Consider the following 72,089-nt stretch of genomic DNA (forward strand, 5'->3'; position numbering starts at 1 on the left):
CGTGCTCCTCTGTCCTGCCATCCACTGCTGGAAGATCTTTTATTTAGCCGCTGCAGCAAGCGGCTCCTCCTCATGAATTATGCAGCTGTGGGCCCATGTAACAAGCTCCAGGCCGACTCTACACCTTGTGTGTGGCTTAAAATATAGATAAAAGCTGAACAGCCAGCTACAAACATAGCCTTTTTTTCAAGACAGAAGCAGACTGGTGAGGAGAGAGTCCACAGCAATTAGGCGAGGCTGTGGTGCTGCAGAGTTGGGCTGGTTTGGGCCGCAGTGAGAAGTCCAGCTGTTGATTGTGTGTAGCAGAAAACGAACAGAGCAGAGTGGAAGAGAATAGAAAAGGGCACAGCAAAGCTGAATACTGAACCAAGTCGAACTTATTAAAGCACAAGAGAGCTGAAAAGCACAGAGCGATTCACACCAAAGCAATAACAACAACAGTTGAAACAGTTTTGTGAATCTTATTAGCTGAAGATGAAGGGTTGAACTTGTCGACTGAAATCTTTCTGTTCGTCTCTGTTCTTCGAGCATCCCGGGTGATGGGAGCCCTTTGTGTTAGTGAGATAAGTTTGAAGTTGGCTCGCTCCCATGATTTCATAACAAAGCTTATGCAACTTCCAAGAAGAGAACAGAGTGTGCAGTAGCTGATGTTATTTTCAGCCCAAGCATGAAAGTGTACGTTCATTTGGTAAAACTCACAACAGATCCACACCTTTAGGTAAATAAATAATACAGGCACAATGGGATTCAAATATCTCTAGGTTTATAAAATGTTCATTTTAAGATAATATTAAGATATGCATGTACGTTGGTAGATCTCTCACCTCCGCCACCTTTGCAATGGCTTAAGTTTAATACCCATAAAACATTGACTCCAAATACTACAGCCAGCATAATTTAAACACATGGCCAAGACCTGTTATGTTATTTCTAATGCTGCTCTTCTGTGTGCAGTTCTAATTTTACATTAGTACTTATATATTTAATGTAACTTCAAGAGGAAAAAAAGTATTATTATTATTGCAAACTGACAACTAATTTGTATATTCTGAAAAAACAAAATCTTTTCAACTCGCAGCTTTTATCCAAAGTGCAATACACGTTATTACGTAGAATATCTGTTTGATTCTGGTATTGCTCAGCTTTCAGTAATTTCAAGTAAACATTATTTATGTTGTATTTATATGATGAAACCAGTCTAGGCCATTTTGACTTCAATATAAAAGAACTCAAATAAACACACAGCCAGGCCAGAGAAGTAATTTTTTCACCATGTCCTGGCTCTGCCCGAGGGCCTCCATTAGATACTCAAAACACCTCACCTGGTATTCTGGTCAGAAGCTGGAACCACCGCAACTGCCTCCTTTTGATGTGGAGGAGTAGCAGCTCTCAGAGCCTTAGCTCGGAGCCTCCTCAGCCCATCTCTTAGGCTGAACATAGACACCCTGTAGAGGGATCTCGTTTCTTTCAGTCACTACACACAGCTTGTGACGACAGGTGAGGTTAGAAACATAGATCAGCCTGTTTTAGTTGCTTTTATGTTAAGATTTCTCTTCTCTACAACAGAGTGGCACAGCGTCCAGCGTCTCCCTTCATTCTTGAACAAAACCCCAAGATAGCCTAAACAATTTGCTCCTTCAGTTTAGCTAAGTGTGGCCACGCCACTCTTTTGCAGCTGAGAACCATGGCCTCAGACTTAAAAGTGCTGATTTTCATTGCAGTAGCTTCACACTCAGCTTCAAACCCGCCTACTGCAACCTGAAGGTTATTGCTCAGTGAAGTCAAGAGAAACACATCATCTGCAAAAATCTGATACAAAATCTGAGACCACTGAATGTGACACTCTGGCGCCTTTGTCATTGATTCTGTTTATGGACAGAATTTCTAGATGTAGCCAAAGGGCTACGCTGGTGAAGTCCAACAGCCACCAAGAATAATTCTGACTTATTGTCGGAATTACTTCCTACATTGTTAAACAAATAACTGTACTTTTTACTCTTTAAATTTTCAGAAAAAAAGGCTGGTTAATTTTGGTTTGACGCATTGAAGGGGAGTTATTATTACACGTTACACAGTGCTTCAAACATCGAACCCATTTGAGTCTAAACAGTAACACATGGAAGGCAATCCTGTTCGTGTATTAATCACTCGGGGATATCACATAAAAAGAGATGAAAAGGTGTACCATAGTCAAAGTATGGTTAAAGTGATTTGGTGTTTTGTTTTTTTGGCACAGTACCCGAACAAATGCAGAGGACCATAACTTGTCGTTGCAGTACTTCAGCATCTAGCTAGCCTTAGCAAGGAGTGAGAAGAGCATGAAGGCAGTGATGTTTTGTAAGTTGCAGGTAACTTCAAATGCAGCATTTCTATCAGCTCAACAAATCTCTGAGTGCAGTTTGTCACACAGTGTGTAGCTAGATAAAGGTCCCGCTGTTGAATTTCACAGGGTGAGAAAAGTGATGGAGAAAGAGAAGAAACAGGACAGGAGAGGAAAAAAGTTTATATTTAAGGGTAAGCACTGCTCAGCGGTATTTGATAAACTGGAATTTTAAAGCTTACATGGAAATCCTCATGTTTGTAAATCAGATATTGGGTCTGTGCATGTGCCGTTATGTTTTTTCATATTGTAAAACGTTTTGCAAAACAAACTGAGGCAGACTAACTGCTATTTAAAGACTGCATGAAAATACTCTGCAGTTTAGTGCAGGACAAACAGGTCAGTTTGCTGTACTGTGATGGATTAAAGTAAAGAACAAAGTGTGACTGGTGCACAGTGGCTGTGGTGCTTATGGTCAGAGTTAGGTTGCATCAAGTGTAGCAGTGATGAATTTAAAGTTAAGCTGATGGTGCTTACACTGAATTCCACCTTCATATTGTCTAGTGTAAAGACAGCATGTGTGTGTAGAGGATAGAAATTAGCTAGCACAACTCATAAAACACCTGCTTATATCTTGTTGAGTTCAGTTTTGTAAAGCTTTGTACAAAAATAGCAGATACAGACATCCTCCAAAGAGCTACTGTTTACCTTCTTACTTTGAGTACATTTCAGAGCCTGTGCTTTTTCACTTTCAAGTAAAGAAATTGAATCAGTACTTCAGCTTTTACTGGAGTATTTTTCAACACTAGTATCTGTATTTCTACGTAAGTACAGAATGTCTGTACTGTTGCCAACTTTGCAAAATGGAGCCAGAGATGAACAGCAGGAGGGCTGAACCAATATTTGGCTGAATCTTTTGATTTGCCAATTATCTACATTTCAGTCCTTCATCTATGGCAGGCTCCGGTGTCCTGCAGGTTTTCATATATATCATCCTGGGTCAACACACCTGAATCAAATGATTAGTTCATTATCAGGCCTCTGGAGAACTACAAGACATGTTGAGGAGGTAATTTAGCCATTTGAATCAGCTGTGTTGGATCAAGGACACATCTAAAACCTGCAGAACACCGGCCCTTGAGGCTTGGAGTGGGACAACCCTGATCTATGGTCTTGGACGCTGGATAGTGACAAAAGCTGAAATGGTGATAGAAACAGATCTACAGTTTTGTGATAATTGGGGCCAAATAAGGTGATTCTGGTCATTTCATTCCCCAAAAATAAACTGGGAAATTTTGCGGGAACAAGAATGCTTAGAATAACTTGTGTAGCTTGCTGCCAGCACACACAACAAGGCATCTTAGAAGTAAGCGTAATAAAAAGGATGGATATTCTCTGGCAGCTTTTTGTGCATTCTGGTGTCATTCTAAAAAAAACTCAGTCTTTTCAGTGAAGTGAAGCTGTTACAGCGGCCACAGGAAGTGAGTTCACAGAAGTATTTGCAGGAGGACCGAGAGACAGAAAACATAGCTAGCAAATGAGAAAAGCGCAAGCTTGAAACATCCAATACAACAAAAAAAAGTCCAAACCTTTCACCATCTCGCCATGATATGATTTTGGTAAATGTTGCCATAAATATACGCTTGTTTTATTTAGCAAAAGACTTAAGACAAATGTTCTGAAAATTTGCTAACAGAACAAGACAGAATGATAGAATATTACTCTCATGGGTGAGGTTCAGTCTCTTCCACAGAATAAATCTGAAAGGACCTGCAGACATTCCTTTACATGTCCAAGTATCAAATCAGCTGAGAAGTGAGATTTCCAAAGTATGAAGGCAATACGGTACACGCAAAGTTAAGTAAGGCAGCCTGAGCAATGCAGTGCAAGGAAAGCCTGTTGTTTCTTGCACTAAAGACTACAGAAAAGGGGAAGACACCCTGCACTGAGGGTGATGAGAGACAGGTGTGTCAGCTGGAGTTCAGGTGGCCACGCCCACTCCTGAGAGGAGGAAAGCAGAGTTATTCTACACATACACACCCACTCACACAGGATACGAAGAGGTAGACAGAAGAAAGACAGCGATTATAGTAGAATAGTGTTTGAACTAAATTTGCTTAATTGTTATAATAAGGCCAGACTACCTACAGACATGATGAATACACTGATAAAGGTGCAAACATAAATGTGATACAAAGTTCACGATTTGCTCACAAAATGACTGAAAATTGTATTTTAATAATTTAAAATAAAACCTTTATTGAAACATATTCCTAACATATGAGAAGCTCCTACCAAAAGCTTCATTCAGTGCTCATATATAGTTCAAAAACCTTCATATAATTCTTTTATATACTACTTGTAATGGTATCCTGATTCTTTGAACAGGAAAATAGCGCAAATGTCACCGTGAATTCAACAGTGAGTATGATACCATACAAGAGTGAGTTACGTATTCATGGCTCCATTAATGAATTATAACCTCTCTAGACTTTACACTCGTGCCCTCGTTGAATATGTCATAAGCTTTTATTCTCTTTAAGTGGACCTGCAAATCACTGCCAAAAACAAATGCATAAAATCATGAAAACGTTACAGTGAAGGAGAGGGGAGGGGCTAACAGATTATTATTTCACTGGGTCGGTCGGACACATGCAGAAAAACCCATGAGGAGGATGGCTGGCTGTACAGTGAATGTGCTGAAGGGAAGGAACGGTGCAAAATACCCTGTCTACTCTCTCTCCAAGTTACATTATTTATACTTTATACCCAGAAGGCTCTTTAAGCAAGTCAAAGCCTCTGTTTGCATCACTTTGCCAGTCTGCACCACCGGGAAACATCACTGCAGAGATGGACTAAAGTGTCTCCCCACAGAACAAACTTATGTAAAGGTCAGAAATATAAGAAAATTATGAGAACCCTTTTCTCTTTTCACTCTGCCTTCTCAGGTTGACTATGGTGTTCCACTTGATGTTATCACAGAGTGTATCCGAGCTGGAGAACCAACAGTGACCTAAAACAAACTAAAAGTCAATTAGAGCTGCAGAACAGGAGGCTTCAAAGGGTCAACACCTATGAGAGAAAAGCCCAATAATCAGACGACCGAGCAAGCACTTGGTGATAATGGGAAGGAAAAACTCCCTTTGAACACTGTGTCCCAGATGATGTCGTTCTCACAGAAATGTGCACAAGTTATGTTTGTGCTTTTGTATGTCAGTCACAGTAACACTTTTATGTATGATGACCCTCTTCATCCAAATTGTTACACAGGTGACTGTAGTTTGTTTCCTATTTAGAAATTTTGTGTTTTGTACTTTTGTTGTTGTTCATTTTCACATATTCACTCACTTTTTCTTTCCTTTCACTCAGCGCCTCCACATTCACACACCTGGAGTTAAACTCATGTAACAGGTTCATTTACACCCCTCTGTGCAAGTCAAATCATGCTACTGTATATTATTCATTGTGTCCTGACTGTGTGCGCGTGTGTGGTTGTGTGTGAGCGTGTTAGTGTGTGTGTAGCTGCTCTCGCCAGGCTGTGGCGTTTAAGAGACCAATCTCCCATTCACTGTGATCAGTCTTTAGTTCGGTAATCAATGCCCAGAGTCCGCTCACTGCTCGTCTACTTTCGACAGATAAATAATGCACAGCTCAGCAATTAAAACACACAGATCTGATGCCATGTCACTAATTTATTGATTACCCCTTATCGCTTCAAGATGACAGGGTTAAATGTCAATCAGATGATCTGAGTCACACTTCAGTTGGAGTTATTCATTTCTTCGGCTGGGAGAAAGAATACAAATTCCCCTCTGATGGGTCTATGTATTATTAACTGTTATGCTAAGTTGTGTTGGACCGCTTTTGCGGGATGCCGAGGTCACTCCCGATTAGCTAGTGCCTTAGAGGAGATTTTAAAGTGAATAAGGAAATGCAGACTATCTGATGTTGGTGGCTATGACCACTCTGTTGTCGTCAGAACAAAGTCTCATGAGAAAGATAGCTTTACTGTCTTTAGTCTTCTTCCATTCAAGTCAGTTACGTTTAATTTCATGTATGTAAAGTTAAAACAATCACCTGGGGTACTTCACATTAGTAAGAAACAATTTCCTTTGAGCAAGCACCTGCAGGCAGGGAGGATAAAAAAAAGCCTTCCTTTTAAAAGGAAGAAACCTCGAACAGACCCAGACTCGAGGTGGGCCCTTGTGGCATTCCACCTTGATCATCTGAGAAAAGGAAAAAGTGAAAAAAGATGAGCATTTGTAAAAGAGAACTACCCAGCAAGTTGGTGAGCCAGTAAGTGCATATCAGAAACGTTGCTCCAGATTCAGAGATGCCTGCAGAGCTCTGCCCATCCGTTGGATTGTTTGTTTCACCTTGCATAAAATTCACTCTGAGGGTTTGACTTTGATCCGCTGAATGATTCTTCACTCAGGAAATAGTTTATGTGGTAGAAAGTAAGGTATGCTATCTGCCTGCTGTGAGTTAAAGGACAGGAATGTAATTTCATAAGAATGACTGTATAATTTACACTTCTGTTGTTTCCCCATTAGTCATGCTTTCTCCTGCTGGGTTGATTACAATCTGTGGTATTCACAGGTATTCATAAATTTCATCCAGCAGATCTTGGTCTGATGTGACTGCACAATAAGAACACTATAAATCTATACATGGAGGTGGGGACACAAATCCCTTTGGAGTTCAGTCAGGAAGGTTGTAAAAATATAGTAAAAAGTCTGCCAAATCAAGTTTTACTCAAGATTTGTTTAGTCGCATATATTTATATGAACATTTATCAATTTAAATAAAAAAAAAAAAAAAATGATGACAGTGCAAAGCATGTGCTCTGCAGGAACTATGTCTGGAGCTTTACCAGAAAAACCTGAGGCAACCTGTCGTTTGTCTGTGAAATTATGGGAGCGTTGGACATGTGGCTTTCCTACAGGGCCCTGCAGACAGACCTGCTCAGCATGCAGGACTATGGAAGGCCTACTGGGACAAGACAAGCAGAAGACAGGCAAGTGTGTATGTGTGGGGGTATTTTGGCACACACGGACAGCACATCTGTCTTCTACTCAGCATCAAGCACAAAGCCCCCTGAAACACACACACACACACACACACACACACACACACACACACACACACACTGCCTTCAGCAGCTGTCCTCTTTGTTGTGCCCTCCTCACCAGCACAGATGTTGCAGTGGTTGTGAAGTCAGTAAGGTTTCAGTCTCACTGTCAATCATCACAACCCACATTCAGAGGGGCAAAACACACACACACACACACACACACACACACACACACACACACACACACACACACACACACACACACACACAGATGACGTACATGCTATTTTATCATTTCTTCTTTTTATTTTAAGTATTTCTGTTTTGTGTTTTGAAATCTGATTCTACAAAGACAAAATAAGTTCTGAAAGAATTTCGGTAGCTTGACAAAACAATAAAACTCAAGTTCTAATATCTAACCTTACACTTAAATCTAGTACTCGATGGTTCTGACACTGTAGAACTAGAAAAACATACTGTAGTGAGCAAAAGTCACCCAGAATTTGTGTTTTACTTCCAGTGAGCCAGACTTTCTAGTAATTTTTTAAGTGCCCTTGAGCAGCAGTTCTCCAGGCTTTCTGAAGGTATTTAAGTGTTTTTCTTTTTTTTTCTCTTTTTCAGTCCAGTCGTTGTACCTGGACCATTTCAGACCAATGCTTGTTAATCCAATCCAAGATACACTGAATCATTCAAGCATACAAAAGGCATCTAACTAAGGAAATGAACCGGTGTTGTTTCCATACCACAACAAACTTTTTGCTCATAACCAACTAGCAGCTTTGTTATTACCAGTCGGTTGCATAAACACATAATTTGTTCCAATTTCTTTTGTTGAATTTCCAAAAAAATGCCAAAGAGCACAGTAAAAAGTAGACATGACGCAGGGTATGAGAAATGCCCCTGACTCTTCAGCTGATGCATCTACTGTTCACTGAAGCCTCCTCAGAAATGGTCCCAGTCGGTAACTTCCAAAAACACTGGAGGCAGCCAGTGGAACCCCTCAGCCTAGTAGATGCACCGATGGTATGAATTTAAAAATCCTACATCACCTTCTTCTTGAGTTGTCCCATTTACAAGATTTTCAGAAAACTTGACCTCTGACCTTGAGGTTTAGGTTGCTGAGATTCAAACTCATCCAAGATTTTTAGTAGATACGTCTATGGTATCAGTTTGAAACTCCTACATCGCTTCGTTCTTGAGTTATCACAATCACAAAGTCGGGTGTCAGCCCACCCGGCAGGGTGATGACAAAACCCCACCAGCCTTTTAGGGCTGAGGGGTAAAAACACTAATGTGGACACAAAATCTGAGATGAGCTACCTTTAGTGGTAGTCATAGTCTCCAAGTTGGCTCTGGGGACCTGCTGAAAAGGCTAGATAAGTTTGACTTTGCACGAAATATGAAAAGTCAAACCGTCATTGTGAAGACAAAACTGTAAAATGAGAATATTGTTCATTCATGAGCCAATTCAAAGACCGACTTCCTGGTATATGTATACCTACCATATATGCCCTATGGTGAAAGGTTATTACTTCTTTCAGTGCAGGGAGATTTGGGTATTCTGGCTGCAGCTGATACGGGACCCGTCTTTCAAATACTGCAGGCCATCGACTGCAAGGTTCAGCTCCCCCAGTCCAGAAACTGAGCTGACAGAAATATATATAAAAATCGTAAGTCCCCTTGGGGGAAAAAAACCCTGCTATATGATCTCTGCAGTTATTTTGTTTACAAAATTGTCATGTCTTGCAGAAATGATGGTCAAAACTACAAATTTTTTTGGTTCAATGCTGAAAAAGTTCACAAATCTTTCATTTAAGCATTTCTGTGTTACCTGCATGCCACCTCTATATCAGCACGTTTCCTCTTTACATTCAGCCCACAGCTGCAACGCCCACCTACCACGAAAGAACAATTCTCAATTTCCATTTCTGATTCCTGACCTCTGATAATTGGCGATCCGGCTGACTGATGGCTGCCTGAGCGCAGGCCTCCTGTCACCTGCAGCGACGCAGGCCGGGCAGTGAATTATTAATGGCTAATATCATTATGTAGGCACTGCTTGTCATAACAATCTAGCCTGGTGGAGGGAAACTCAATCTGCTGCCCCTGCCCCTGTGCAGACAATGCTTTTTAATTATTGATACGGACTAATTGGCTACAGGATTCGCGGGGCACAGTTACTTTTGTTCCCTTCACAGCTCGCTCTGCTTCTTCAAGAAACAATCTTATTAGGAGGCCAGCCCTCCCCGATGCCCCCATGTCAGCAAATTAGCAGAGAGGACGACCCTGCTCATCTCTTTCTCTCTCTCTCTTTCCCGCTACTCCTGGCTTTCTCTCTCACCTCTTCTCCTTCTAGTCTTACACCTCTTCCTCCTCCTCATCTAGCTTTTTTTTCTTTTTCACTCAGAATTTAAGATTCCCCTCTTCCTCCTCTCCTCACCTCGACATTGCACACTGGTTAATTAAGATGGGACAAGAGGGTAGACGGTACGTCGACATGGCTGCACATCTCTATTCACAGCACATCTCTACGCCACCGCAGGTTCGTCTCAGGCAAGGCTGTCTGCTAATGGACAGAGGAGGCAGGGGGGAGATGGAGGTGAATGAGGCGGGGAGAGGTTAATGGGGTTTAATTTAGGGTCAGTGTGATGGTCCGAGGGTATGTCTGTAGGGTCGTCCTCTCAGCTTTACTGTTTTTTTTTTAGAATAGAATAGAATAGCCTTTATTGTCATTGTACAGGGTACAACGAAATTGGAGTGCCACTCCCTTGGTGCAAAATGCAATAATAAATATAAATGTAAAATATAAAAAGTACAATAAAACAATCGTAAGTACTCAAACAATAGTAAGTACGATATATACAGGATAGCAGCATTAATATAATGATAGTATGAATAGCAGCATAATATAATGACAGTGACAGTATGGTATGGCTAAGCAGGTTCAATTGTTTTTGTGCTTATTTACTACAGTGATAGCTCTGGGAAAGAAGCTGTCCCTGAATCTGTTTGTCCTGGTTTTATGTGACCTGTACCGTCGGCCTGACGGTAATAGTTCACACACTTGATTGCTGGGGTGAGAGTAGTCCTTGATGATATTGCCAGCTCTGCTGAGGTACCGAGAGTTTGCAATGACCTCCAGGCTGGGCAGAGAGCAACCAGTGATCTTCTGGGCTGTGTTGATGACCCTCTGCAGTACTCTCCTGTCTGCAGCTGAGCACCCTGCATACCATGTTGTTATGCCGTACGTTAGGATGCTCTCTATGGTGGCTCTGTAGAATGTCACCAGCAGCCTCTCCTCCAGGTTGTTCCTCCTGAGCACTCTCAGAAAGTGGAGACGCTCCTGGGCCTTTTTTACCACCGCAGTGGTATTTGCAGTCCAGGAGAGATCATCAGAGATCTGCACGCCCAGAAACCTCATGGAGTGTACCCTCTCCACACAGCTCCCGTGAATGTAAAGTGGGGCCGGGTCTGCTCTGCCCTTCCTGAAGTCCAAGATAAGTTCTTTAGTTTTCGTGGTGTTCAGTTGGAGGTTGTTAACTGAACACCACTCAGTCAGTCTGTTGACCTCATCTCTGTAGTCCGTCTCATCCCCCCTTGAGATGAGTCCAACCACTGTGGTGTCATCTGCGAACTTTAAGATGGTGTTTGAGAGATGGGTAGGGGAGCAGTCGGATGTATAGAGCGTAAACAAGAGGGGACTCAGAACACATCCTTGTGGAGACCCAGTGCTGAGTGTGATGGTGCTGGACAGGTGGGGGCCGAGTCTAACAGACTGTGGTCTATTTGTCAGGAAGTCCTTGATCCTGTTGTTACCGTTCATTACCATACTATTTGATATTAGCCCTATTCATCCCGGCACTTCCTTCAGGCTGAAATCTGTTGGGTTGCCTATGTTTAAACTCCAATAATGGCAAAATAATAATCAAAATTCGACAGGTGGCTGCAGATCAAGTTGATCATTCCCAAGTATTAAAAAGCATCATTTGCTCTTTAACTCTGCAGTCACGGTTATTTTCACAAACATGTTGACTGTTGGGCTAAAACATAGAACAACCTTTGAAGGATGCTTTATTAGACTTTCTGGTTTTCTGACAGCAGTGAATTTCTGTATTTCCCCTATCTTGATGTGTGCTATAAATTTTCCATATAACACACATATTCTTGATTGTCGTTCACTATTAAACGTGTTTTGACTGTCGAACAATAAACAAAAACACACAGTGATCTCTAGCAGAGGTTTTGCTGACCTGGTCCAACTACTTTGAGTTGCAGCAGTTAACTGCTGGATTTTGCCAATATGACTACATAATTAAAGTAAAATAAAGTTTTTACTGGCCACATTTTTCACATTGTGTTACAAGGGTATATCTGACAATTTGTCAAGTGAGAACCTGGTGACCTTCTCAGGATGGAAACTGTCGGTGATGGACAAAGACCAATAGGCCACAGTTCAAACACCATAACTGTTTGTGATGGTCCTGTAGATCCACTGGGTCTGTTCAAGTTTAAAGTAGTATTCAACCCAAACAAAGGTTGGCATGGTGATGTCATTATAATATAATTAAAGTTTTTTTTCTTTTTGTTTGTTTAAGGCTTCAGAACGCTTCCCCAAATACTCTGTATATAAAAGATGGATTTAGCTTCAGGGTCTGGAAGACAGTGTTGGAGTGTTTGACTCTTCTGGTTGTCTGTAATGTGAGCCTTCAACTCACTTGATGTATGACCTCAATGAATACTGTCCTGAAGAGTTTACAGGCGGAAGTGTTGGGTTCAAGCTTTTTTTTTAATTTATTACGATTTAATTATTATAAAAGATGTCTGTGTTATAAAATAATGTATAATGATTATAATAATAACAATAATAACAATTTGCTTAATTATTTATTGATAACAAGTTGAGTCATCTTCCGCATTTGTCTATAAACTGGTCCAAACTTTTACAGACTGGTGGACAGTTTGAACAGTTTCTTTGAGCACAATTCCAAAACAGTTCAGATGGTGTGTAAAATGTAAGTTAAAAAAAATGCCAATTTCATTTTTTTTTACAATAGAAAGTGAGAAAATGTACCATTTTAAGAAAAATATTAACTTCATTTTGAACTGATAGAAGCATCATGTCTGAAAAGAGTTTGGATGGGCCAACAGGCCAACTTAAGGTAAGCAGTACTAAAGAGAAATAGCTGGAGGAGTTTTTTTTTTAAATCTAATTGCATTTAAAATAATAATTGTGTTAATTAATTAATGATATTATGTCAACTGGCTACACATAGTTTGATTAAAGTGTTTGTTTTTAATGATCTAAAGTTAAAGTCAGATAAACCCAACAGATTTAAGTTGCAGACAATGCACAATAGGTGAGCTTATGATTCTGATTTAAGGTTGATAAAACCCCCCAAAATTTACCACCATCACTCAAACAGAAAGCTGAATGAGAATCCTCAAAAATATTGCATTAACTCAACTACAACAGGTTATTTAGAATGAGGTCACTAACATAAGTAGGTATAGAAAAAGCAGTAAATTTGGGCAGATGTTTGTCTACAAATTGTGAACCAATTTCAAAATCATGTTCATCATTGTAAAATTCTGAAGACTTTGACAATATGATGTACGGCAAATGATGAGATATTCAAAGATTCTAGAAATCTGGAGAAATCTCTGTAAGGGCAAAGATGAAAAACAGTACTGGATGTGACTTTTGAGCCCATTACAAACAGGCACAATTTTGTCATGGAAATCACTGCATGGGCTCAGGAACACTTCTAGAAATTCACAAATGCAGGTTAAAGCTCTGCCATGCAAAGAAGAAATCATATGTAAATATGATTCAGAAACACTGCTTTCTTCTCTGGACCGAAGCATTTAAAATGTCTTTCTAGTGGAAGGCCTTGCTTATTTCAACAAGCCAATGATAAACTACATGCTTCAGCTTTTCAAACAGCGATCCTTTGTAGAAGAATAGTTGGAGTGCTGCATTTACCTGTCTGCAGTCTAGACCTTTCAAGAAATTTAAAATGTTTGGCCCATCATGAAAAGAACCTAGGACTGGGATGGGATTCCTCTCCCAAAAGTCTAGTAGCTGTCTCCTCAGTTCCCAGACATTTACAGACTGTAGTTAAAAGATGATGGTATGCTACACAGTGGTAAACATGGCCCTGTTCCAACTTTTTTGAGGTGTGTTCCTGTCATCAAATTCAAAACAACCTTGTTTTCTTTTCTTGAAATGGTTCATTTTGCCATTGTAGTCATTTGATGTTTTCCGTGTTCTGTTGTGAAAGACGTGGGTTTATGATATTTGCAAACTTTGCATTTTGTTTTTAATTTACATTTTACACAGCATCCCTACGTGGAAGATATTAGTGTTCAAATATTCACTTACAGCTAAAGTAGACACACGAGCACACAGAACTTCAAAGGGCTTCTGGTTTTTGTTTAACACAATGAAATATAAAGTATTCCACACACAATACGATACGAGTCTTTCTTCTTCTCAGACCTCACACTACACACCTGAGAAAGCTCCCCAAATATGTCCAGCCTTTGTGTGTGTGTGTGTGTGTGTGTGTGTGTGTGTGTGTGTGTGGTGTGGCAGGGCAGGGTGCTTTGAATCTCCACACTGCAGGTTTGCCCTCAGATTAAAAATTCATCCTGACTGTACACCCTGAAATCTCAAAGAAAGAAACAACTCTCTGGTTCATTTCCACCAGAATTAACGGCAGTTAGAACTCATAACAGGTCAAACAGCTTCATGTGGCCTGAAAACGGCTTCTGTGTGCAAACATGCACATATGCTGGAAACTACCATAATCTTTCCAAATGTCCCTGAGAGCTAAAATGTACAAGTGAAACAAACTGATTTGGATGTTCAGAACAACAATTGACATATTTTTATGAATTACATGAAGTCATGCGTGTGAAGACATTCTCAGGACTGTACACAGGCTGTATGTGAGTTTCAGTGTACAGATTTTGTGCTATTTTAAGCAAAACATATGCAACCATATTAGCCAAAGGGCTTTATTGGGGACTTATTTTCACATTGTCTTTAGAGCTCTTGACCTGTATGATTATGAACACTTGCCATTGTGGTTTTTATCTACAGTTCTGATGCTCCTCCTTCTCCTTCATGATGGCTGGCCAGTCCTTTTAATGCTGCTGTTTTGTGCAAAAACATTTGATGTCCTTAAATTACATAAAGTTACACAGAACATCTTATGAGTAAAACATTAATCTTTTATGCACTTTTGAAACCAGCTTTCTGATATGAATAACTGTCAGTACTTGTTTAAATTTCTTGTCATATAATGATGAATTGCCTGCTTTGACTTATGACAGACAGCACTTACAGAAATGGTTAAATATATCATAAAAAATTGATTGTAGGTGAATACGAAAAGTCATAGACAAAGACTAAGTATGTACATATTTTAATTTAAAAAAAAACTTTATTCATTTAACATGAAATCCACTGAATAGTGCAGCATTACAATGGCAACAAATGGCATACAGTAGTATTATTCACACATGCTGACGAAACTGCCTTTCTCCTCCACTTGTCTCAGAAAGAACAACATTGTGGATGGAGAAGAAGCGGCCTGGCCTTCTGAATTAAAACAGTTACAATATTTAAACATTGTCTAAATTGAAATGGGGACTTGCAAATTTAGTAGGCCAAGTCTTTTTTAAAAATTAAAGCTTTGTTCAGCAATATCATTGCCCTTCCCATCCAATCTTATCTCTGGCAAATCAGATTTCTTTGTTGCAGTGATTTGGTGAAATAAAATCAGGAATTGGAAACGAGGTGCGTCCGTATTTTTACGATATGCCCACTCTTGATTTTTTATCATGGTCAAAGATAAACACATCAATTGGTCGCCTTCATTTGTTTTTGCCAGCTTAAATATTAATTTTCTTTAAACAAACTGTCGAATGCAAACGACAGCAGACAGAAAGTAGGGCAGAGCTGCAGCTGGCAGAGAGAGGTTGAAAAACATCAGAGAGACAGAGCAAGAGAGAGACTGAAAATAAACTGATGTAAAGCTGTCAGTCAGACAGACTGACCAATGGAAAGACATAAATAAATCACACTGATGAAGAACTGTATGCATATAAAAAACACAGTCAAGTTAATGGACTCTACCACTTTACCATGTGACCAAACTCAGTGGTAGAACAACCTTTAGACAAAAATTTTGGAGTGAAAATTGACTTAGATTGCTGTTGTATTTATAGAGTGACATGAGTATCTAACATCCCTCTAGAATACCAAAAATCAGGATTTCATTTCTAGTTAAACAATAGGCACCTTTTGAAAGAATGGTTGGCTCTCAGGAGCTCAGTGAATTCCACCATGGTACGGCATGATCGGATGCCACCTGTGCAACAAGTCCAGTTGTGAAATTTCCTTGATTCTAAACATTCCACGGTCAGTTGTTATCAACTGGTATTAAAACAAAGTGGAAGCGATTGGGAGTGACAGGAGCTCACGTAAAATTATAGAGCGGGGTCAGGAGATGCTGAGGCACGTAGTCACAGAGGTCACAAACCTTCTGCAGGATCAATCGCTATAGATCTTCTAACTTCATGTAGCCCTCAGATTAGCTCAGGAAGAGTGCACAGAGAGCTTCATAGACTGGGCTTCCATGATTCAGCAGCTGCATCACCTAGTTTAGTGAAGGAGGGGAATTAATGTATTGGTATTAGGCATAATGTATGGTGTTATTTTTCAAGAGCTGGTCTCGGCCCCTTAGTGAAAGGAACTCTTAATGCTTCAGGATACCAAGACAATTTGGACAATTTTATGCTCCCAACTTTGTGAGAACAGTTTATGGGGATGGCCTGTTCCTGTTCCAACATAACTGGGCAACAGTGCACAAAGCAAGGTCCATTAAACACATGGATGATCAAGTTGGGTATGGAAGAATATAATTAACCTGGCCTGCACAGAGTCCTTACCTCAGCCCAAAAGAACACCTTTGGGATGAATTAGAGCAGAGACCTTGAGCCAGGCCTTCTTGTCCAACATCACTGCCTTATCTCACAAATGTGCTTCTGGAAGAATGATCAAAAATTCCCATAAAACCTTGTGGAAAGTCTTATCAGAAGAGTTGAAGCTGTTATAGCTGCAAAGAGTGATCTGACATCATATTAAATCATATGGATTAAGAATGGGATGTCACTCACGTTATATTTCCAAAAGTATTTGCCCGTCTGCCTTCACACACATATGAACTTATGTTTAAATTACTGGACACTTGGCACTTAATACTGTGTTACTGATACCCTCACATGCAGATCTCTGACTATATTCAAAGGCATCCACAAACATTTTTTTCTGAGGTTCTTGGAAGACATTTTAGATTTTGGTACAACACCACACTCTTAGCAAAAGCATAAAAAACAGCAGCCTCTCGACACCGCAGCAGGTTATTGTTGTTGTAGATGTGTGCTTACTTTTCCCATGTAACAGATTTTTTTTTCATTTAAATGATAAAAAAATGTAAAAATGTCAGTGGTGTTTTACACATCTTAAAACCCATTTTTATTCTTTGGCTTTCGGCCCAAGAATAAAAAAACCTACAGAGATGTAGTTTTTTTTTTAAGTTTTTTAAAAATATTTTACTTTTTTTGAAAGATTGAATTTTATTTATATCTTATGTATTGCTACTGTTTATTTCCAATATACAGCACTTTGTCTCAGCTGTGGTTGTTTTGAAGTGCTTTATAAATAAAGATGGATGGATTAAAAAAAAAATGTGTCTGTTGGCCACAAAAATTTAGACTTCACTGCCTTCTTTAATGATATCTTAATTTTTAACAATCTTTCCATTCTAAGAAACTTGTAGGATAAAACACAAACAACTCAAGCTTCTTCTTTTTGTTGCAGTTTGTGGTATCCACAGAGCTACAAATTGAAATTAATTGTGAGTTTTTTTGAAGACCATCACTAAAGTAGCATCATGTCCGTAGCCATATTGTAGCTAATATAAAATACATACATAATAAGTCAAAATTGCAGTTTCTGGAGTGGCCACTTGAGGCTTACTTCAAAAGCGAGTCAGTTTCCTTAAATGCCCCAACGGCCCAGCTTGACAGCATGTCTAATTTTTTCTTCCTTCTTAAGAGCCCTGTGAGTGAATTGTGAATTGTTTTGGATAAATTACCCATTGGGAATTTAACAGAGGCTGTAACCAATAACTGCTTGTTAGCGTTAGCCGCAGAATTAGCTGGTAACTTACCTCTCCACCTTATTGTTGAAAAATGGCCACTTCCTGCTCCAAAAATAAACATGGTGGAAGTCAGTCAGTTAACACTGAGGTTTAAAAATTCTGAATCTAAAAACCAGTGACTGACATCATTGTGACCACAGCCATCGTTTTTGTACAGTCCATGTACATCGTGCAGTTTTGTATATACAGTCCACAACCATTGTTGCCAGGTATTGGTTGTTTGTGTATTTTAGTGGTGGACGGATCGATCCAAATATCGATTGTATCCATCCTAGTCGGTATCGGTATCGGATCGATGCTAGCCTGGTGAGATCGATTCTTTACTTTAAGTTCAGCTCTTGTTTGCAATGCTGTGGTTTCAGCAGATGAAACAGCCAGGTCGCCGGACTCGCCGCTTCTGTGTCAGCGCAGAGCGGGCACACTTTGTTCCCCCTCTTGTGTTTAGATGTTGCGCCATCACGTGACGTGACTTAGACGCTTTGAGTGTTGTTATGTTGTTTACATATTATGCACATTTTCACCAGCTGTTGTTTTTGTTGTTGAGAATTTTATTTGTAATTTTTGTATTATAGTTTCTCAAAAGTACTTGTTTGTTTTAATTTGTTTACTGGTTTGCGTGCACTTTTTATTTAAGATCTTTCTAAAAAAAAAGATAATAAAGCATTTTCTATTTAATTATAAACTTTGTCCTAATTATGTCCTGGGTTTTAACTATTTAATAATAAAAAAGGAAACATCACAAAAAACACTTAAGGTCATGAAAACTAATTGAGAATTCAATGACGCATCCACCTTATTTATTGAAAAGTATCGGTATCGGCGATAGTGGCCTGTATTTTCTTGGTATCGGATCAATACCAAAATATGCAGTATCGCACACCACAAGTGTATTTACAATAATATTAAAGTATGACATCTAGCAATATGATTGATGGGTAATAAATTAAATACAATTCTTGGTATAATGATAATGCCACAGCCTTTCATTGTGCATAAAGACAAGCACGCTGGCTGAACCTGTCGCTGGATATTAAGTGTAGCTTAAGAGTATCCCACTTAGAATAGCAGACAGTGGCTTGCACCATATGGACTATACGGTGTGTGCATGTGTGTGTCTGTATGTGTGTTTGTTTGCATCCCATTATGGGCAGTAGTGCCACTCTCATACTGTACAGTGTATGCCACGACTCCCCATTAAGACCTGTCCTGGGACACTAAACCTCCAAACACACACACACATATTGGTCTTCATGAAATGGCTTGCCATTTTGCACTTACCATCTCTTCCTCTTCCAAGCTTAGACATACTCTCACATGCACACACACACACACACACACACACACACACACACACACACACACACACACATAATTATACACATACACATTAATACATGCCTCCAACACACACTGACTGTGCAGACACAACAAGAGTCATGTTATGAATGAAGGAAAACACAAGGGATGGAGATAGAGGACTACACTGAATCACACACACGCATGCACACACACATATGTGCTAATGCGGCCCTCCTGCTGGCCTCTGTGGAATAGCCATGTCACAATCAAGAGGCTCCCTGGCCCTAATCTGCTTTTTAGGGGCCCGCCACAAACACTCATCTGCATAATCGGGACGACAAGTGTGGAGAGGGTGAAAGAGCAATGCAGGGAGGGAAGGGAGGGGACGATAGAAAGAGGATGGATGAAGGAGGAACGGGTAAAGGGAAGGAAGTTACAGACCTGAGGGAGAAAAGAGTCGTGGCACCAGGATAAAAGAAGGGATAGAAAGAAACGAAACTTGAGAATGAAAAGGAGGGCGAGAGAAGGAAAAAAACCTAAAAATACAGCAAGGGGGAAAGAGGGCTAGAAGCAGGCTAGCTCAAGTTGAGGGAGGAAAACAGGACTGTTGCGTGGTCCTGATGGAAAGAAGGCCAGACTAAGTCATAATGTGTGCATGCGAACAGAGGAGAATGAGGTGTGTCTCAGTTATTGGGTATGACAGTCACACCTGCCGCCCCACCTCACCCCTCACCTCTTCCCCCTCAGTTTGCTTCCCTCTCCCATCAGGAGTCATTAACTACCAACTGAAGGGGGGAGGCCATTTTAAATCCTCCCGTCCTACTTACTCTTTTCCCCACCCTCTGCCTCCTCCTCGTTTTCAATCAGACTTCCCATCTTTGTCCTGCTCACATGGTCCTTCTTTAATTTCTGTCTGACCTTGAGATAAACTCAGACTTTCTGCTAAACAAAATTTCATGCTGAGTGTTTGATTGCCTCAATGCTAAATATATTTTCAGCATAGAAATTTGGCTGCTAACAGCCACATAGCCTTGATGTTCTTAATTTGTTGTTAATATAAAGCAACAATGGTTAGTGGTTATCTAGCATTTGGATTTGGACACTGAAACCAGAAACCAAAGTTCCTTATAAGGTTTTCCTAAAGACTAAGAAACATGTAAAATGAAATGGTGTTTCTTAAAAAGGGAAAATATCCCCTTTTGCTTCGGCCTTTTTTCCCGTTTTATGTTTGATTTTGCTTGAAACATATAGTTTTGCCTAAAACTGACTCCTTAAGTTTGTTCCTTTACACATCATTTAAATGCTTTTTCTGCTGTCTTTTCCACATGCAGATGTATTCGTACGGCCCACCTTATTCCATTTCTTCATTTTTCTTGCTCATTGCTCCACTCTTTTTCTGTCTTTTGCATATGATATGAGTCACATGCCAAGTCAAGTCCAGTGTTAAAGCGAGCCGAGCAGAGCTTGGGTTCAGGACCCCAGCCGAGGCCCGCATGCAGAGTGGGGATGAACAGGCACATCCATGGACGGGTAATTGAAGGCCCTTTAAAATTCCCACAGAGGACCAATCATGGTTTTCATCTGGGGCTACATAGGGCTGAGAGGGGCCAGCGGGGGCCTCTTAAATAGAGAAAAGTGACAAGAAGACGTGAAGCAGCTCTGAGACCTCAGGCATAAATCTGCACATGGAAAGATTTTGAAGTAAAAGTCACCAAAAATTCACCTTGAGAAGTTATGTTGCTAGATTTCAACAACACAAGGTTTGTTACCTCATGTCATTTTAAACAGTTTAATAGTTAATATTTATGTTAATAATAATAATGATTATTACACAAACACTGGCCAGCGGATGGAACAGAGACAGACATTAGCTCCAGATGATAAGCCAGAGCACTAAAACTGGGTTGGCTCTCTTTAAATTTCTATTCACAAATGGTCTGGTGCTTGGATGAGTGAGGTTTTTTTCCCACTTAAAACTAGCGTGGTTGATTTCCTGCTTCAATATGTATCATAAATGCAAAATCAAGAATCCATCATGACTGAGCCACATATTCTATGGTAATATTTGCTGCACAGCACTCGTAGACATGATGCATCCTAACAACTACATGCATATTGCATCACCTCAACATATGTTTTCAGGGAATATCTCTTTTATGCATTAATATATACTCTCTGGAGTGTTTGGTGTAACAGGGCATGATGAGTGATTTAAACACAATAAAGCAATCAAAGGGAACCACATCAAAGTTCAGTGATGTTTCTGACATAGACAACAATAGGGGTATCCTCACAAGGTAGATGGGCTTAGGGTGAGGAGTGGCCTAAGCTGGAAAGAAATTGGCTTATGGAAGACCAAGTGTTGCTGATTTAATTCAGTGGCAGAAAACATACAATATTTGAAGATTCAAATATATAAGATTCATCCGATTACCGGTGGCAATCGGATGAATCCTATTGCCACCAGTAATCCTCTCATTTGTTGCTCAGAATTAAACCTCTGTCTTGATTAAAATAAAAATTTGTTTCAGAAGTGTATCATATATGTAAACTTTGGTAACAATGTTTTTGTTTTTTGCTGTCAGCATCAGGTCATCATTCATCTAACACTTTGTGTCTATTCAGTGATTTAGGGTCGCTTCCCATTTGAAGTGCAAGCAATTCAGATCCCAGACCAACCCCCAAACTATGTTACAGACCAAAAACACATGGGTAAAAGGAACATATAACATATTAGATTATTAGATTCTACCCAGCTGCTGTATTTGAAATAAGATGTAAAAGATACTCAACCCAGTTAGCAGATGAAGGTACATTGGAGCACCAGCTAAGCCAAATTAGCTACAAATATCCCATCTGAACCTATGGCATGTCATTTTCCCTCATTCCTTTCCAGTCTTACAAACTATCCACCATACCAACACAATTTCTATTACGATCATATCTTCTGCTATAATTACACATTTCTAAAGAGAATAGTTCAACTAAGCTAATAAATACACACTTGAATGTATAAGAAGTTCTGGTAACTCCTAATTTAGCTAATAATTAATAAAAAAAAACATATCACGAATGAGTATGTAATGCATTCGGGATCACTCCTCGCAATCACGTCATACTGCAGGTGGAGCAAACAGTGACCTAAAGAAATTTTCAGACTGCCATTCGAACCCAACTTGTCACTGACGTGCCACGCAGAAGTGTCGCTTGACCGACATGGACCGTGCTCTCCTCCATGAGCCACAAACTCCTCCTCAACTACTCCTCCAGCTCCTCCCTCTGTGGAAAAAGTTGCATTGCATGTTGGTAAGGGATCGGTGAGTCAGTGTGTGCATGTGTATTTGTGTGTGTGGTGTGTTGCACAAGCTGGGAGTGAGGGGTGGCATTGGGAGGGTGTTTCCCCAGCGGGACGCATTAACAAGCCCATCCAGTTAAATGTAGCCCCTGCATTACCTAATGTACCGGCCCTTCTCCAGCAGTGTAGGAGACAGCTGCATCCATTATTGATCAGATGGAGCTTCGCCTCTGAAGCTGGAAGCCTGGTGGAGGGAGAGAGATGGAGATGGAGAAAGGGGGGGGGGGGGGACATGGGGAGGAGGGTAGAGAGGGAGAAGATTTGTTGTGAAAGGGAAATGACTCAAAGAGATGATTAGGATTTTGCTCTCATCCCGCTGCCTTTATCACTCTGTCTTACCACATCTTCTCACTCTCTGTCGTCCTCAGTCGCGTCTCCTTCCTACTCATCTTCACTTCCTCCCCTCTACTCTTTCACTTCCCATCCATCTGTCCATGCTTCTCTTTTCTTTTAGAGATGATTTGTAAGCATCAATCATATCTCGTGCTGCCTATCCCTGCTGACAGTGGCTTGGCGTCAGTCGCATCATCATCCACATCATCCTGACCATGTTTTCCTGTAATCTCTCTATCTTTCGATCATTCAATCGTCCCTCCCTCCATCATCTATCCCTCCAACCCTCCCTGGCGAGATCGGCTGGGAGGAGAATTTGAATTTCACAGAGTTTATGGAGAGGGGGAGTTTGGGCTTCTTATTCCTCTCTCTTGCCGTATTCATTGTTTGTCTTTCAGTCTTCTGAATTTTTGTCTCTCTGGATTATTAAGTAGATGCTGTCATTCAAGCCAGGAGCTGAAAATAAGCATCCACCTAAGATCTTTGGCTTTGCCATCAGCTGTATTTACAGCACAGTGGTATTCTGACCTCTGGCCAATTTGATTCATTATGTCTATCTTCATAACAGCTGTCCTAGACTGGTCTCATTTGGCCTGTAGGGTCACTCTTTTAAGTACAGTACCGTAAAGGGTTATATGGCCTACATAAAAAAAATACAATAAAAGCTTCAATACATCATATGTAGAGACCAATCCTGCACTGTTTTATCAATCTGGGAACTCGTTGACTATAGCGATCGTGGCTCAAGACTCGGGTGTTCGTCTTGTAATCGGAAGGTTGCCGGCTCGAGCCCTGGCTCGGACAGTCTCGGTCGTCGTGTCCTTGGGCAAGACACTTCACCTACCACCTACTGGTGTTGGCCAGAGGGGCCGATGGCGCGGTATGGCAGCCTAGTTTCTGTCAGTCTGCCCCAGGGCACCTGTGGCTACAACTGTAGCTTGCCTTCACCGGTGTATGAATGTGAGAGTGAATGAATAGTGGTATTGTAAAGCGCTTTGAGGGGTCCCGAAAAGTGCTATATAAATGCAATCCATTATTATTACTTAACAGTTTAGCCTCTGGGAACAGCATCTCATATTTAAGGGCATCTCGTTTTGCCAAGACAGAAACCAGAAAGTGTCTGGTACCAAAAATGTTGTATTTTCTACAGTTTCTATTAATCTGTTTATGAAAATTAGCACTGCCTCAGTCACATGTAATCAACTGATGATGATTCAGTCCTTTCAAGTGATTTAATAACGTGTTTGCCAACTTCATTGTCTATGTATAATATTGTAACTGTACATATTTTGAATGTTACAGTGTGTGTGTGTGTGTGTGTGTGTGTGTGTGTGTGTGTCTGTGTGTGTGTCTGTGTTTGTATGAACTAGAGTTGACCAGGGGGAAGGCTGAATTATTGATGGGGATTTCAGTGCAGAATCGTGAGACAGTTAGCTTTAATTTCCCATTTACTTAGAATAGTGAGAGACAACACTGTGCTAACTAATCAATACAACACAGTGTAGCAATACACACTATGACCTGCAGATGAGAACCACTGCAAATGTACATACAGGCACGATTCAGAATAAAAACATCCTCCACAACTTGGAATTGCAGTACACACTACTTCTGTATGCGACACTGGCTGAATTTCTCACATAGATAAACACAGCTTACTTCAATATTCATACTCGGTACTTGTTGGTTAATACAGGAATTTGTGTTTTGTAATCAGGGTATTTTTCTTCCCAGAGGAAATCACTGGGCAAATGTAAAACTTGTAAATGGACTAGTTCTTATATATTGCTTTGCTGCTCTACTTGAGCACTCAATACCCTTTGCACACCATGCCTCATCTATTCACACCCAGTCATACAAGCACTTTTTTCTACACGATACTTAGACATGCAGACAAAGAAGCCACAGATCAAACCACCAACCTTCCAATTATTAGAAGACCCGCTCTTCCTCCTGACCCACCACAATTGTAAGGTACCTGTTACATAATGTCAATTAGTCACAAAAATTAGTTTTCTGGTTATACGTGTGCACATAGTGGAAAAGCAAAAGTCAAATATTCTTTCCTGAATTACTGTTTCTATCTAACCCTCAATGTGATGCTTTATTCCCTTCTCACATAAGCTGTAATAAGTGTGTGGATTCAGCTGATCTGCAGAGCCTTTGGGTGACAGAAGCAATGGTCAACCATCTGTTTCAGGCAGATGATGGGTTATGGTATTGCATTATAAAGGAAAATTCACTTTAATTCAGTTTTTATACGTTCAGGTAGTTTTTTGATTTTTTTTTAACAGTAAACAATTAAAGAGTGAATTTCAGTATATAAATCATTGCTGTTCCGTGAAAATAAGGCTTTAATTCTTATAAAACCCTCGCTCCCTCCACCTTCTCCTTCTTTCACTGTATTGATCTCTACCTGAAGTTGGACGATGATCGGAGCTGCTACGCCTCAAAGAACAATTAATTGTGCATGTGATCGATGTTCATCCAGAAATCAATGGACACTCGACTCTTCTCTCTGTCTGTTTGAATATATCAGGGTTTGTGTGTGCATGCTTGTGTACACCGGGTTAAAGGGGACATGAAACGCTGCACATATAAAGGCTAATTTACACTATTGGGGGATTATGTTGAAAAGTCTATAAAAAGATGTGGGCATTTTTCCGTGTGACTCACCTACAATGAAAAAATCTAGGGTAACATGTTTTAGCTTCTTAAAATATGTTTGTTCAGCATGTGACTACAGCTGAAAATAAACCTAACTCTAAATGGTTCATCAACAAACAGTTGTATGCTAGTAACAATAACATATAGATATCTGCTTATTATTGAAAATATATATCAATTTTATTGAAATATAACAATAAAATTTAATGTTTTTTATGATCCAGTAAAGACCAAGGAATTTGGGGGTAAAAAATATTACATTCATACATTATATACTGCATGTAAATGAATGTATGAATGAGCAAATGTGGCATGTATTCTGAAACACTTAAATTACATTGGCACAGCTGACAAATTCACAGATCACCCTTTTTAGTATTTAACAGAAAGCTCTGAAAAGTTGCTTTATTGCCACATAGTTTATAATTTACCAGTTTATATGAACACTTGGCAAAAAACCAAAGAAAGTTCTTAAATCCAATGCAATCTGTCAAATCCCTACCTGAAGGTTTCAGTGTTCAGTTTTGAATGATCTCTTGTGATGTTTCTTCCCTTCTTTGTTTTTTCTGTCCAGCCAAGTTGATTTTAGGAAACAGAAACCACATGGGTCAAAGTAGAACACAAGTAAACTCATTCAACAACGTGCTGTTGCACAAAAAACACTTACTGAGATTAAGACAAGTGAAAATCAGACTTGCTGATACGCTTCGCCCGCTGTAGAAATTTTTCAGGCCTGCTGCTTCTTTTTATTTGTCCTCCACTTGTCCATTTTTCTCAAATGCAGACAAATCTGCTTAGTATTTTTATGCACAAACCCACGATAAACAGACACATTCTTAGATGCAGTTGTGGGTACAAATACACCATCTCCGTGCTGCTAGTCTCTCTTTGTTAGGAGGTAAAATCAATCATCCATCCTCGCGGATGAGACAGTTTGTAGAACCACAGAGCAACCTTGGAATTTTGTTTTCTCCATTAGAGCTTTGTTTTTTCTTCAGTTTTTATGGTTTATATTTCAAACCTACTCGATGGATGAAGAAACTCAGTAAGGAAACAGAAAAACTAGACACCCAAATAAAGAAGGATGTGAGGATTACAGATCTTCAGTGTGTCTTGAAAAAGTTTTTCCTAAATGAGTAAAAGTTTGACTACAGCAAGAGCAACTCGGTAGGTCAGATTTAAAAACGTAAGCACAATAATATTGTTGGGACTTCAAGAAAAGTAGCCTATGCACATGATGCAGACCTTTGTTTCCTTTGCCAAAGCCCAACATCCACGACTCCTACTGCTAAATTACTTTAGTAACGTACAGTAGTCTGCAGAAGCCACCCCTCATTTCTTTAGATTTTGCTAAACAATTGGGAAACAGGTCCAGTGATTTAGTGAAACTTGTACATACACACATAGATATACAGTATATAACCAAAAAAAGAGTTTGTACAAGACTGAAAGTCAGTATTTGGTATGACATTCTTTATTCTTCAGGAGCAACTTGTCTGTATTGACAACAATCCAAAAAATTAAAATTTTGGAATTATCACTTCATCAGACCTGTTTCAGCTTATTTTCAATCCAGTTCTTGTGTTACTTTAGGTAACTCAGTCTTTTCTGCCAGTTCACCTTCCCTAACAATGGTTTCTTCACAGCCACCTTCGCACCGAGTCAATGTCTGAGGGTTCAGTGAACAGCAGATGGATCACTTCTAGGTCCAGATGTAGCTCTCTGTCATGGTCCCCTGGGTCCTTGCCATACAACCTGCTACTTTTGTTGTGTTTCGGTATATGTCTTCATACTCCCTTTTTCCCTGGGTTTGTGTGTGTGTTCTGGTCTATGTGCATTGTCTGGACCTGAGGAGTTTCCCGCCTTCAAGCTTGCACACCTGGTGGCAATCACAGACCTGCAGTGGATCAGTCTTTACTGGGTTGTTCCCCTGAAAGCAGTTAGTGAAGCACTGTGCCGGTTCTTGTTTGCATTCACTGCAAAGTTATATCCACCATATATATATTCATGTATTCACTATATTCGTCTGTCTCTGTGAGCAGGATTTGGAAATTGCAAGATGTCGAGTGGTGAGCTGACTCTGGTGTGGATTCTGAAACAGTGACAGTCTGGATGAAAGGGAGCCTTGTGGAGACTGCATCTTCCAGCTGCTTAGACCTTTTTGAACTGTGTTTTTGCTGTTCACTGTAAATAAATCCACTGTATTTACTGGGAGTCCTGCTTGTGAGTCTTGCCTATAAATAGGTCACCTTGACACTCAGGTTCTATGTCAGGTCTTTGACTTTCAGATGCTGTTCATCTGCACATTGCTCACCATGCGCAGAGCACTTAAATATTACAGGAACATCTGGCTAATTGGTAGCAAACTATATAGATAAAATTATTGCCTCAAGACATAAGGGAAGAAAGAAGAAATGACTGAAAATAATTCAGAGGAAGTACAGTCCCTGAAACGTTGAAAATTTGTGATATTTTCTTATCCTTATGCAGGAAATCAAATCTTCTTGTTTTAAAATATGCAAACCAGCTTCATATCTATAGGATATTCCTTATATTTTGTACAGTGACATTTCATGTGAAGTTTTTAGTTGCATAATGGAGGCAAGAGAAGATGAACAAGAAACTAAAACCTAGGAGAGAAATGGAAGAGACTAGATGAGGAGGAGGAGGAGTGCAAGATCACCCAGCTGAGTACCCTCATGAAAAAGTAAACGGGAAATCTTCACCCAGGATGGGGTGCTTTCCTCCTGCCACCCACCAGCATTGGAGTGTGGGAGGTTCGTAGAGCAGGGGTGCCCACTTTCCTGCCTTGCTAGACTGAGGCGAACCTCAACCGGCCCCGATGGGCCAAAGTCAGACTGAGAGGATGGATCGAGAGATAAATTTTTGATTTGGGAAGTGAAAAAATGATAAAAAATACATTATAAAAATACATGATAGCACTATAGAGCCTTGCTTTAAAAAACATGCTTTCAACAGATGAAATGAAATAAAAAAAAAATTCCAAGACTAATTTTTAACTAACTTAAATTTTCAAATTACACACCTCAAAGCAAACACTGCAGTCAGATTTTGTTCAGCAGCGCAAGTCTTCCCGAATGATTTTTAACTTGGTCATTTGCATGCCATGACATGAATACGCAATTCATTCATTAATTTCAGCTTTATTTGGGATGAGGATGATGATGGGAGGATGGATGATGGACCAAAGGATTAGTATAAGTGAGGGCAGACATATGAAGGAAAAAAAAGTTGAAGGATTAAGTTAAAAAAAAAAAAAAAAAAACTCATCCAGTGTATGGGAGATGTCCGTGGCCAGACGACATCAAGTTAAATATTAATGAAATGTAACATTTTTGCATTGAGGTAATTTTTTTTTTCCTCGTCTTGGTCATAGTGGTAGCAGGTGTGTTGTCACCTCCTGAAAAACTCACAAGATTTACACACACATACACACAGCACTTATATTAGTCTAGACAGGACTGAGTCAGACGTGCTGTGTGTGTGTGTGCTTATGGAGGCCATTTGCAGGTAGGGAAATGAACACGCTGGGGCACTCAGTGGGCAGCTGCAGCCTTTCAGTGTGAGAGATGCATGATGCACCCTAAGCTGTCAGCAGAGCAGGAATGAAAAGTGTTTCTCTTTTTTGAAAAACAATGTGGTGACACTGAGAGGTAATTTCAATCATCTTAGATTTTAGAATGAACATATTTCCTCTTTTCTGCTTCACCATGCATTTTATTGATCACCAACCAATGTTTTCATCTTACATGATGTTTATATTTTAAACACATTCTGGTGCTTTCTGAACTGAAAAATCTTGACTTTGCAAATTAGCAACTATTACGACTGTGCACTTTTATTTTATTTATTAACTAAAGTATAACTAATCAGTTTTTTCTCTAGCAATTAACCTAACTTTAAATGCAAAATACAAACTTCCCAACTAGAATACCGACCTTACTGAGAAGCTTTGAACTAACCCTACTACTCGCTCTCCAACCTTTTAATTCACAATAGTGTCATTAGTGTTCTTTATAAGAGGATGTTCTCTCGCTGATGCTGTACCTGATATATCAAAGGAGACCTCAATCCCAGCACCAACTGGCACAACAGTAGTATTTGCCACCAGAGGACATAAAGGACAGCTATGGCACTAACAGTTCAAGACATGCCCATCAACATATGTCTGATGGTAGCCATAAGCAATCGCCCTATAGTTTCAAATAACTCTTAGCTTGTTATAAATTGTATAAAGGAGCTAAATAAACTATTCTTAAGAGACTATAACATCAGTAACTTAATCAGAACTCACCACAACAGGCGACCAATGAGGTGCTTGACTCGGAGTCATTGTTGGACTTTGCTCTCAATGGTGGTTGCGTCTTAATAATAAGTAGCAGGAAAAACTTACCCAGATATGAGATGAGATGCTGTAATAACTTACCCAGATCCCAGCAGTCCCTCAAACATTGCCACTTTGTCCGAAGCTGATGCCAGAGAAATGTACAAGGTGTGCTTTGCCGTCAGCAAGGCTGTTGATATCCAGCATTGCCGGGGGCAGTGCATTAATGCACCAAGACCTACTTGGCTTATACAAAGCTTAGGATATGAATTTGACTTCTTGACTCCAGTTTGGTAATGCTTTCACTCCACTTTTCACACTGAAAGGCTACAGAACTTGTTCTTCCATATCTGGTGTTGTGAAACCACCCAATGCACCCTAGACAAACACAATCTTTTTATTTTATTTGTACTTATTTGTACCCAAACGGTTCATGTTTGGGTCAAATGAATAAAATGCAGGAAAATGAAGGGTAAGGAGCAGATATAAATGGGATAGTGGCTTAGACGAAGTAATGAGGCTGCTGTTTGAGAGAAAGACTTGATCTAAAGAAAGAAAGAATAAAATGGTGGTGAGAGAGACAAAGAAAAGGAAGAGAGAGAAGGAGGACAAGGCCCACCACACTCAGCTACAGGAAAGACTGCAATTAATAATTTACATCATCTGTCACTGTGCGCTCCAGTGGACCACTCAACAAACAGGACCCATAATTTAAGGCTAAAACATACACACCCACTTACACACGTATGGGGCGCACACACACACACACACACACACAAACACGCACACACACACAAAAAATGTATGCACAGATTTGCATTAAAATACACATGCGCAAATACACATACTTGCGTGAAAGAAGTTGCACAGCCACACATCTGACACTGCAGCTCACCCATTTTTCTCCAGTCCTTCCTGCTGAACTTCTAGCTACAAGCAAAACAGCAGAGACCAAACGACAGCTCTGAAACGTTCTCTTCTCTCTTTCTGTTTCACTCCCCACCCAGACCTCTGTCTCTCTGAGTCAACATTCCAGGAAGTGTTCTCCTCACAGCCCTGCTGCCTTTTGTCTCTGTGGCGGCCATGTTAAATTTATGCAGTGTATGTCACCACTAGCTAGCACCCGACAGTAAATATTTGATACGTTTCTCATCGCTTACGGAAATTCCCCCAAGCATTGGATTAGACCTGTTTGGGGCAGACCCACTGCGTTAGCCACCATGTTATATTTACAACGTTTGTTTTGGAGAGTAAAAATCCAGTAAATACCCATGTGGAAAGTCACAATTGATCTGGTGGGTCTGCACCTAGTTATTCCGACAGAGGTTATTTTGAATATTCTAGTTTTGTTTTCTAAGTCACGGGCTAGTTCTAGAGTCATAGATATAATAACACATGTAATTCATTCATTCTCTATTTGTCATTACTAAGAGTTGTCTGATTGTCTGATAAATCCCAACCTGACAATTCTGTAGCAAGACAAGAAAGGGGAAACTATTTGCTTTTAAATCAACTTCACTTCTCTGTTACATGGACTCAAGTCTTGGCTGTGTTGGTATGACTCCCGCTGTTCTACCACATCTGCTGGGGTATGGGGATGTCATGATACAAGAATCATAAATCATAAACTTTATACATACTCAATGCATGTATTGAGTATTTCCCATTGTTAAAAGACATCTCTGCATTGAATCATACTTGTTATTAATCTCTAGCTCTCTTCCACAGCATGTCTTTTATCCTGTCTTTTTTCTCTCTCCCCAAACAGTCGCAGCAGATGGCCCCGCCCCTCCCTGAGCCTGGTTCTGCCGGAGGTTTCTTCCTGTTAAAAGGGAGTTTTTCCTTCCCACTGTCGCCAAAGTGCTTGCTTTTTCTCTATATGTATTATTATAGGGTCTACCTTACAATATAAACTGCCTTGAGGCGACTGTTGTTGTGACTTGGCGCTATATAACTAAAATTTAATTTAATTTAACTGATACAAATAACTAGGAAAATACTCAGTTTTAAAATGGTTTTTGATACCACAACAACAAAAAACAACAAAATTAATGGGCTTGTTTTATATATATATATATATATAATTTATTTAGATTTAACCACCTTTGCTAACATGTGGGATGTAGAGAAGATGGAGTAAGAAAAAGCTTTTTATAACTCATTTAGTACATTAGCAAGGAAAGCTGTGACGATGATGGAGAGGGGACAGCCAAGTGCAGGCTCAGCATCACTTTCAGATTAGCATCTGTAAGAATGTCTAAATGTAATAGAATTAACCAGCTGCTTTGTCCACACGCCACTTTAGTTTTTCAGTCCTGTTTTGTTCGCCCTTTGAATATTGACAGTTAACCCTGTCACAAACTGATATTTTTTAAAAAACAGGAAGTAGGCGGATGTAGCTGGACTTCCAAACAACAGTTATTTCATCATTCTTTCTCATCTCAGCAGATATTTTACCAACAAAAGGACAGCATTTAAAAATAAAAAATAAAAATGCTGACGAGATGATATAAAGAAGTGTCTCCACTTTAGAGCGCACAGAAGTTCGAGCATGAACTTTTGCGCATGCACCCGTGCACGTTCAGACACGTTTGTGTTGCAAGCACACCCGGATCATCAAGTTACACACCCCTGAGCACAAATGTTTGTTGGCCCTAGTCAACTTGTTTTGATGATCACACCATTTTTCTTCCTTCAGCAGTGAGAAACAATATGTGTAATGTCAGTTTTCACATGCGCACACACATCTGTTGCTGTTTTCTTCCTCTCCAAATATTTAAAGTCATTAACATCTTTTAACTCTTTTGCATCACCATAGATGTTGGGGAGATCACTTTGTGGTTATTATTGTTTTTGGGTTAGTTCTTACTTGCACTGCACTGCAGTATGTGATTAATTTCATCAATGGAGAAGTGACTGACAGCCTATTGCCGTTAAGCTATCGCTTGGCTTTTATGTTTATATAAAAATAAAATTGCCATTAACTTTGACTGTTGATTTGACTGTTGATCTCTAGCATCATCATCCATCAGCACAGCCCTAATGTATAATGGTCCTGGCTATGCATCGATGTGATTGGCTGGTTTGACAACTGCATGAAGCAGGTGTATAGGTCTGAGATAAAGTGTGTGTTGATAAATGGTATGCTGTGAGAGGCATCAAAATGATAATACACTAATACTAAAACTACGAGCAATAGTGACTTTACACAAATATGTGAAATACATAATTCATTATGGATTAATAACTAATAATCATAGATTATAGCTTATACTCCACCAGCAGAAGGTTATACTGACTGAAACCGTTGACTCAAATCTTTACTCTGCAGAATGAGTTATTGTACAACCATCACTATGCGACTCATCAAATGCTTTTCTTTTTAAAAACGAAGAAACATAAAACAGGGAACAACAGTAGAAGAAAATAGTAGAATAAAAAAAGAGAAATCAGACTTTTAAAATATGCATACCGACTGTCGGCTTGAGAAACCACCTGAGTCTAACACTAAATTTCATCATGTTAAATGACATCATCTAAATGACATCATGTGTGGTAAAAAAGAGGCTTGTAGCTAAAAGAAGGGAACTGGTGTCAGAGGCTGAGAAGTGATTTCTCAGGCTGTAGTCATACTCTGAATAGTTTATGAACAGCTTGGTGGATAGAGTCAAACTGTCTGTCCGGTGGTTTTTACGGCAGGGAGAAGAGATGTGAAAGAGGCGTCTGGGCAACAAATTCTGTGGTAAAAGAAGAGAAAAGTTGTAAGTACATACAATGTGAATATATTAGAACTTGCCTCTACATTTTATCTCCAGCATCACACCCACATAAACTAGTTGTTTAACATTTTCGCAATCAGACATTGAGGTATTCTCTTATCCAGTGTCTTGTATCTAACCTAAACATACATTAATCATAGCGTTGCACTCCTACTTTTCCAACAGTAAGTAGTGACTTCTTAAACATAGGTTAGGATTAAGATACCAAGTACTTTATTTACACCATAGGAAATTAAATATGTACATAAATAAATACTGCGTTTGAAATCAAACACTTATTCCACAAGAAAAAGTTTTAGATTTTGGGTCTTCTGACTCTTGAAGAAACTGCTAATATGTAAAGACACAACCTTTTTTATGAAAACAGACAATATTTGTCACTTCAAATTAAAAGTCGCAAAATTGTCATATATACCATCCTTGCTGCCTCCTTTCATGGGCTATTAACATTTGTTATTATTGTTATATTATATGTGGTATGGTATGACAATGTCTAAGGCAGAACAGGGGAATAAGGGGAAAGGCGGGTGGGGAATAGGGGGAAATATAATAAAATATTTGATATATGTATTGCCCACTTCTGCACTTGTAAGAAAAAACAAACATGTAGCATCTGGAACACAAAAATTAGAAAATACACAGATACATAAATCAAACATCTTCAAATGTGCAAATGTGCAAGAGCCAGAGGCAGACAGAGATGGAACCAAGACAACTGCACAATCCGCAGCTCCCAAGAGCACAGAAGACCTGAGGCCCCACATCGCTGTGACATCTGCGGGTCCATTCAAGCAGGAGAAGGAAGAAGGCCCCAGATGTGGTACAGTGGGGTACAGTGACTAAGGCCTCAGTCAGACAGTCCTGGCAGTAACTGGTTGCTCTGGTAAAATGTGCATTTCCCAACAGATCAGTGAGTAGTAGCTAAAGGTTACTGGCTAACTGGTGAAATCAGTCTCAAAGGGGGTGTTGCACCAAAAACCTACTTGTGATTGCCTGGTTGCTAGCAGATTGCTGTAGTTGCCTGTAGTTCACATACTGGAAGACACTTATTGGACTGCCTTACTGGTGTGAGCAACATATTTCAAAAGGCACAACTTTTACTTTGATTATTCGTAGTTTCTGGTTTGCATTACACTTTTTCAATTTTCACTGCTGCTCAGAGAACAATATCAGTCCTTAGCTGAGTTGTCATCTGCTGTACAAACTATGGGAGACCGTGGCAGCCTGCTTGCAAACAAAGCAATTGGAATTTTGATGAGGCACCAAATACTTTTTCATGCTACAGACTCCTACCAGTTTCTAGAAACCATGCACAATCTGGTTGCACATTATACACTTTTCTGTAAGGAGCAGTGGTTACCAGAGCTCAGGGTGCATGGATGGAGCTCGAACTGTTGGTTGCCAGATAGTTGTTAATTGGTCTCTAGAGTTATCAAATGACAGCTTCTGTATTTCCATCTATTATGTAGCAGCTGTAAGAAAGTTGACATGTACAGTTTGCTGTTGGAAATAAAAATAAGAAAGTTTTACAGACGTTGCTTGGCAGCAACAATACTTCTTCCCGGTTAGTCTTCCCTTTTAAGATGATCTGACAAGGGGAAGTTGAGTCTGTGATAGAGCTCATTTGATGTTAAAAACACAACCTTCCTCACAGCAGTTCCCACCTCACATCCTCCGTCTCGCTGCTACGTGTCTGGTGTGGTCTTGATTTAAATGTTTCCAGGATCAAAAGATTAGAAGAATTAAACAGCAATGGAATCAGTGAGTGTAAGCTGTCATACAACACAGCAGCACAGTCAAGACTTTCATAGCCTCAGGTCAAACACACAATTCAAGAATGCCTGTAGCGCAAACAAGCAGCATCAAAGGTTTCTCTCATAATGTTGTGTTTGCAGTATCTTTCATAGTATTGTTTTTTCTTATTATTATTATGAGTGTACATATTAGATTCATACAGCAGTATGCATCAGTTCCTATCTTTCACTACAGAATAAATGCCATTATTGTTTAAAATTGATAAATGTAATCCAGGCAGGGAACCGGCACTCAATTATCTTTATCATGAAATAAACTATAAAGTTGTGATTATATGAGCGTGCATGGAGGGAGCATAAAATATTTTGGGGCCAAATCATCAAATGTTTAAAATATTTTTCATCAATTTCATACATTTAGTTTTTCCATTCAAATCCATTATTGCCATTGAAACTGCAGTTATGACACTCACCCCACTCAGTTGATTAGAGATTGGGTCGTGCTGTTCCTAAGTAACTCTCTGAATGTAACATGAAGAAGGCTGCTGGGTAGCAAGATTTACATTTTGAGTGCAGCATCAGTTTGAGGCTAGCTGGTAACAATGGCAGAGGATTTAGCTGATTTTATTAATGATTTGATGGGGACAAAAATAACCTAATCTGTTTCTGCAAGGCGTGTAAAGTATAATAATGTATAATAATATTGATCGCAATGCAGTCTTTTGCAAACATCTTTACTGTCACTTTTACGTTTTAGGACCAGATGTAGCAAACAGGGCATTAACAGCATGTGAGCACAATCCCCAAACATCCTGATAGGTGTGGTTAATTTTGCCACCATAATTTTTCTATGCTGGTATCTTTATTAAAAAAAAAATGCAGGAGAATTTTCAGATTTGTCATGTACGTGTGTACATGCCGCTGAATTTGTGTGGTTTCATCACTGATAACAGTCATGTGTTGAGCACAGCTCATAAAATCACTTTGAAAACCTGTCTGAAATTCAAAAAATTTAATTTGAGAAAAGAAACAGATTTTTGCATTGTATTAAAGTTTTTTAAATGCATATATCAGACTGAAGTTCATCCAAGGCCTGATGATTTTTTAGGACAGGGTCCAAAGACCACTTTGTCATTCTTCCATTCTTCAGCCATTTCACCATGAACCCCTTTGTTCACAGAAGCCACAGTGTGCTCAAAAAAACACCAAAAACTGAAGACTTGGAAGATGTTTTTGTTGCTGCTGATATGTTTGATTCTTTTAGTTTGGGGGTTCCAGATCATCTCTGAGGTCATTGAGCAAACTTAGAGACACAGATGTGATAAAAACACCGCCTAATTCTAATTCCAAATAATTTGACACAAGTGGAGAGATGACTCACTCTTCTGGCAAATTTCTGCAGACAGTAATGCCTGCTACCACTTATGCTCAAAAATATGATTGATTTAAATAATCCCCTCCCTATCTTTTGTGCCTTGATAAAGGAACATCCAGAATTGCATATGCAAGAGGATCAGTCGCAAAAGTCTTACTTCCCACCTCTTGTCAGTGCAGTCTTGTCAGACTGATAGTACTGTTTTTTATGCAAAAACCAGTTTGTGTCAGTGCTTCACGCTGCCAAATCTGTCTCTTATTCAACAATATTCAAAATGTAATAAATAATGTAATTAAAAAAATAAAACTACTACTATATATTGTTTCATGAAAGTCATACTTATGTCTTTTATTACTTCACACAGAAAAGGCTTTCATTTGAAAAGATGTTTCAAGGTTAAGGTTTGTTTTAGCTGCCCAGTCACATACATGATATTTGAGATGTGGAATTCCTGGAGGAATTCCACTTCTTCTTTAAAATTGTATTTGAAGAGCAAAGTTTTGGCTCAGGTGTTACACTCCATCATCCCATTCGATTGTATTTACTGTAATCTGGAGATCGGTGCAGTGGTGAGTGACTGACAAGTTTCTTCCTGTGAACATGCAGGAGATGGAATCACACATTCGAGAACAGATGAGGTGTGAAATTGAAATGTTTTGGGTTTGTGAGCGTCACTGACCTTGCCTTTGAACACGACCGCTCTCAAAAGCCTTGTTCAAAATTAAAATATGCATTTCAATTTCTGAATATTCTAATGATACATGAAGGCCACATTGCCCTCTATGTGGGAAGAAAAAAGCCTTTCACATTTTCCCGTTTTCCAATCTGTGCTTAACTTTCAATTCAGTATGTATTTATTCTTGCTGTCTTAAGAAATGAACAAGACTTCAGGTTTCCAGAATATGTATAATTTGTAAGCAAAGGGTTAATTTTTTCAGTTCTATTGATAAGTCATGTGTAGCAGGCTTGGAAGTAAACAAATCGTGGGGGGGCAGAGAAGAAACACATCTGCTAAAATGTAATCTCTAAAGGTATACATATAATTTTTTTTAAAATTATTTGTATCTTCATTTGCAGATAGTGACATAAAAGTTCTTTTGCTGTCCACTTCTGCATTAAAAGTACCCTTAACTTACATCTGTATATTATGTTCACATCAATAGCAGTGCTATATAGAAACTTAGGCTAAATATTTATGTTTGTTTCTTCAAAGTGGTTTTCTTTCATGTTACTGTTACGGTCGATTTCTTCCATTGCAGTACCCACACTCCTCTCCCTTTGGGCAAGTATGTGTTGGTTTTTTCTCTTTTCTTTAAATGCACAACTTTGTTGAGTAAGGCTTCAACTGAAGTCACATTTTACTAGAACATAACTTTAGAAACACATATTGGCTCACAGCAAGAAGATTTGGGGTTTTTGAACCTCCTGAGGGGTACACTCCGATAGGAGTGTAACACAGCCAGGGTTTCTTTGCGTTACCTGGCTTGACAAAACCAACAACCCCAGTCGGAGATAATGGGTATCACAATGGTGGTTATCAACTTTCTCTGTTAAGCTGGGCTTGTATGCACTCACATAAAAAGGGTACGTTTCATCATGTGACTCTTCTTCCACACAAAATGATCCCTATGAGTGCCACCTAATCCAGTTAGAGATGTTATCAAATTATGATAAAATGGTGATAAAAGTCTACATAGATAAATACTTTATTGATTCCACAAGGGAAATTGTTGTGTTACAGTAAGAAGACAGAGTAAACATACTACAGTCTACAATACACGACAAATAAACAATACAAACGTGTCTGCTAAAGGCTTTATATTAGTTAGTTAACAGTAAAAGACTGACACTGTGTAAGAGAGAAGTGCAAATTGCATTAATAATTAATATGTACACTAACTATAAATCTCAGAAAAACATCTGCATATTTGTTTTTTTTACAAAGAGAATAAAAAATAACAGTACTATACACTGTTGACAATATCACAGCTGCAGTTTTGGAGATGTTCTGAGTCATCTAGCCATAAACTCACTCAAATTCTGATGGTTACCCATTTTTCCTGCTCTTAAAGCCCCTTTTCCATTAGTACCTACTCAGATCGACTCGGCACAGTTTGCCACTGTTTTCAGGGGTTTCCATTAGGTCATAATACCAGGTACCAGGTACTTTTTTAGCACCTGCGCGGCCGGGGTTCCAAGGGATCCGAGCAGGTACTAAAATGTGACACCATCAGACTGCATTTCACCTATTGGCTGGTCAGTAGCGTAAATCAAAGCCACCATCTTTGAAACCCGGCAACGCGAAAAACGGCTACAAAAAACAACGCAGTGTTCCCGCAGTCCGTCGAAAAGCCACAGACCGAGCAGCAGGTATATTCTCACCTCGACAGCCACCTTTGTGTTCATGTCGCATGTTAATTACGTCGCGGGACACTCGGACGCGTTGCTATGACAACGAGCACATACGTCATAAGGTACTTAATTGTAATGGACAGGCACTAATGGAAAAGGCGCGTAACATATCAGCTTTGAGGACAAAATGTTTACTTTCTTCTTAATGTAGCTCACCCACTAAAAGATAGAACGATGAACATGTAATCAGTGTTATTTACTTCACCCGTCAGTAGTGATTTTATGCCTGATCAGTGTCATCGTAAATATAATAGTTGTCATTCTTTAAACAGTACTTTTATTAAGCCCCTTGGATTAAATCTTAAAGTGTGCACTAAAATCAGATTTTATTGTTTGATTTAAAATCTGCTGCGGTGGTGTACAAAGACAAATATAAATTCTATACAAAATTTTTTTAAAAACTGCATAATTCTCCAGAAACTTTTGGACCTGACTTTATTCTGCAACAGGTGTGCCATGCTCATCTGTCATCAGACCCATACTCATGGGCCTGACAACTATGCAGCTGCACCAACTGTTTTTAACAAAAGAAATTCTTGTTTAGGTTTGGTATATGAATATGTGTGTGTTTCTGTGTGTATGTGTGTGCAGTCCGTTTAAGATGAAACCGAAATAGAGATGAGATATGAAAATGACTTCTGTCAGTTTGCAAACAAGAACATAAACAAGTAACTACAAAATTCTCCTCTTATGTGACTCATATTAGTTACCTTCTCTGTTACTTGCTGGAAATTCCTGTGAACCAACGGCTGTATGATGGTCATGCTGATGTGAATCTCAGGTCATGTGAAAAATAACAAAAACACAAAATGCCCTTTCTTTACCTTCTTTGTGTTATTTTCTAGAAACATTCATTTGTGACTTGAGCTGCCAAAAATAAGAACAGTGGTTTTAGGAGGATTTTAAAGGATTGTTCTTTTGAGGGAACAATTATTAATCATAATTTAATATAGCTCTGTGCATATAAATGTATAAGCCTAATAGCAAACACTTGAACACAGTCAGTGTTTGAGTTTTCATTTTTGTGTTGCAGTATAAAGTCAAAACAAAGCAGCGCACTGGTGAACTAATGCTTCTGAAGGCTATAGAAATCGGCTGCACACATGAACAAACACATCATAACCCCCAACACGTAGGCTGCAGTCTTTAAATACACAAACCACTCTAACACACTTACTGTGTAAGAAGCCCCCCAGACTGTGTGTCCTGCTGCTGGTTGGACCTCCAGGCCTCATCAATATTGTAAACTGGTACTTAGCAGACAAAAGACAGCAAAGACCAGAGGAGAGGACACCTGGGGCAGAGAGAGAGAGCAGCGAGGAGGTGAGAAGAAAGTGGCAAAGATCTGGTGTGTGGGAACATGTTTATTCCTCTATCAGACTGTGCATGTGTGCAGGTCTGTTTGGATGGATGGGTGTCTGCAGGTCTATATATAGTGGATCTCACTGACTAGTATGCTTTTTTGCATTTCCATAACTTTGGAGTTGACTTGCAAATTCTAAATAAAAACAGGAAATATGATATTTAGCTCTTTAATATCCTACACTTAATTTAAACCAGTGCAAAGAACACAGATCAAAAATGAAAACTTAAGAATGGGATTGTCTTGGGTAAAATAAAAAGGGACAGGGGGCACGTATGTAAAAGACCGGCCAGGCAAATTCAACAATTTAGGAATAATATTTCTCACAGTAAAATTAAATATCTAATCTTATTAACTGATCCTGATAAATCACTGTACACAAAGACACAAGGTTGAAAACCAATATTGAAAGGACGCTACTACTGGGCCCTAAAATAGCACAGCTCATAAGTAGTGGAAGTCCTGGGCTGAGGAACTTCTGAAAACCCATGTCAGTGAATATGTTTACAGTAAACGGACTGGTTCCTGTATAGTGGTTTTCTACTGTACTTGAGCACTCAAAGAGCTTTGAATTCACCCATTCATACAAGTGTTGTTTTCTACACCAAACAGTTTTCTATCTAACATTCATACTCAGCTGAGGATATAGGAGAGCAACTTGGGATTCAGTATCTTCAGTATCTTAGCCAACTACCATCTTTCTGATTAGTAGATAACCACCCCCTTCTTCACTGCATCCACAAGTCAAACTCTACCAACCAAAGCAAAAGTGAGCTCATTGACATGGATGGAGGCAAAGTTTAAAAAAAAAGAGGGCTTTATCTGATTGTTATCACCACAGTTCAAAAGCCAGCATGTGTGGTAGTGTAGGTGTTCATTAGAGCAAGCATGCTGAAACATATATACAGGTTTTGGAGCAACAAATGCTGCCATCCAAATGGTGTTTTTGTATTTTTTATGGACAATCTTCCTTAATTTTACAAACAAAAACAAAAGCAATGGATCTAATCCAGCAGCATGGTGCTAAAAGGGTCTGTCTGCAGTCCAGACCTTAAACTGTTCACTGCAATCCTAATCCAATTCAACTGAAATCCTATATTAAGCAAGGATGATAGAAAAAAATAGATACTGAAGCACAGCAAGTGGTCTCATCGAAGCTTGAAGCTGGACTGTTCATACCACAAAGCTAGCTTTAAATGATAAACTGTATGCCGTCAGTGCTCCCCTTGAACAGGTCTCTAAAGCCAGGCTGCTGTAGTGGAACTGCTCAGTATCCACCAAGTGCATGCCACGATTCTACTGGGAAGCCCTGCAGTGAGAGAGTGTGTGTGAATTTGAATCAAAAGCTAAGATTCAAAGCTAAGAAAAAGAGTCCATGCTCGGTAGACCAATCCTGAAAGATCCAGGGTGGCCTCGCTGAATAACAGACAAAGATGTGAAAGGATGTGTTCACGTGTCCTTCTCCCAAACCCTGCCACTCAGTCTGTGTGTCCGCAGCATCGGCTCGGTTAACAAAATCAATAAGCTTGCGTGTGTGTGAACGTGTCGTGAGAAGTGTATGAGTGTGTGAAGAGGGGGTGACAGGGGAGGAGAGTGTATCTGTGAGCGCAGGTGAGAGAGAGTCGCTCCCAAGGCGGGACGTCCCTTTTCCTCACATCAATTATTGAGGCGTCAGGACACACTGAGAGCTCCGAGGGAGGGTCAGAGGTCAGGAGACCAGAACTCCAACGGGCTTGCAGCGGCCTTGGTGTTCCTCACACCACTCACACACACACACGCGCGCAGACGCACACACACACACAAGACAACATGCAGACTAAATATACTGTGAACTCTGGAGACCACCTTATAAAGGGTAGCAGATTTTTCACCATCAGTCAGCAAAGTGTTGATTTCATTTCATTTAATCCACAAAGTAAAAACATTTTTCAGCAAAAGAGATGCTCCTCCAAAAAATACGGTTAAATGCACTCAACAGCTTTTCACTGAAATCATTTGGGGGCCATCTTGGAACTCAACGTCTGATTTTCTTAACACATTCATGCTTCTCGTTCAGATATTTATATTTGTCTAGACATACAATCATGCAAACAGACACTCATGAAACGGGCAACTGCACGCAGACGTGCACAAACATGCAAGGCCCTGATGACAACGACATAGTGTTGATTGGTTGATAAGTCCACTCAAACAGGAAACAACACAAAGCGGGAGAAGAATAAAAACAATCATCAAAGATTAAAAATAAAAGCATGCACAACAAGGCAAAGCTGTGTCACTTCTCTTTAGGCTACGAAATGATACTGGCTGCTTCTGTGCTGTTCTCATGCTTTAGCAGGGCGGATGCTGCGTATCTGAAGTTCTGTCTTCTCACAATCCACAGAGAGCACCATTCACTCACTGATCAGAAATAACCATCGAATCAGGAACAAAGCTGTCGTGATGTAGTTTAACTGCATCGCTACACTCTGAGAGGCACAGCACCATATAGCTGCTCCTGTGAAGTAGCACTGGAGTCGCCGCAGACTATTGCAAATCCCTGTTTCTGGATCCCTGACTAAAAGATTAACCGAGCAACGCTGCAGATATGTATCTCTGAGGGCTTTTGAAGGCTTCATACCCCAAGACAAGATTGTCACTCACGTTCCCCATCTCCATCACTCCTTTAAGATTTTGACATGCTTTAAGGGAGTTAGTCCACAATGAGATTTCTACTCTGTCTTCATCTTATTCCCCCACACACCTGCTCTTCTTCATTTTAGGGGGCTATTTTAGCCTAAGATCACCGAGATACCCCCTCTCTTACCCACTTTGCCATCACCACCGCTCCCCCTCTACCACCACTGGCTGCATTAAAGGCAGGAATGGCTGATGCATGTAACGTTAAAGGGGCGGGCGGCCCAGCAGCGCCTGCCTGTGTCTGGGCCGGGGCCCGGCTCATGAAATATTGACGGCCGAGTGTCCCTTCCAGGAGCTGGCTCGCTCGGTCTTGGGAGGAGGAGGAGCAGGAGGGCCACATTAATATTTCAGACTGCAATCTCCTGCTTGACAAACTCTCCCACGTGATTGGGTAAAAAGCCGCTCGCATTGCCTAGCAAGCACCAGCTCGCTTTCCCCCTCTCTTCGCCCCTTGCTTCCCTTCAGTCTCTCTCGTTCTGTCTCTCGCTGTGTTCCAGGCTCACTCATCCATTGTTTGCTGCCTCACGCTCCATCCTCTCATCTCACTCCTCTTGCTTTTTAGCCAAATTCGATTCCCGAGTCTGGGTAATTTGTGGTGGAGCGCCGATGCCGAGGAATGGGGTGGTGGCAGAGCGAGAGTGGTGTGTGTGTGTAGAGGTAATTAATTACGGCCAGTGATTTTTGGCCGGCCCCAGTAGTTGTGGGCCCCCACACCCGGCTGGCCGCTGCCTCCAGGGGCTCTGCCGGTGGGTCCCACCGAATGAAGTGGCATCCATTTTTTATGAAGAGCAGGTTATCCTATTTAGTCAGATTAAAACAGGCGAAGGAGGAGGCGGTGGTGGTGGAGGGGAGAGAGGCCAGATCCAAGGAGAAGAGAGCAAGCCAGAAAATAGAAGCTTCCTCTCATCCCTCTTCCTCCCATTTACCCCTCTTCCTCTCCTTCCTCCCCCCTTTCTGTCTTCTTTACTTTACTCTTAAGCTTCTCAAAAAACCATCCCCCTTCCCATCAACTCCATCTCGCCCACCACCTATCCATTAACCTGGTTATGGGTGCAGAGTGCTTTGCTGACCCTTTGCCAGGTGTGGCATAATGCTGTTTCCTTTGACTTTAATCTCTTCCCTGTCTCATACTTCTTTTGCATATTCTTTCATAATATAATGTAATTTTTCTCTCTTTTCGTTCTCTCTGTCTTGCTCACTCCATCAGTGTCATATTTATTTTTTTGAATTGTTTAGGATTTTTTGGGGCACTCTGCAGGTCAGGCTTTAACGGTGTCATTCCCGTTTTCCCGTCTGGTTCAACAACAAAGAAACTTGACATTGTTTTTATCTTTTTATGCAATTTTTTTTTACATGAGGAAACACAAATGTGAGTGAAATTTACAGCTGAGAAAATGAAATTCTGCCATAAATAATTTATGGGGAAGAAGATTTTTCTGCCACCACTTTCACAGTGGATGAATCTTTGGCTTCACCCACTTAGTTGTCTTCAACCAATGAGATTTGGGCTGCCTTGGCAGCTCCAGATTACAACTTTCTGTCTTTATAACATTGGCGTGTTCCCTTAGCTGCTTATTTTCAAACGCTGCGTCATCCTTGAAAAAGACAAATCGAAACAGGGTTGCTGAGAGTACATTCAACATTTATTAGCATACACAGCATGTACTATACAAACTTCTTGAAGTTTCACAATAGCCACCATTTTTCCTACACTAGGCCCATGCTGCAAACTGAATGAGGCTAAATGAGGCTCATTCATGTTTCATGTTTCAGCTGCTGGGATAGCTTACCCTCCTCTGGGCAGTGAAAGTGCGAGGGAGATAATATATATGTGAAGAAGATACACTCCTTCACAACCAGAGGATAACCCACCCAGCTCCCACTGGCTGCTAGGTAATGTAGACACCAACACGAAAGCTTTTTTTAAAAAGCTGGATGAATTAATAACACTTGCACTTATGTCATTTCCTAAAACATTTAGGTGATCAACCTCAAAGAGCATGAATCAGAAAGCCGTGGTATGAGTGGGAGGACAAAATGCCACTTTTTTAAGTGCTCGAGTAAAAAGTGGTTGTTCCAACTTAACATTTAAACATTTCACATGCTTCTTCTGAAGACACAGTCAAAAGACAAGCTCTTGACCTCATAGGGATGAAGATCAATGGACAAAGATATTCAGCAGGATAATGCTTCCTGTCACAAAGTAAACATGGTTCAGCAATGGTTTGAGGAGCAAAACAAGGAGTTTGAGGTGTTGACTGGACCTCCAAAGTCCCCAGATCTCAATCCAATCCAGCACTCAATGAAAACTCATATTATGCATACTCGCTTCTCCTTAGCACAGCATGGAACAAAAGACTAAAAACAAACGCTTGAGAGGCCCTAGAGCAACTTAATGTGCCAGTTCTAGTCTTAATTATGAAATGGAAGCTTGGAAGACTGCTGTTTTAAAAAAAATCTGGTCTCACTTAGGAACATAAAATCATTATTTTTATAAGTTATTATTTTTAAGTAATTGAGGCAACCTCTGTGTGGTGTCCTACCTGTGCCTCATGTTGCCTGCGTGCACCGTCCTTGTTGTTTAACTACAGAGTTGTGTCAGGATAAGCTGTTCCAAGAGATTTACGTAAATTGGCTGCAAGTATTTAACTAAACTCTATGATTGCAAGAATTGGCAGAAACAGAGTGCATGCATTATTTGTTTTGTTTCAAATGAGCTAGGCAGAGCTTCTCTTTGAGCACACTATAGCAGCTCGTCCACAAACTTAGATGATTTTTCTGTCATTTTTTTCTTTCCCCTCCTCTCCACATCTTGTCAATCCTTTTGTCTATTCTTGTTTTTGCCTGTATCCTGTCTTCATCTCTTACCCTTCTTCTACTACCTGTCTGCCATCCCGCTGTGGGAGGTTTCTGTTAAATGATGCAGGAGATGGCAGACAAGACTCTAACATGGCAAAGCCAATGGCATGTAAAAACCAGTATGGCCAGCATGAAACATTCTCCTACAGTTGGAAGTGAAAAGGAAGAACAGGGAGTGAGGTAGCTGAAGACTGAGGCATGCGGGGAGAGCGCCAAGAAAGAGCAAGAAGATAAAAGGTCAAGAGAATGGAAAAAGCTAAGCTAAAACTAAAGCTAGTGGGCTACTATGGAATTAGTATAGAATACAATAGAATAGAATAGAATTCAACTGTATTGTCATTGCACATGTCACAAGTACAAGGCAACGAAATGCAGTTTACATCCATCCAGAAAGTGCTTTAGCAATAATACAGATATATTACAGAATATAGATCTATTATAGGTATGTTACAATGTACACGGTATGAAGGTATGTTATGAATATACTATAAGTATGTACAGGCTATAGCTGTAGTGAGTGTACAAGCTATGTACAGGGTATGAACAGGTTATATATATGGTTAAAAATATGAAAACTATACAGATTGTAGATATACAATTGCGAGTATTAATAAACAGTTGTTAACAATTGTAAACAGTTGTAAAACTATAATTATTTTATTGTACAGTATGATTGTGTATACAGCATTTACAGTAGTGCAGTTGAGATCATTGAGATATATGGATAAATTATACAGTAGTTATATAAAGTGCCAGTGGTTGTAAGTTCAATGGCTCAATGTTATTATTGTATGTATGAGGGTACAGTCGTACAGTCTATATTACTGTCTTCACTGTTAGCTTGCCACCATTGTCTGTGAGATGATTTGATTGCACACTGGTATGAACTAACTAACTGCTAACAAGTTGGGAAGAAGGCTTGTTTTATGGGATAGCAGTTATGTTCATTATTGTGGGAAAGATAAGGAGAAGTGTTTTTTAACCATGCTTCTGTGCAGTCCTCCGAAAAACCCAACAGCATGTAACTCGACTCTGCACAGGTTGAATACTTACTGGTTGACAGATGGGCCAAAACAGGGAAGGGAATGACCGTGGAGTTCACCAGGAATAGTAGAAACGTGAAAAAACATAATCAGTACTAAGAAAAATACAAACACAGACAGAGGCTGCAGTGGGCACTTTTTTATAACACTCGTTTTCAGCTCTTCTTATGACTTTTTTTTAATTTACATTTTTTATAGGCTTCTTTACACTATTTTTTAACAGGCAAGAAAAGAGCAAGGAAATGATATACAACAATAGGTCCCCATCTAGGACATCATCCTGAGATATTGCGCTGGTCGTCTTTAACATTTTGTACTTATTTTGGATTTCAAGTGCTACAGAAATACACCTGCATTCATACCAGAATGGGAGCAGCTGCTGAGACCCAAACAGCCCAGCTACAATGTCAAAAACAGACCACAAATGCTGAACCTGCTGATAACGAGCTGGTATGCTTGAAACATTTTGTACACCCGGCTAATGCCTCTGCTGCTACTGTTATTGCTGAGGTGAAAAAACAGAGTTTAGGGAAAGGAAAGAAAGAAAAGCAGTTTTAGAAGAAGAAAGAAAACATACGCACACATTCTGGAGGAGCAGTCTCTATCTCACTCTCTCTCTCTTTCCCCCAGTAGAGCTGTGGGTAACAGAAATCATGGCTGTGTGTTAGTGCTCCAAGTCCAGCCATGCATCTAATGTGAGGAAGTAACTCAGGAACACACACAGAGTCGCATACGCCAGTGAATTTCCTAACGGCCATGTTTTAAAGGACAAGGCCGGTGGGACAGACAGTGAGCAAGAATCAATGAAGAGGCCGGGACTCCCAGTGTGACTGTGAGACTGAGAGCTACACGCACTCGTGTGGAACTTTGTGTGTGTGTGTGTGTGTGTTCATTTGTCATTTTGTATGCTAGTGTGCACTTTTATATAATCTGTATTATGCATGTGTATGAGGATGTTTTGATCTTGGAATACTTTATTTTCTTTTTGGTTTTGGTTGGTGCTCTTTGGTGCCTTTTGGTGCAAATTATCTAAAAATATTTTTTGGTGAAAAAAGTAAAAAATTATTGGTGTGAGTCTAAAAATAAAAAATATCATCACAAAGTCAGGTTGTTTTACGAACATTTGTCCATAGTTAGCATCAAATTCAAAATGTATATCTTGTTTATAAAAAGATTGGTATTCACTGAGAAATGTTAGTAAAAATAGAATTTAATGATTTGCAAAAACATGTTCACAGAACTCTCTACACTCCCATTAAATACCTTTACTGTTTCTATAGGAATTGAGAGGGTATGTAGCAGCTACGTCCTGTCAATCAAATGCACTTGATTAGTCATCTAGAACTGTGAGCGCCTCTGTAAACGTAGAGGTTTTGGTAGTTTGCTTGTCTGGAGCATTCAGGTGTGCATTAAAACAATGTCACAGTCTTTGCATGAGTGGAGGTCCCAGTACATTCACCGGTCAGACCGTGCAATGCTCAGACAAACTGCAAAAACACCCAAGAACTACGTCTCAGACTCTACAGACCTCAGTCAGCATGTTAAATGTTAAAGTTCATGACAGACAAAGTAGGAAAAGACTGTACGGCATGTGTGGAAGAGTCGTCAGGAAAAAGCCTCTCCTCTCTAAAAAGAACATGGCAGCATGGCTTAGGTTTGCAAAGTTAAAATCTTATGGAACTTCTTTAGTTAGATGAGACCAAAGTAGAGGTGTTTGGCAAAAGCATATCAACACAAATACCTCATACCAACTGTCAAGCACAGTGGTGGATTGGTAATGATATACACTCTTTTGCAGTTGCATGTTCGGGGCACATTGAGGTGACCACGTACTCCTCTGTATACCATTCTAGAGTCAAATGTGAAGCCATCTATCCAACAGCTAAAGCTTGGCACAAGCAAAAGGACTACGATCCCATGCACACTTGCTGAAAAATAAAAGAATCAAGGTGTTTCAATGGTCCAGTCAAAGTCCAGACCTCAACCTGAACTGAATGAACTGAATCCATGTTACAAAGAAGCGTGGTCCAAAATTCCTCCAGCACGATGTTAGAGACTGTCATACAGAAAACGATGACTTGAAGTTACAGCTGCTTAGTGTTGGGGTTGTTACTCAAAAAAAGTAATGTGTTAAAGTTCCGTCTCTGGCTGTTGTGCAGCGTACACTCTGCTTCACCATCATTCTGACTCTTCTAATAGCTTTCTGGTATACTGTCTGTGCCGATGCTTGCAAAGACTAATGTTGTGTTAGCAGCATAATGCAGGTGTTTCTGTGCATTACGCAGTTTACGTTTTACTATGGTGCTCTTGTCCTTCCATGCAATAAAAAATAATTCATGTTCATATCCCCACTGCCCTTTTTAACCTATTTCTGTTATTATTTGCGTCCAGATTAGATTAATTAGTAGGATAATTTGATGTCATCATTTTTTTTTTATTTGCTTGCTTCATTTTTTAATGATAATATAGATATATATTTCTGAAAATAAAAATGCTCCACATTTGGCACATTTTTTAATGCTGTTTGTAATGTTTATATTTATATTTTAGATATTTGAGCATCAGTGAGTTCAGTTTCTTTGATACACAGCTTCCTATTTTTTTGGAATGTAATTTTGTATTTATGTGTTTTCTCCTCAGATATTGGACTTAAAAATGACACATCTACATTCTGCTCGATATTGAGCTTGTGCATCATAACCCCCCATGCATTTTCTATTATTAAAATGATAAGACAACAGGTTTTAGAGGACTGCAGCCTTGGCTGAGAAACATGCTCTCTTTGCTGTCTAGTTTAGTCCGTGTTTAGTCTGTGTTTTGTGCGAATATAAAATATGAATGCACCAATCTTCACGTCAATATTTTCAGGTATTTTTCGAAAGCTGGTATTTTGACTTCATCCCATTCCTGTCAAGTTGCCATTCTTTACTGTCACCTATGACTGAATTTTGGTTTGTCGGCTACAAAGCTAAGTGTAGCTGACAAAAGTTAAATTTGAGCCGATGCAGGTACAAATCCTCGTAACAACAGCATGTTGAACAGCATACAACCAACCCTACTGTGCCTAAGTCCCCACTGACATGTCATATGACACAACAGCCACATTTGTAGAGAAAAAGCAACAAAACACTCACTGATACACTTCACTGGACACTTCAGATAATGGCAGATGTCTATCTGTCCCTGTCCCACTGGGCTGCCTGGCATGACATCCATTTCTGCACATTTTTAAAACATCAAAGTGTCAAATTTATCGCTGCAGGATATTGTTGTCCATTGTTGTCCACAATGATTCTTTTTTTTTTTTACCACAAAATGTTTTTCTTCATAAACATATTGTTTTTTTAAAATACATACCCTAGCCTACCCTACTTGCAAAAAAAGTTAAAGCCTTCAGAATATGTACATGTTCTGTCTGTTTTTTGGGGGTTTGTTGCAAATCTTAGAAAGCAATAAAAAAATGTCATTCTTCACTCACACTGGTGTATTTTGGAAGTTTGTGTTTGTAACAGGTTTTGCAGGTCTAAGTTGATATTCTTCTTAGTTCCGACCATGTTAACTTTTACTCACTGTGGAAAACATGTGCAAAACCCCATCAAAACTGGAGCTAAGATGTTTTTACTCCCCCACCGATCAGGACGAGATTACTCCATTAATGGACCTTCCTGCCTCTTTTTCTCTCTCTCTCTCTCTCCCCCACCAACACTCTTACAGTACTCTTCCACCTAGTGAATTATGAATGGAGAGGCCTCTTGTTTTTCTCCTTTTGACCGGCCTGCTGTCCACTCAGTGCACTCTACTGTACATGCACACATCACATTTAAACACGGAGCAAAATGGGATGGAGTGAGGTGGTATCAGATCAAATCAGCAGTGAGGAGTTTTGGCAAGAGACACAATGCTTGAGTTTCAAGCTCATGTCTTTTACTGCACAGCTATTTAGAACATTTAGGATGGACAGTGGAGGCAGATGACAAGACAACTGTACAGTTTACACAATCAGTGTGTGGAAAGTGACATTGGTAGAAGGACCCAAAACGCAGGATACGGAAGTTAACATATGACTATTTGATGTACAGTCCAATGAAAAAGCAAATCCCTGGAATCATGAAGAATAACTACGCAGGGAGTGGAAACACAAGTGAACACAATGTGGGGTGACTCAACAAAGCACAAAAAATGAGACAATACATGAGAATGCAAATGAGGCTAGGGGAAAGAGGTGGGAAATACAGCGGGGATAAATCGGGAGGGAAAAGGGAAGTAAATTCAATATAAAGCAAAAAGGGAGTAGAACATAAAGCAGTAAACAGATGACAGAATCACTGAAAGCAGAATGTTAAATAATGAAAATTCAGCTCAGTTCAATTTTATTTATACAGCACCAAACCACAACAACAGTTGCCTGAAGGTGCTCAAGGAGCAATCAAATGATCCTCTGAGCAAGTGCTTTGGCATCAGTGGGAAGGAAGAACTCCCTTTAAACAGTAAGGAACCTCCAGCAGAACCAGGCTCAGGGAGGGGCAGCCATCTGCCGCGACCTGTTGGGGTGAGGGGAGGAAGATAGGACAAAAGACATGCTGTGGAAGAGAACCAGAGATAAATGATAAGTAATGATTAAATGCAGAGAGCTGTATAGACACATAGGTGTGAGTGAGAAAGGTTATTGAAGAAGAAACACTCAGCCCGCAGTCTGAGAGCGAAGAGGTCTAATGGGGTGATACAGTACTATAAGGTCATTAAGATACAGTGAGATGGGGCCTGATTATTCAAGACCTTGTATGTAAGGAGCAGGATTTGATGATCTTGAAGACTTTTAGTAAAATACTGTGTGGACTGATGAAACAAAACCAGAACTCTTTTGGAAGGTTTGAGTTCTGTTAAATCTGCCATAAAAGTAAGACAACATTTCAGAAAAGGAACATCGCACCACCAGTAAAATATGGTGGTGGCAGTGTGATGGTCTGGGGCTGTTTTGCTGCATCAGGAACTGGAAGACTTGCTGTTGTCAATGGTACCATAAATTCTGCTGTCCGCCAAAACATCCTGAAGGAGAATATCTGGCCATCTGGTCATCGTGACCTTAAGCTGAAGTGTGCTCTGGTTTTGCAGCAGAACAAAGATCCCAAACACTCCAGCAACTCCAAACAGCTTAAGAAAAACAAAATAAAGACTTTGGAGTGGCCTAATCAAAGTCCTGACCTGAGTCCGATTGAGATACTGTGGCATGATCTTAAAAGGTGGTGCATGCTGGAAACCCTCCAATGTGGCTGAAATACAACAATTTTGCATAGATGAGTGGGCCAGAACTCCTCCACAGCGCTGTAAACGAGATTATTGCCAGTTAGCAGCCATAACTGCAACCAAGCGTTTGATGATGGCCCAATCAGTTATGGGGTTTACAGGACAATCACTTTTTCACACAGGGTCATACAGGTTTGGATTTTTTTTCCCTTAACAATTTTGTGTTTACTTGTGTATAATAATGCATTTCAATATGAAATATATTTTGTGTCATTTCCTGGTTTTTTTTGTGGGAAAGCAGGCAGGTGTCACCATGGCAACCACCATGGCAAAACAAAGTTTTAAAAGATGTGGCAACCATTACATCTTTTTCAGAGCTTATCGTAATAGTTCGTAATGCCTAAACATAACCAAGAGTCATGTGTATATTTAAGAGTCATATAAAACTGTGACATGTAGCTCATGACTTGAACTTGGATCTCTGGCATGAGAGTCAAAGTCTTCAACCATTACTAAAATCTCCAATTGTCAATGTTTTCTTCCTCTTTTATAAGTAAGTGTATATCATATGTTGGGAAATTTGTGTACAAGAGCACTAAAACACTGAAAATTTGTGTCTATTATTGACACTATATCAAGAGCTGCAGTACAACTTGATTAGACTGTGACCATGTCAGTTTTAAATGCAATGAAAAAATTAAAAAGCCAACCTATTAAAGTGAGATTCTAATCAACTGTTAAAAAAGACATGCTACATAAAAATAAATAGCTGCAGTTTGAGTTACTGACCAACAACAGGCAGACAGATACACTTCGAGAACTCACCAACATGGTGTCCCATTGGTCGCTATTATGTTGTTTCATCCAACTCAAACTGTCCTCCTTTAACGAGGCCTCGGTGGCGCTAATGATGAGCCACAGCCATAATTAGTCTCATCAGAAGGACTTTCAGAGTGTTTAAATTAGCTTAATTAGCTTTGGTGTGCACCGCCTGAGTGTGTGCATTCAGACGCTGATGCACACCAGTGTGCACACCCACATACACACAGACACACTCATAAAGTAATACACGTGTATGTGCACACACAGTCCCTGTAGACGTGGCCTAAAGCTATTGCGCTAACGCGGCAGAGATTTCAAGAAAAGCTGCTGGTTTTAAAAGTTAAATGCCACTGTGTAAATATATTTCCAGGGGATATCCTGGGAATAATCAACTTTTAATTTAGCTGCTAATCTAATTAGTTGCCACAGTGCTCGCCTATGTCCCTGAAGTGAAATGGAAAAAAAGAAAGAGAAAGAGAAAGAGAGCTGAAAATCCTACAAGGAAATTGCTTGAAAAATCAGTATCAGAGGTTTCTTGGATTTTCTGTCCCGGGGATAGGGCTACATTTCTGGAATTACAATAAGGAAAAAGTCAAAAAAAAGATGGAAGAAAAAACGATGAGAGAGAGAAGATTTTGGAGAGCTTTGCCTCCAGAAGTGCATCCCTCTCCCTTGTTAACCACAGCAAAGTTGATGCAATAGCATATTAAGTCAGTCAATGGATTTTATCTGTGCGAGGATCCATTAATAGACAACAGCCCCCAGCATAAAGCCGCAGTGTGGAAAAAGGCTTAACACATGGATTTAGTATAAGATGATGTTCTTGTGTTTTTTTCATCATTGACTGAATAATAAACCAGAAAAAATAAGTGTTTTTGATTTATTCTGGGTTTTTAATCCCAGTTAAGAAGAATGTAATCATTTCTACACAGTGTTTACAATTGACCATATTTTAAGACAGTATAGTGTAGTATACAGTGTTCATCGTGGATCTCAAAGTGCAAACGTCGGCTTTTGTCTGAAATCGACTTTCGTGCCACGCTGATGGGAGCTGGGCCTCTGTCTATGACCCACAAACAAAGCAACACTCCTTAATGGGAAAAGCAGCTTCACCTGATATCAGGTTTGGAGCACAACCAGGACCATGTTATTTTTGTTGTTGTTGTTTTCACAGCATTTACAGGTTAGTGCACCTTGATTTAGTGTACTGCTCTAATGTCCAAAAAAACGTGAGGAAATAAGTTTGTGGCAGCTCACAGCTCTTTAAGAAAAAGGGACTTTTTTTGGTCGCTCAAGCGAACTCTTCATTTACCCACTGCCCTACGTTCCAGATTTGACTCTCAGCAATTTTATTCTTTTTCCTAAAATGAAATCAAAGTTGAAAAGTCGTCAGTGATGTGTAAGAATGGGTCAGGGACTAATGAAAATGACAGCAGCATCAATAAAGGATTTCAAAAGTGCCCAACAAAATGACCTCCGAGGGTAAACTGGACAAATTTAAACTGGGTAAAGTTTTTGCTTTTTATGGGCAGAATATGTATATATTAGACTGTACAATCAAAACAGATGAGCGAGATGAGCGAGATGCTTGTAGGAATTAATAATATGTATTTGCTTCTGTTTCAAAACTGAAATAATCAACTGTTTTGCCATGTCAAATCTTTCACTGATTTTCCTTTCATTTGATTCTATGTGAATTAGCACTTGTATGTTTGAAATAAAGATTTGATCGAGTGATTGATTCCTAATTCCTAATTCAGTTATTATGGTAATGGTGGTACATGTTGCCTGAACTGGGATTAGAACTGGGATTATAACAACTGCAGCTTTGTAAAAAGTGCCTAAGTGAAAATATCTTGGTTTGGACTTGTCCTGATTAAATAAAATAAAACAGTATCTCCTAATATGTATATTATTATAGGTCTCCATACATGCCACACATTTTACAATATACATGGTAAAGAGTGTGAATAACTATATAAAAATAAAGTGTTTAATTTAACATGAAAGAGTTCTTTAAATTCAGGGGGCTGCATTCATTCGAATGGTCATTTAGGTAGAACATGTTACAAATTGTATTATCTCTGATCTGTTTCTGTTCGGATTAATAGGTAGCTTAATGGGATTAATGCAATCGCTGATACTAATGAGGAAGTTCAATTAGCATGAAACTGGCAGTGTTTGTGTGATTCAAGGCTCCTGGCTGGTTGCTTAGGATTGCAGAAATCAAAGACTTGGGCTGAACAGTGGTGTGTGTGTGTGTGTGTGTGTGTGTGTGTGTGTGTGTGTGTGTGACTCAGTGGGAAGGAGAGCGGAGCATTGCTGGAGAGAAACGAAGGAGGGAGGGATCAAGGGATGAAGGTGAGGATGAAGATCCAAGTGCTGTAAAAAATTAGGGTAAAATTGTCAGAACGGCTTCATCCTGCAGACATCTACCTTTTGAGGTGAGCTTGTTAGCATTTACCCAGCTCCAACCAGAACCAGCGTAGTTTCTGTTGATATTAATTATCATCTGGCTCTTTGTCTAACGACATTAATATACCAAGCTACTGAACGCAAAGGGAAAAAAACTTCATCAGGTGCAAAGGGACAGATAAACAGGTTCAACTTTATTTGTCCTTGCGATCCGTTTTCTGATCCCAGTTTTCACCAGCTGTGTTGTCCAGATTGAAAACATTTAAGGATGATAGCGTGCAGTTACAGCTGGGAAAATTATCCCCTAAAGTTTAGGTCGAACCACTTTATACCGGTTTGTGCATACTAAATATTACATGGCTGTTACTCTACTTAGTTTGTACTTAACATGAGGAATACATTTCAGCTGTCATGGCTTTAAATCCTTGATTGTCCTAGCTAGAAGTCTCATTTATGTCTCTACATTTTTTGCAGCGCTGACATTTTTTGCAGCCTGTGGTGAAGAGGCCAAGGGCTTCATTAGAGAGATCTGGAGGCCGACCCTATCAGCCTGGGGGCACGCGGAAGGGGGGCTGGATTCTATACCAAACCGAACGCCTATCTTTCCACTGGAGACCGGCCCGTCTCCCCTGGGCTCCCCGCGACCGACCTCCTGCTTCTGTGCACGGGCCAGAAAAATCAACGGCGTTCCCCTTTGAACAACCTCCTCCTCCTCCTCTTCCTGCTGCTCTTTCTCTCCTCCACGCTCCCCGCTCTTGCTAGCTTTGCTCCCTTTTTCTGTGGAGCTAATGAATGATTCATTTAACCCCTCTTCCACCTCCATCACAACTCAACTCCTCGCCTTTTCACCCAACCACCCATTCTACTTCTTCCCCTCCTTAACATTTATTTTCTTTCTGCTCCCCTACTTCATTGAAATCATTGCAAGTGGGGAATTTAGAAATAAAAGGGGGAAAAAGTGCAATGGGATGGTGGTGGTGGTTGTTAAGGACATAGAGAAAACAGCAAAGTGAGGAACAAAGTCTCACTTGTGTCACAGATCCCTCTGTGTATTTCATTTAAGGAAATGTTTGACAAATTACTTTACACAGCTTGGATGTTGATTTGCCGTGTGTGTATGTGCTGCTTGTGCGTGGGGGTAAGGAGATGAAGCGCTGGTTGGGCGAACACGCGCCACACTGAACTGCTAATGAGGGCAAGATGGAAGAAAAGCCTTTTAAATGAGGTGTAACGACACACTAGAGCTGGAGAAGAAGGAGCCCTGGCTGCCCAGATAAAATCAATTACAGCCCTTATTATCTTGGAAGAGTCGTTAATTTAATGGAATAATTGGTCCGGACATGAAGAGGCTAATTGCTGTGATGAAACCAAATTTCTAACATGAAAGGCAAAGTAAATGAATCTAGATGGCGCACTTGAAAGACTCGCAGAATCTGGGGACACTTTCAAAGATGGGTTTTATATTCTTGGTTTTGTTTTCCCTTGGCTCCATCTCACGGGCTCCATGTGAAGAAAACAGACATAATTTGAATGGAAAAGAGATTTCTTTTAACTCTATGTCAGCTACAGAAACTAGAACAGGGAGGAGAAAAGATGGCAAAATGTAAATGGGGCATAGATAGATAAACAGATGGACAGATGGGTAAATGTAAATATTTGACATCATTATGAAAATGTGAAATTAAAATAAAAAAATGAAGTTTTAGAAAGGAGGAAATCTAAAGAAAGGAAAGAATTCAACTATTTTAGTATTTTCAAAAGTATTTTAAAAGCACCACCATGTGGAAGCACCATCAAAAGTCACCACCAACGTAGCATTGGTTTAGACATGCCAAGAAGTAAGGGCCAGCCAATCCTGGCAGGTCAGCTGATCTCATAGGCTGCTGGCTCAGGGCCTTTGGTGTACCCAATTGGCAAATTGCAAGTAAGACAATCTATTTATATCAGCCGTATATGGTTGTCTTTAGACTGCCTGCACTTGCCAACCATCTGCAAGCATCTTTGCAACCCACCTCCACCCCAGCTCCTACGGTCGTGCTGTATCTGATGAAATTAGTAATTGCTGACTGATTTCTGCTTTGTTCTGCACTGTTTCTCCCCCAACCTCCGACTTTCCACATAGGGCAGGGACAGTAGCGGTTTAAGATACGGGCGACACGGGCGGTTGCCTGGGGCGGCATCGTGGTGGGGGGCGGCATCACGGGCATCGGCAAAAAAAAAAAATTGCTCGTACTCATATTGCCCCGACATCAGCCAGCACATATTGGGAATGTCATTTGCAGGGAGTAAGGGCGCCCTCCGTTTGCGAGGTGCGCCTGCTGCTTGTGGCACAGGGAGGAGAGGGCGGGGCGCCGGGGGATTCTCTGGCTGGCTGGATCAGCAAAAATTACCAACTCGCAAAATAAAACAAAATAAAAACAAAACAACAAACACGAAAACACCGGACATTATGATACAGACTTATAATTTGCACCGATGTTTTTTCAAAATTCTATACGCGAAAAGTGAGCGCGAGAGCCCTCGGTGTGCCTGCGTGCTGCTGAAGTCAAAGTAAACTTTATTGTCATCTCCGCTACATACAGTCCAGTATATAGAGAGACGAGACGACGAGGCTCCAGTTACAGCAGTGCAAGTAAACGAACAATAAATATTTAAGAGTAAAAAAATAAATATACACTTTAGGACCAGGGGTAAAGGGATCAATAACAATTTAAAATGTATATTTTATATTTTGTTGATTTAAAGTCTCACACACAACCCGTTTTTAAAGTTTAAAAAAAGAGAAAGAAGAGGAGGAGTGTAGCGACTTTCACAGTTGCTAGAGGCCGGGGACTGAGCCTGCCTATTTGCCTGACGCGCTGTCAACTTTACGCAATAATGCGAGAGGTGGAATTGCTTGCTTGTTTATTAAAGTGCTTGAAAAGTTTACAGAGCAATGTGATCGGCTCGCGATTCAAACGCTTAAAACATCACAGGCTCTAATGCAAGAAGGGGAAAGTCGTTGTGCTGCGGTCAACAAAAACTACGGCTGCCAGCCCTCCTCTCTGTCAAAATCAAACCAGTGAAAGACAGACTGACAACGTCCTCTTAATGTCACCGCTAGCACCCACGTGACTCCCGTTACACATCACCATAGCAACCAAACAAATGAAAACCCAGTGATCATTAAAATTCAATACATTTAATTATGGCTCCTACAAGGAGAAACGAGCAAAAGATACAGGTAAGCAGATGTGTCACTGGATAATGGCAGGTCATGTATCCTAAAACATTAAGAATCAGAATACTTTATTAATCCCTAAGGAAATTATGTGGGTTACAGTTCCTCCAAGAAGAAATGGTAAAAATAGTAACAGTACCAGACTAAACTCCAAACAATACATTATGTTACAGATTTTAATGTTAATTAGTCAGTGTCAATTGTTGATTTTTCCTGTTCTCATTGCATGACGAATTATGATGTCTGTTTAGTAGACGTTTGCATACTATGCATACTCTCTCTCTCTTCATATGTGTGTGTGTGTGTGTGTGTGTGGGGGGGGGGGCGCCGGAGGGGGTGTTCGCCCAGGGCGCCAAACAGGCTAGGACCGCCACTGGGCAGGGAGGTCCCAGAGCAGTGTTATTTTGACTGTAGTCATGATGACTGAGTTTTTATTGTTAGTTTCACATATCTACTAAGTTATTTTATTAGTTCTGGGAGAAGTTTATTATGAACACAACTCCAACTGTGGGCGATTCAGTGCAAGCAGCTAATGGTTTGTAATAAAGCACAACATATGCCTTAAGCTCCTGCCTGGCATCCTCTTCTCTCACACCAACCCTCTGCATGACCTCATTCACTACGTCCATGAATCTTCTCTGAGGTCTTCCTCTTTTCCTTCTGCCATCTTGGTATTACTTAACCTGGAATGGTTTTGAAGCCTGGTCTTTACTAACAAACTAAAATAAGTCTATTACAGAATAAAGTTCATGTCAAGACAAATTGGTTAAAGGCATGACAGTCTGCTAAACAACAACGTGGTCTGATTTGATCATAAATGAATAATAAATGAATCGAATGAATGTGAATTAGGTTTTTATTATTAGTGTGATACTCATTAAAGAAGACTGCTACTTGTTATTTGTATGTTCTGGTTGGCAGTGATGTTTTCTTATGAGCAGACAGTCTGTGTGACGTTTGGCAGCGACATCTGAGAGGCTCAAGAGACCCGAGACACAACAGTCTCAGTTCCCTCCCTCCACCTCTGCTTCCTCTGTAAGAGTCAGAGCCTGAAGACAACTCTGAGGCCAAGTGGCAGCACTTCAGAAATGAAGATGGTGGCCTGCCCCCTCCGATCCTGTCTAATTATAATGCCAGAACTGCTACAAGGAGGGGGGGGGAAAGCAGATTCTCTGCATCTTCTTCATTTTTACACATAAATAGTCACACAGTCAAAAGAAGGCCACCATCTGTGATAGCTACAACAACATAAAGCTAACTGCAAGCACAAATGTGAGTCTGATATTAGATTCGAGGGGTCAGACACCCTAACCAGCAGAGTCTGGTGGCCCTGTCTCAGTGTAATAACACGGCTAAGCCACTGATTTAGCAAAACATATATGGCCGCCCACTAGAAGTTTATCCCGATTGATGTGTGTTTTCCATCTTTTGATCAGATATTATCTACAATAAATAATTTAAAGTACTAAAAAGTTAATAAAGAAATCTTTCCAATTTGGACTACTGAGACTAAGGAAAAGATCTGATAGGCATAAAGGACTGACTCGGTGGTGTGGATGAAGACAGAATGGGTTACAACTAGAAAATAAACAAAAAAATTACAAAAAAAAATGACAGAAAAGAAGAGAAAGAGAAGCCAGAGAGGAAGAGAAGCGTTGTAAGAGGAGGAGGAGAGGTGTGGCAGAACGGGCCGAGGGGAACCCGCCCCCCTAATTGGTACTTAACACCCGCGCCGAGCAGAACTGTTGCTATCATAAGAAATTGATGAATTAACTGAGTGAGAGAGATAGGCAGAGAGAGAGAGAGCAGAAGATTGTGGGACGGCAGAGAGAGAGAGGGTTCTGAATCTTTTAAGAGGATAACTTACTTGGGCAAAACAGCTGTTTATGCATTATTTGTGCGGCGAGCCATTTACCACCATTTAGGATGAAAACCTTGGTTCCCGGGCTGCAGGAGTTGCCCGCGGGGACACAGAGGGTTTTGGGAGGGACCCGGCGGCCCATCAGTCACTGATAAGAAAGGATGAAAAATTAATTTGCTAGTAGTTTCATTTTAAAGACTCAGATATCAGCCTGTCAGTCTGTACGCTTTCGTTTAAGTGACAAACAGGCGTGCAGGGATTCATACAAGAGGAGGAGAAAAACCGCAGGAGGAGGTGGGCAGATGGATGGAAAGTTTGTGGGCATGAGAGGTGGAGCCCTCATTACTTGCACTTGCTTTGCAAGTTTGTGCTCTGCTCTTCCCGGAGTTCACCTGTCAATCTATGTATCGTGTTGCATGTCAGCTGTGATTTCATGACTAAAGTAGTAAACAGGGAGATTACTGACAGATGAGGGTTTCCAGGAGAAAGCATGTGGTCCACAGCATGATGTGTGGCCAAACAGGACAGTGAAACAACATCTGTCATTGCTTACGTGCAAACACACGGGTGCTGGAGAAAGGATAGCGAAACACATGCAATTTTTAAAATTTTTCAGTAATGCAGTGATGTTATTCATTACTGTCCAATAGCTACAGTTACATTTAAGTTTCAATTATATTGTTACTTGTGCTACAAAGGTTATTCAGTTATCTGAAACTCTGACTCCAGCCCAGCAGCCAGAGTGTGAACTTCAGCAGGTAACAAAGGCAGTGATGAGCAGTCAGGCTGCATCCTCCGCTTCTATCAGTTCATGTTTCTAAAGAAGAATCACTTTGAAGTCTCTTTGGATTGGACAATGCATTTCAGGTCATTTTATGGAATAACAAGAAAGTAATGTAACGAGTAGTGCAACAAATTACTCTCTTAAAACTGCATTACTTTTAAGATCAGCAACAGGTAATGTGTAATACATTACTTTTTTGAATAATCACACCCACACTGCAGATAACATTGTTCAGTGATAGTGAATATTAGTGCACAGATAAAGACAGAACAGGTAAAATATCATAAATATCATACTAAAAGTGAGAACACGTAGACTTTGTTACTCTAACGGAAACAACATGTCACGGACCCGGTTCCGGGGACTCGGGGTCCGTGAACAGTGTGGACCTTTAGTATTATTATTATTATTATTATTATTATTATTATTATTGTGTGTTGTCTGCACTGCCTCTGATCTGTCCTCATCTGTATGTAGGCAGGTTTGTGTGTGTGTTTGTGTGTTGCTGTTTCTGTGGCCAAGTTACAGGCGTCTTCAGGCCTGAGGGGCGTGGCCTAGCTCGAGGATTGGCCACACCCGAAGCCCTTGCCACACACCTGCTCCTCATCAGGGCTCGTCGGTGGAACTATTTAGAGGAGTGATGGAGCTTCCACCGACGCGGGATTATTGCGTTTGACTACACGTCAGTCTTCTAGCTCGTAGGAAGTGTGAGTGTATGCCTGCTAGGATATAGTGTGTTAACGGCTGCCTCTATTGTTTTCCCTCAGGAGGAATGTGGAACGAGAGAGAGCAGTGAGCACGAGGAGTGCTCGAGACACTGGAGCAGAGAGCACTACACGGGGACTTTTTGGGAAAGAAGACACTACACGGGAGTCAGGGACACTAGGGGATTTATTGTTGTTTACTTCACCACCTTTGTAAATAAACACTGTCGCATTGAAGAGTCCGGCGTTTGGGTCCTATTTCCCCATCTCCCCACGGTCTGCCAGCTCAGACCGTGACACAACAGGCTATTAAGCTACATTAACTGACCTGACACTTGTAGGTTTTGCCTATAAAAATTGAGAGTAAAGGTGTCTGCTGCTAGGATTGTAATATTATGTCTTCTTCACCTATCATTGCCTAAACCCAGTGATCTCATAGGTATGGTATGATTCCCGAGTGCACCAGAAAGGTGCTCAGACACTTTTTCTTTTCTCCAGGGAAGGAAATGAAATGTTCACACTTAGCATAATCCAACTGAAATCCAATCCTCAGTAAAGTGTGTGTCATGCAAGAGAAGCACTAAAGTCAAACCGCATGGTCAAAGCTGTTATATTGATATTTACCTTGTGTTGATTGATTCAAGACAACAACCCATGCCCTGAATAACATGCAAGAAAACATTCCACCTTAAAAGCTGGTAGTTTCCTTCAGATAGCTTAAGGAATTCAATATTTGTATTTTCTCTTATCTGTATGTCAGCCTGGAAACACGAAAAGGCAGCAAAATATCCTTTCTGCTAAAACGCTTAAAGTTAAGTAAATCTATGGACAGTGTTGCTGTTTTCTTTATCGTTCACCTTACAGCGATACCTCAACAAGGTATCTGATCTGATAAATATAATTGGTTCTTTTTGTGCTCATCACAAGTTAAATCATACTGAATTAGACCGCTACACAATCAGAGTGAAAAGACCCATGCTTCAATATATATCTTTTAAAAACCAATTAAGGTGTTACTCTACCACACCTGAGAAGCAATGAGAATGAAAGAAAGGGAATCAGGAGTGAGAAAAGAAAGAATAGAATGGAGGAGAGAGGAGGACACATTCAAGGAGGGATGAAGGTGGGCAGACATGAAGATGAGGCTGAAAGACACTAATGATTTTATGATCAATTTATGAGGTTAGTCTAATATTTGGTCATCATAGATGACTAATGAGATGATTTGGGCATGTGCAGAGGAGCGACAGGGCAAAGATTTTAAAGATGGAGCTGCCAGACAGAAGGAAAAGGCCACAGAGAAGATACATGGATGTACAATGTCATTATTGGCATATGCACAGTAAAAGTAAGCTCAGCGGTTTACACTCTACAGGGAAATTCTTTTTTTTCCAGTCTGACTTCATGCAAAACATTTATAAAAAATTACAATAATTCCTGATCTTGAAAACCTGAGTTGTACCTGTGGCTTGTGCAAGTTTTCAACTAGAGCTGTACAAATGATTTAGACTTTTTAGTCTTTTTAGACAGGCCACATCCTTAACGAAACTGAGGCCTCCTGACAATCCTGGCAGTATAAATGTCTGGTAGTGATGAAAGCCTGCTTCTGAGATGGATTGTGCAATTTTTGTCAGACACTCAAGAAACCTTCTTGTCTTAAACAGTGCAGCATCCGTACCTCACTGTATACCACTGAAGGAGGACGTGTAGAAGACTGGTGTGACAGAAGAGGATGCTAAGGATACGGTGAGATGGATGAAGATGATCCACTCTGGTGACCCCTAAACAGAGTAGTGAAAAGAAGCTGACGCTGACGAATGCTTGTAAACTTACATAGCCTTAGAAAAGAGTGTCATCCAACATTAGTGTGCTGCAGTACTTAAATAACACTAAACTTTTCTTGTCAAAGAAATCCATTTGGCTTTTCATCAATTTTTCACCAATTGAGGGTCACATGGTCCCCAAACTGACATCACACCCAGAACAGGTCATCAGTTCATCGCAGGGTTAACAAAGACTCACAGAAAACGATTCACAATCATTGTCGCTTTAGAGTTTTTAGAAATTTACATTATGAATTCTTTGTGATTATTTGAAGGATTTACCCAGAGAAAAACTTACAATAAAATAAATCCCAAAGTCAGAGTTAAATCATTTTCACACCAGTAGGTGTAAAAATCCACCGAAATTCACAAAATGTAAGGAAACAGCTTTGTTATTATGAAGTAGAATTTTAAAACATATTTGATTTATAGATTAGACTCTCTTGCGGAGTTGGGAACAGAAAAATGAGGATTCATTCTTATACTTTATTATTTTACTGTGCTTTGAATCCACCTGAAGAGCATACAGTAGCTGTAGTTGGTGTGTTCAAGTGCTGTCCCAAAAAATTGGGCCAGTATATGTTCACTGGAAGCCTCGCGTCACCCTTTGACAATTTACATTGCTTGGACCTGATCAGACTCTTACATATAGAAGTATAACACCCGCATAACAAAGGGGAGCAGAAAAAGCATCAGCAGAGGTGTGTAACGCGATGGACTGATGAGTGGATGATGGCTTCCTTAAACTCAGTCCAGAAGGATTATTTGACATCATCTCTGTTTCACTTTGATCGCTTCAAAGAAAGCCTTGAAGTCGACGCTGGAGAATCGCACGACAGGCACGTTTGCAGTAGAACAGGCGCTATCACACATCTTCAAATATTTTCGCCTGTCACTCAAGTCCAAACAAACTGCGGAGCCTCTGCCCTGCATGAAAACAAGAAGACTGAAGAGTAATTCCAAGTGAACCAGCAAGAAAACACTTATAAAAAAGTTCAGGGTCTCTGAGTTTTAAGGAGACTGGGGAACTTACGCATCTCCCACATTTCTCTCAAGGCTGACTGCCGTTTGGTCTGTGTTGGTGTTTGGCTCTTTGTTCAATTCACTGCAAAGTGCTTATGTGTAAAGGGTAATACTGAATGTTTACACTTCTTACTTCTCAGACTTACCTATGCCAATGGCCCTGAATTCCTCCTATCATCTTCCTAAAAAAGCCTCAAAGTTAATCATAATCCAGTCTTTTTTTTTCTGTGCGTACAATCCATTTCTCAATCTTCACAAATTGACAAGAAAATCCATTAAAGTAATGACATTTCAATACTCTAAGGTAAATTATATATTTCAAAAAGAATTCTTTAGAGCATGGACTGGAATGCAAGTGCACGGCAATGAAAAATAACTAAAAGGTGATATTTCCTGGTGTGTACAGCGGTCTATTCAGGTGGTTGGTTTTCCTGCTTGCTTCTGTCACCTGCCCTCTCCTGTCCTCCTCTCCCCTCTCCTGTCATCTCTCCTGTTGCTGCAGTGACTGCCTCGGGGCGACAGACACTTCCATGTCATGTCAGGGGGCTCTGATGCTGATCAGTCCTGATGGAAAGTGCTTTGTCCCTGTTTGTTAACCTAAAGCATTGGCATGTCACAGCACCACCTGGGAGGGGAACTGTCTGTCATTCAGATGCATGCTGATATATTCATTTTGAATACTCAGAATTCTTTTCCTTTGTTGTTTTGGTAGCTTTTTCCCCCCCACATATGTTCCCATTGAAAATTGTAAAGAAAAAAAAACAGCAAATAAAATGTTTCCATTATAATTTATTCATGTAGTAAATTAGCTAATTAGTAATTAGTTAGTAAATGTACATAAAAGTAAGCGTGATGATTTAATTCTGATTAAATTCTTCATATAGCATCAAATTACAACAAAAGTCAGTCAAGGCCATTTATCTTATAAGGAAAAAAATCCTTACAATAATAAAACCCTAATAATCAAGCAACACCTTATGACAGGGAACAGGAAAAAGTGGAGACAAAAAACTCCTTTTCAACAGGAAGAAGCCTCCAGGAGTACCGGACTCAGGGAGGGGCAGCCATCTAATGAAACTGCCAAAATGAACCTAAACTATGGTGTCTTCTGGTTTAATCAGCGGTCCCCAACCTTTTTTGCGCCATGGACCAGTTTATGTCTGACAATATTTTCACGGACCGGCATCAGTGTAGCGGATAAATACAACAAAATAAAACCAGTACCGGTACCAAAAAAAAGAGGATTTATTCATAACACAGGGGAAAAGACTCGGGGAAACCGAGTTAAACATAAAATTGATTAGAAAATAACAATAAAAACTAATAAAATCCCTGAAAACCATAAATTTCACACCCGAGCCTCAACTCTCACGGCCCGGTACCAAACGACTCACGGACCGGTACCGGTCTGTGGCCAGGGGGTTGGGGACAGCTGGTTTAAATCAAACAAACACTGCTGAAGTTAAAAATTCACAATGAGGCTTCAAGTTGGAGATTCCAAAACAATTGGTGATTCCATGGTGGCCATCTTTGTCAAATTGCGCTCCAACAAAACAATACAGCAACAGCCATAACGATCATAACAGCTACACCTGTATTTGATGTACACTACATGATTCAGAGCCACAGCTTCCAGCAGAAGGTAAACCAGATGGACTTTCACTAAGACACTGCACAAGAAGACATTTCTGATGACCTCGGGTAAAAGAGTTCACTATTTAAATGCTCTGCAAATAACACCTCTGTTCATGTATCTGATTGGCTGCTAGACAGCCAACTAACTAGCAAATGTTTAGATAGGTAGATGGATAGATAAAGTCATCTCTCTCTCACACACACACACTCACCGATTCTCCACACAATGAGAGTCCAGTTCTAATGGAGGAGGGGTGGACTTCACTCGGAATATCATCATTCAGGCGGGGCTCGCAAGGCAAGTCGTGATTAGCTGGCAATTTATTCTGGCGGGCACGATTGAGAGGAAGGGGCCCTGAAATGGTAATGTGTTTAAATGTCAGAGGAAAGGTAAGGTTCTCATCAACCCTTGGTCACCCGTCTGCTTTGAATATTCTTATTGCCATCATGTATTAGTAATGAGAGTTGAAAAGTAAGTAAAATTTAACCTTCGCTGTACCTGAGGAAACTATGAATATTAACGAGGCCTATTATGTGTACCTGATCTGAAAGAATTTTAACCCCACTCTTGGCTGGCTCACTGGCTTTCTCCTTCCTCAAGTTTTCAATTTCCATCCTGATCTCTGTCTCTTTTCCACTTTTTTTGGTATTCTTCTCTTTCCCTTTTCAAATATCCGTCTTCCTCTTTTCCCTCCCTGTCATTCATACAGCTCCTCTTCTTTTTTCTAGCAGCCATTTCCTCTCCCTGTCACTTGCCTGGCCCTCTCACTGAGCCTTCCTCTGTCTTGCCCTTTGACTTTCCTCTTTTACGCTGTTGCTCTCTTCTCTAGTTCATCTCTTTCTGTCTCCTATTTGATTTCCATGCCTTCGTCTGCGAGTTTCTCGCCTTGTAATTCGTAGCACTGTAGGATTCATCAACAACTGAGTATACTAGATTACTTACACGTCTTACTTTACAGTTAGATAAATGATTTTCAATGCATGCATTAGAAAAACTTGAAAAGAAAAACTCATGTTAGAAAGTGCTAAACTGACGGGGAGCAAGCCAGTTGTCATTGGGATAAATGAGCACTCTGTAGCGGCTACTGAACTTTAACTCAGCTTAGTTCACTTAGTCAGTTCATGCATTGGTCATGTTGGTGTTTTGAAATTGGACGATCGAGGAGTGGATCTGATGGAAAAACTAAAGAACACCATAAATGCGTAAATTAATTCACATGTTGCTTGCAAGATACCATCTAAATCTTAAACAGACAAGGAAAAAAAATACACTCCAACTCATTGCATACCTTCTCAAAGACAGCATCTGCACAAATGTATCCCAGCAATGCTTTACTTTGTGTTAAAGACGTGATTTTGTTCATGGCACAAGGCCTACTAAATGGGATCTTACAATTTAATGTGTTTTATCAGGGATGTTACATTGATAAGATCAGTGTATTTTTTATGACCAGCTGTGGGGGATACCAAAAAAAGTCCCTCTTTCTCACTTGATTTAAATCACTAAACACTATTCTCATGCCTTTATGATGTGCTAGCCTTGAATAATTGTCAATATATTGTGATATTCGTTTAATAAATTATGATCTCATTTAGACTAAAAGTGACTACGCATCATTAGGAATCGAAGGCCGCGTATTCTTTAGGACAAGTCCTTGGGTTCTCAGTCACAGCCACTGCTTTCTTGTAACAACTTGTTTCATAACATCTAAAATGGGGACAGTAGAAATGCTGAATGCAGGGTTTCAAACCTGTCATATAGTTTTCAGTAAGGCTTGAAACTGATGATTGAAACCATAAAATCATCCGGAAAAGTCAAACCAAGGGAGCATTGGAGTCAGTTTCTCGTAGACTTTTATACAACCAGATTTGTTTTTGCAGTCTGAGGAGCTGCCCCCTGTTGGCCAATGCAAAAAACCCCAAGGCCTTCACATTGGTTTCACATTTTATACCCTGAAGCTATGTCCTTCTTTTATATACAGGCTTCATTAGAGATGTGTTTTCCAGTTGAATGGCTGTTTATTCTGTAGCTTAATTATTAATGACAGAGTTTAAGGGGCACCTTTCAGTGGATGCTAGGTGCATTGATCTGTGGGGCATTTATTGTTTTGGATAGAATAATACATTCTGCTGCCAATAACTGGAAGACATAGTTAAAAATAGAAGATGTTAGTTTACTATCTGTTCTCGAGATGATTCAGAAAAGGAAGCAACGGGGAAACTTAGAGGACTCTGGTAACTTATTCAAAGTATTTTTTTTTAAATAATGAATTAGTCGATAAATATTTGTAATGTTCTTGGGAATAACACATTCATTCCTATTGGTTTCTCTTTGTTTATCTTTCCTCGCGTTTTCTGTTGTTGATGTCTGCCTCTGTCTGCCTGTTCTGTGTGTGTTTATGTGCGAGTGTGTGTCTGTCTGTCTGTCTGGGCTTGATGCCAATCAGCAGCACACCTAAGATTCATTTGAGACCCAGCAGTATTTAAAGCCAGGCTCTTCAAATTATTCTCTATTACACTGTTTCTGTGTGTTACAGCTAACTTGAAGTTATACAGCAATCCTTGTTTAAGCTCATTGTCTGGAGTTAGCCTTTCTCCCATGAAGGACGGAGTGGAGATATTTCACTTCATCTGCGTCCTCAGTGCCGAGCATACTCTATTTGGTTTAAGCAAGGGCGTTGCCTGAGTGGTTGTAAATCCACCAGACTATTAACTGTACTGTTCTCAGATCTGAGGAAGTCAATACAGTCAGACATTAGACAGGCTTACTGTGGGAGCTGGCAACTTTTAGTGTCAAATCTAACTATGCCACACATTTGTCTTCTCTCGTGCACCTGGGCAATGTAGAGGGAAGATAAAAACAGCCTATGTCTCAGGTTAAGTTCTTCCTCTCATGAGTGGGCCTGTTGCCAATTTCATCCAGAGTTCCTCCACCTTGTCTCCGTGGATAAAGCCGGCCTTGTCCCACTCTCCAGTCCACCTTCCACTCAGCTCTCATCAGCTGGTCTCGTTCTGAGCTCTCTTCACCAGCCCCCAACTAGCAGTCCTGATACACAGTGCCAAAGGTCAGATATAAATGATGACTGCTGTTTGTCCTGTTACACCAAGTGTGTTATATTTGATACATGAAGTTTTGGGAGTTTATGAAATTTCTACATCATCGGTGTGATTGTTTGAAAATGTCAGAAGGTTCAATAAACACTTCATTTTTAACATAATAATAATAATATTATTATATAAAGTTGTATATGATTATATATATAAAGTTGTATATATAATTATATATAAGTTATATTATATAAAGTTACTTATGGTTTCAGGCTTTAAAGAGTTTATGCAAAGCAAGTGTGTAAGAACTGTTCAATTTCAGTAAAATAATCCATCATTCTTCTTCTACATACCCAGTTCAGGGTTGCAGTGGGGCTGGAGCCTATCCCAGCTGCCACAGGGTGAGAGGTGGGATGTCTGAGCAGGTATGTAGTCTGCTGCAGGACTAACACATAAAGAGAAACAACTAGCTGCACCAGTGCTTCCCTTTGTACTGTGGGAGGAAGCTGGAGTGCCCAGAGACAACCCACACAGGTACAGGGAGAACATCCAAACTCAACACGGGATGGGCAACAGCACTAGCCACCAAGTAAATTAATGCAGGTATTAATTATATAATCTACAAGGACGACGTGGTGGCCTAACTCTGTGAGTCTTGGCTGAGTTTGGATGGATTTGCTGTCTTTTGGGGAGGGGTGGTTAATGGTTAACTGAAGCAAAAGAATCCACTTTAAATAACAGCTTCTCTTCTTCTTATTCCCCACTTCTCATTCATTTGCTCTGTCTTCTCATTTCTCTCTGCCGTGAGATGGGAGAAGACTGTTTACCATGCAGAGATAGTGTTTGCATAGATCAGGCTGAAGTGGGACGAGTGTGCGTGTGTGTGTCTTTTATAGAGGGGGTGTTATTCCCTGGATTAAGGCTTGATCAAGGCACACCATCAACGCACACACCCTCTCTCCCACCTCCCCCCTGAGAGTCTGGGGTTTTTTTTGGGGGGGGGTTGACACATCTATCCGCAATGGACAACAAAGAAAGAGGAGATGTTTGCTGAAAAAGCCAAGAGTCTCTCTTCCACCCTCTCCCTCTCTCTTGCTGTCACTTATGATCCCAAAACGCTGCATGTGGAAAAACAGTCTGAGGCTGCTGTGTGCGTCTCTCCTTGTACAAATACTGGGATAGCAACCTGCCAGTGTTTACTCGTGTAATTAAATAGCATGTGTATTGGTATGCCTTGGCTTTTATGGGTGTATGTGTGTGCCTGTATATGAGTTTGCAGTGGACACCAATCTTGCATAATAATGCAGCAAATTGTTCTATACTATAAATACTGCAAACATCCCAAACACGGGTTAATTCCATAAAGAACAAAAACAAAATGCCCAAAGTTTGCACATCTCACAGTAGTAATTGTCTGTGTTTTGCATATTTAAATTCTACTTCTATTTATTGCATGAGATTCCACTCAGGCATTTAAAGTACACCCTCCCACCCCTACACGTGCGTTTCCCCCGGGGTTTCCTTTCTCTCTCTCACCCCAGATAATGTCCACCAGCTTGGGCCTTTTTGTCCTTAAAGCACAGCCTCTCTACGCCTGCTGTGATCTCAGGGTAAGCCGGTAACTGCCCCGCTCTTATTAGCTCTCTTTATTGATTTGGAGAAGGGATTTAGAGCTGAGCCGCTCTCATTAACACTGGATAAAGTCATAATCCACCAACCAGCAACGGTCGGAGTCTCTCTGCTTTTCACCTCAGCGCTCGACTGCTTCTCAATCACTACCTTGAGTTCACATCTAACGAGCTGCCGCCAAGATGTTTCGCTTGTTAAATGATAATGAGGCTTTCTTCAGAGAAACAATGACGAAACAAGAAGTTTTCTCTGAGACATGCTGACGGTGTTGACAGGAGAGTCAAAAGTTACAAGTAAAATGCCATCAGTCTATTTGTCTTAATCGGAAATAGACAAGAAGGTGAGATTTAAGTGTCGAGGTATGAGAAGCCATTTAATATTTATTAAGGCCATTTATACCAAGTTAATGGTATAAATGTCTTTCTGAAAGGGAGAGAGATGAAGCATCATGAAGCTGCTGAGTTTGGGGGGGGTGGGGGTTACTCATTTTGTACACAATAAATAAAGTGCACTACTCATTTCATATCTTATTGTCTTTGTGCCATTTATAATTGTGTCTCATAGAAGCTTTATTTTCTGTTGTAGATGTGCTTTTACTTATGGCCCATGTCTGTTACCAAAGACAGACATACAATTTGATGTTTTGATTTAATACACTCCAAAAGATCAACTTAACCTCCCGGTCTGAAAAGGGAATCCTGCATTCTTCCTAATGGCCAGCAGGGGGCGACCTCTGGGATTGTATAGAATATAGGAAAATGACTTAGCTCACTTAAATTAAGGCATTCATAAACACTTTTGTGATGACTTTATGGTCTCATTTGCCAGCTTTAAAGCTTCCTCAATGCTGTGTGATACTAGTCTTATACACTTTGGTCCAATTTAGACTAAAATTGGCTATAAATCTGTTCAGGCTTCAGGGCAGAGCTACGTTATGACAGACAAGTATTAGTGTGATTGTATAAGCGTGCATGGTGTCTCTGGGTTCTCAG

The sequence above is a fragment of the Oreochromis niloticus genome, linkage group LG10, assembly GCF_001858045.2.
Source record: "Oreochromis niloticus isolate F11D_XX linkage group LG10, O_niloticus_UMD_NMBU, whole genome shotgun sequence".
Taxonomy (NCBI): Eukaryota; Metazoa; Chordata; class Actinopteri; order Cichliformes; family Cichlidae; genus Oreochromis; species Oreochromis niloticus.